Consider the following 70,363-nt stretch of genomic DNA (forward strand, 5'->3'; position numbering starts at 1 on the left):
GGCTTCTAAGGTCTCTTCCAGCTCAAAATCTACAGCAGAAATGCCTATTGTAGGCAGAGACATATATTAGGTGCAGAAAGTTTCTCAAGGAAAGAGGAGAAAAGGACCCTGCTCTCAGGGGCTGGAGGGATTGACTATGTCAAAGAAGGGGTAGTTGGGGAGACTCCCATGCTAGAATAACAACAATCCCCTAAATTGCTTCATGGAGCACTATTCTTCCGAAGTGTTTGAGGCATGACAAATCCACGAGGGCAAGGGTGGAAATTATTAGTCTTTTTTTTTTAAGGGAAATTGAGGCACAAAGAACCTCAGGCTGGTACAAGAACAACATAGGTTTAACTCGACCTCCAAGTCTGTTCTCTGATTTCTTCATTTGGTACCAGATCCCTTGGAGACACTTCTCTCCTTCCGTTGCAGTGGGGCCCCCAGCCTTGGGCCCGAGCCTCATTCACTCCTCTGTCCAATCCAGCTTTCAGAACTCTGGGCACCTGGCCAACCCCAGCTCCAGATTCCTTGGTCTTTGTGGGTTAGATCGGATTAGTTCCCCCCACCCCACCTCCCACCCCCTGCCTGGGTGTAGTGAGGCTGTAGGCCGGGATTGGGGGGGAGGGGGACGATCCCGAGCCCAGGAAGCCCGGGTGGGGTGGGATGGAGACCCTTTCTGAAATGGAATTGTACGGTCTTTAAGCGCACGCTGGCTTCGCTACCCCGGGCCAGGAGGCAGCTGCACAACAGCTGGTGTACTTCATTGCTGAGCGGGGGCCCCCACCCCCGGCCAAGTTTGCGTTTCAACTTCACTGCTCTCCAACCTCCTTCGGGATGCAGGTACCAACGACGTGGCTCGGTGCACTGCAGACCGCTTGGCCATAGTGGCTTCATTTCACATCTGCTTGACAAAGGCTAATCAATCCTCTTTTCCATTCCCCCACCCCCACCCCTTTCCCCGCAAGCGAAGGGAGACCGGGGGAGATCTGCATTCTGGGAATGGAGGTTCCTCAGCCCCCTTCGCCCTCCTTTACCAGGAGACCCCTCCAACGCTAGATATACTACAAGACCCACAATGCACACCCCCGGCCCGCGCCGCGCCTTGGGGGTTGTAGTCCCCCTTCTCCCAGCTTTCTGTAGACAGTTGGGGCTGAGCGGGGACCCAAACTCCATTTCCCAGCATGCCCAAAATGGAGAGGGAAGGGGAGCGGAGAGGATGGACGGGTTGGGGGACTGGAGAGGGGTATGAATGGGGAGCGGGCAGCCGGCCCCCGCTCCATACCAGGAGCATCCAGCCTTCAGACCGGCGCCTGGGGTGGGGGTGGAGAAAAGAGAGGGGAGGGGAGGGAGAGGAGGAGAAGGCAGCTCGCTTAGCCAGGGAAGGGAGGAGGGAGGAGCAGAAGGGAGGAGGAAGAGGAGGGAGGGGACTCTCACTGGCGGCGGCGGCGGCGGCGAGCGGAGGGGGCCGGCGGAGCTAACGGATCTGGGGCGCAGGCTGCTGCTGCCGCTGCTGCTGCTGCTGGTGTTGCTGTTGCTGTTACTGCTGCTGCTGCTGCTGCGGCCACTGCCACGGCTGGTAGGTAACAACGCCTGCCTGCAACAGCACCCCCAGCATTGGAAGGAGGAGGAGGACGCGGCGGCGGCGGCGGCGGGGACGGCACCCAGGTACCTGGGCGGGGATGCGGGAGGGCGGCGTTGGGGGATGTTGGCTCCCCGAGCCGGGGCTTTGTCCCCGCCCCTGCAACTTTCCCCTGGGGGACCCGCGCAGGGCTCCCTGCTGGGGAGCCACGTGGGGGGAAGGGGTGCGAGGAGGGAGAGGAGGCTCCCCTCCCCCGACCGCTGCCATCGGGGCCGTCAGACTAGCTCTAGCCCCTGCCCAGCCCGTTCCCCAGGGACCAGAGTTGCCAAGGTGACGATCGTTTCCCCCCTTTTCCTTCCCCTCCCCCCAACTCTCCAACACACTCGCAACCTTCCTTCCCCCTTGGGTCGTCTGGCAGCTTGGCCTTGCCAAGCCTTCCAAAGTCCCTAAGCTATGGTTTGGGGTCCAGCCCTGTCTTGACTTGACAGCTAATCTTCCTTGTACTGGGGAGAAGACAGAAAGCAGTACTCCTCTGTCCTCTGGAAACTCAGAAAACTCAGAAGAAATGGGAAATGGTGAACCCAGGAGCCTCCGGACTGTTCATTCCATTGTTAGATCCCGGGTACTCGGTGCTCCTCTGGAAGCAGACAAAACTTGTCAGACCCAGTTGCATTGGGTTTAGTTTTCCCGAGTCCCTCTTTGCTTTCTAGCCACTGGTTTTCCTTACCACGCCATTCCCCCAGTCCTCACCCCTCCTACCCTCTCATAGAACCTACTTCTCACTTCCTCCGGCCTACAAGTAAGTCACTAGCCTCTGCTTCGTGTGGCCAAGCTTCCCTTCTGGTTCCTGTTTCTCACCGTTCTACCCTACCCCCAGCTCCCCTCTTTCTTTTGGCTCTTTCTTTTCTTCAATGCACAGAACTTAAAATGGGGGTGGGGGGAGAGCCAAAGTGAAAGTGGGGCAAGAAGGATTGTTTAATAATTTTGCAACTCCCCCCTTCCCCCACTCAAGTTCTGTCTGTTTGGAAGTAGCCTCCAGAGTTGTCCTTAGTTAGCTGGGTGGCTCTACTCCTTATTCTTCCTTTGGGACAGTTAGCCAGGGAGCTGGTTTCCTGTCTTGGGTGATCATTTCTTCCCCAGGCCCCCCCCAGTGATTTCTTCCAGGTGGGATCTTAAGATCCCCAGAGACAATGTGGCTGGGGAGAAACATCTCACCTTGAAATTGTTAGGCAGGTAGCTATCTATGACTGGGAGACAAGACTCCTGGCACTTATTTTGGATTCTGCTGCTGACTTCTCGAGTGATGCTTGCGAAATGCCTTGAGCTCTTAGGAGAGAGGCAGTCTCTGTAGGCGGTGATCTCTATTCTAGCAGAGAGCTGAAGGAGAAGGTTAGCAGGAGCCGCACAAGTATCTCTAACCTTAGGGGTATGCGATCATGGGCAGGCAGTTGGTGTGATGGTGGAGTTTCATAGTTGTTGATGGATTGTGTGTTTCCTGAATGCCCAGTGGCTTTCACTAGGTGGAGGCTTAGCTTTAACTTGGAGTAATGGAATCAAATGCTCATCAGTCCTGGACCACAGATAAGGTGATTTAGACTCTATTAAGGTGTTGTTTTGTTTTGTTTTGTTGTTCTGGACCTATGAAAGTCCTGTATCTCCTTTGGGGTCCTACCTATCAGTAATTCCCTGTCCCACAGCCCAATTTCCCAGCAAGAGCCCTGCAAGCTCTTGGAAGTGTGTGGGAGAGTGAGGCTCTTGGGAGTTTTGCTGGGTCCTGAATGAGCTGTCTTGATCCAAACCAGATGGGCCCCTCTCCTTCCACGGCAGCTAAGAAAAGAAAGCTATTACCCTTGTAACTTGAGCATGAAGAGAGAGAAGGTTGGAGTGGGGGTGTCACATGCACATTTTTCTTTCCAAGAGAAGCCTCTCTCCTTTAAGTTTGGGTGTATGTATGTATGCATGCGTGAGCAGGCGGGTCCATGTGGTGAAGTAGTGCAGTTGGTGGATTATTGTACATTTCCTGGATTCACAAAGTCTTTTCACAAGCCAACCTGAGTGAGTTCCTAAAGTAATGAGATTAAATGGCTGATTACCCCCCTCCCCCAAAGTACACACACACACACACACACACACACAACACACACACCCATCTCTGGCCAAGGAGAGGGACTTCTCAACAGGAGCTAGCCAAGTCTAGCAGGAACAGGCAGCCTTGGTCTGAAATTGCTGCTAGTTTGTAGATCTTAGCAGTGGGGGTATTGACCTCTAGTTCTCTTTTGCTCAGGTTTCAAACAAGAGAAAATTCTGGGCTAATAGGATCAGGGTTAATAGGACCAGGGGCTGGAGTCCAAGTAGAAAGTAGAACAACTGATTCTTTCCCAAAGAATTCCTCACAATGGTCCATGAGGAGCTACTCTAGCTGAAGAATTGTGGGGAAGAGAAGGAAGAGGTCTTCTCCTGCTACACCTCCTTCCAGCTTGCTTCCTCTGGCCGTTTCCCTGGGGGAGAGCTCTTCCAGCCTTTTTCTCTGGCCCTCATGTCCCATTCAGGTATGTTCAGGTACGAATGTTTTATATACTCTCAGGCCCACCCAAGCAGCCTTAATCTTTCAGAAATTCACTGTTGACACTGAAATCTGTTGACAAAATTAGCCTGTAGCTACTTAATAGAAAACCGTGAATTGAAAGACCTAGGACTAGAGGAGCAGATGAAATTGCTTTTCTACAATGACTTAAAGTTCAGGAAAAAAATTCAGGCTTTTTTTTTTTTTACAAAAGGAGGCTATGGCTTCTCAGAGGCCTGAGGAATCAGGTTTGTCCAGAGTCCTCTTATTAAAGGCAGCAGATGTTGACGACCTCAAACAAAGGCAAGGGCAAGACCGAGTCAGACCAGCTCCCAAGGGAACCAAAACATCTGGAAAAGGATTAATAATCATTTGGGTTGAACTTAATACTCAAATGGTTCTGTGATCTCATTGATTGATAGGGGAGCTCCCACCCATAGTGCAGCTTGAAACCCAACTGTGCCTGCCCACTGAGTATGACTCCCATCATCCAGAAAGTTTGGGTGCACCTCCTGTGGCAAATTTTGGGGAGTTGTGTTTAAGCATTGTTTTGAGAAACTGCTGCCTTTTGTTTTAAGTCACACTCATTTCTAAATATTCCCCTCCCACCTCCCTTACCAGTGAATCTTCCCATGTTATAAAGATTAAGATAATAATGATAAAAAAAACTGTTCAGCAAAGCCAACCAAACATTAACTGTCAAGTATACATATATAATTCCACATTTCTGTGGTGAAAGGAAGAAGGTGTATTTTCTCATTTGGGCCTAACTTGGGCACTATAATGATTACATTGTATTTTTATTTCTCAGAAGCCTTTCCATTTATCTCATTTTAGTCTTACAAAACCCCTGCCAGGTACATATGGTGAGTGTTCTTATATCCAGGCAGGGAAAGTAAGGTCCAGTGAAATGACTGCCCTATATTACAGAGAAGGACCAGGGCTAGTGCCCGGCCCTGACATTCAGGTTGGGGTTTCTGCATGGCTTACTCTAAAGGTTTCTGGGCAAATATAGGATCACCCTCTGAGGTAGTTCTCCACTGGAATCCAGCAGCCAAGTGGGTTCCAAATTCCCTGCACTGCTGCAATCATTAGGAGCTTCTGGACCCATGTTTGTGGTGATTGTTGACTTTGTGGAAGTTTGGGCTCACTTCCATCCTAAAGAAGTGAAACATAAGGCTTGAGGAAGACTGGATAGACAGCTGTTGGGATCTGAAGTAGGTACAGAGACTAGATATATAGGAATAGGGCAGCTGGGTGGTGCAGTGGCTACAGCACCTGAGCCTGGGATCAGGATGACTCATTTTCCTGTGTTCAAATCTGGCCTCAGACACTTAGTAGCTGTGCTACTCTGGGCAAGTCATTTCACCCTGTTTGCCTCAGTTTCCTCATCTGTAAAGTGAGGTGAAGAAGAAAATGGCAAACCGCTCTAGTGTCTTTGCCAAGAAAACCCCAAGCGGGGTCACAGAGAGTCAGATACAACTGAAGAATAACCGAACTGACATCGAGCCAGGACCTATTCATTGCTCAACTCCCTCTACCAAGGCACGCACCTGCCCTGCAATTTGTAATCTTAAAACTTTGCCCAGAACATTGAGAACTTCCGTGACTTACGCAGAATCACCTAGGGAGTCCATGACAGAGGTGGGATGGTGTGTCAGAGAGGTAGCGTGGACAAAGGCCAGGAAGCTGCCCCTGAAGCCAGCAAGTATCTGGTGTTAACCTGAGGCTTTAAAGGTTGCAAAGTGCTTTAAAAAATCTCTCCTAATCTCACAGTAACTCTTTTAGTCAATCGTCGATAAATATTAAGTGGCCATTAAGTGCCAGCCACAAAGTAGGTAAGGATTGGAAGTATTATTCCATTTAAGTAAATCGGGGCTTAGAGAGATCAGGTGACTTGCCTAAGATCACACCTGTAAGGGTGAGAGGTGGTCGTCTAACCTGGGTCGTTAGTATAACAAACCTGCCTGCAGCTGAAGGCTCTGTCTGTTCCCTTTTGTCTCTGGACAAATGAGTGCCCTCAGCAGAGGTTGGCTGGGGCATCTTTCCTTCCCTTCCCTGTTTGGCTTCTCCTAAAATTTAGTTTTCTGAAGACACACACAGACACAGACGCACACACGCAACCCTTGTGATCCAAATGGACTTGTCCAGTTCCCTGGGGGAGTTTCAGGGCCCTGTTTATTTATTGTGGACTATTTACTGATAATGAAAGGTGGTTGGCTCTTGGACAAAACAAACTGGGCTCACTGGCTATCTGAGGGAAATCGGGTTTTCATCCAATTTCATTCTATTCACTAATAAGTAATTCCATTATGTTTCTTGTTGCTTATTAATAACATGTTATGTACAGTTATAAGTATGCATAATTATAATTTTATCAGTAGAACTTTGATATTACTGGCACAAATTTCTTTTACTGAGCCCAAGGGAGATAGGCAGGCTTTGGGGCCACACAGTTTTCCAACTGGCTTTGGGACTGAGGAGACATGTATCAAGGTCCCTCATGTGCTCCAGATTCTCTGCTTTTTCTTTTTTTTAAAAAAAATTCAATTTGCTTTTCAGTTTTGCATTCTCCTTCCTTCCTCCTCTTCCCCCACCATTCCCAGATCCACTTGTGACAAGGTGCACCCTGAAAAAGAAAAAGACAGGAATATGAATTGTCTTCAGAGAGATGAGGTCAGACCCCCCACCCCCCCAAAAAGCAAAAACAAAAACAGGTTATCATCCTGAGGAGTGCCTAGGCTCAAAGCCAGGATGGCCAAATGTTGCCTTAGATGGAAGGGACTGTAAGAGATTATCTAGCACATGTTTCTGGCTTCAGAAAAGTAAAGTATAATTACCCTTGTTTTACTAGTGAAGTGACTGAGTCTCAGAGAGAGAGAGAGAGAGAGAAGAGAGAAAGAGAGAGAGAGAGAGAGAGAGAGAGAGAGAGAGAGAGAGAGAGAATGTGTGTGTGTGTGTGTGTGTGTGTGTGTGTGTGTGTGTGTGAGAGAGAGAGAGAGAGAGAGAGAGAGAGAGAGAGAGAGAGGGAGGGAGGGAGGGAGAGGTGGGGAACAGGAGGAGAGAGACAAACACACACACATACACATATGGGGAAGGGAGGATTCCAAGTCTCCGACTCATAATACAAAGATTTTTTTTCTAATGCCCCACCCACAGCACATATTCTCTTGGCAGCAAATCCCCAGCATTCCTGAGGATGAGCCCTACATCCTCACTCTGAGAAGGAGCAGTGGGGGTGAGATGATGGTGCTTTGGAGGGGGGGATCACTCCCTGCGCTGGGATTAGTGGAAAAGGTATGACAGTGGGGTGCTCACCTGTGGCTCTAGATAGGGTATCTTCTAAATCATCCAGTCCACCCGCCTGTGGTTGGAGACACTCAGGTGTCGAGAACACAGCCAGAACCCGAACTAATAGCTTCCCACAGGCCTGCCCTGTGGCTTTCTCTGGGGGCCAAAAAGTAAATAGCTAATTGGTCCTGAGGGACCTGCTTCAGTGAGGAAAAATCAACAAGTTATTTATTTTGGGTGACTACAGGGGGTATTTTTTTGTTTGGGGGGGTGGGATGTAGAGAAACAGGAATAGAAAGTGGATTGTGAGAAGTAGGTAGAGACAGTCGCTGGAGTGCATATGTGTGGTGTGGGTGTGGGTGTTTTTGTGTGTCTTTTGTGGAGGGGGACACTTAATAAACTGCTGATGGTCTAAGGTCAGACTCCTAATTTCCTTGCTCTGCCTGCCTGCCTCTCTTTCTGGTTAGTCACTTGTCTCCTCCCCAAGTTCCACATCTTTTTCTGGCAGTTCAGTACCAGACAGGGCAGAATCCCTCTTGTCCTTACCTATCACTCTCCCTTAGCCTATAGCCTGATTGTCACCCCCACCCTTCTTCACACACCAAAAGGGGCTCTTTAAAGTAGTCGAAGGGGGAGCTGGGGAAAGGCTGAGGCATCCTGGGTGTTTGTGCTGGGCACTTCAGCTGGAAAGGTAGAGCAGAGTCAGGGATGGGCAGGCAAGGCCAGGGGAGGGGGCAAGAAGCCCCGGCCTCTTTTGAGACTCTCCTCTACTACCCCACATTCCCAAATCTCTTGAGTTCTTTAATGCCTTAAATGGGGCTAGGGAAGTGTTTACCAGCTCTGGTCCATCTCCGCCCCGCCCCCCCCCAACATCAAAGACCCAGGATCCCAGGCCACTAGAAAGTTTCAGGTCACTGTCATTCCCTGCTGGGAAGAAGACAGTTCACTACTCAATTGCCTGGTCTCCCACAGCCTGTATACCATCATGGTGGGAGGTGATCAGGAGACAGTAGATCTGCTTTCTGTTTCTGTGCTCATCTGTGGCGGCCACAGAAAACTCGGGAGTTTCTGGCCAGCGTCATCATTGTTTGATTAAGAAATTTCTTCCAAGTTCGGAAAACACAATGACAGAAGGTTAAAACAAAAGTTTGGGTAGCATCTTCTATGGGATCTCTATGGGGAAATCCATTTTTTTCATTTCCAACCTTGTGGTATTTTTGGTGAGCTATTTTTCTGACTCAAGCATCCAATCTTAGCACTTCCTGTTGGACCCAAGTTTGCACAACTCCCCGCTATGGTGAGACAGTTGGTGGGCGTGCTTTGTTTGGAGAATCAACCTGGTCTAAAGCCCCGAGCTGGGAGGCCAAACAGAGAGGGAGGTCCTGAGCCTTGAGCTATTGGAGTCTTCCAAAAGGCATTTGAGGGGCAGCCCATTTGCGAAATAATGTCCAGAAAATGGAGCTCTCGGAGGGAAAAATCATGGAAGTTAGCATAATCTGCAGCTAGAAGAGTCCTTAGACACCATCTGGTCCCCCTCCTCTCACTTTACAGGTGAGGAAGGGGTACTTCTACAGCCTGGGACCCTTTTCTGTCACCCTCTCTCTTGCCAGAAAATGTAGCTCCATTAGTTTTAGTAGAAAACGGGGAATGGTTAAAGATGTGAATGTGAACTCTCAGTCCTCACTAATAAGGAAGATATCATAATCAAGACTTATTTACTATAAGCCTGCTGGGCCTCAATTTCTCCATCCTGCCTTTAATGCCTCTAGGTCCTTGGGAAACAGTGGTGTCTTCAGAATGCTTCCAGCATGCCCTAGAGACTTTTAGGTCTAAAAAAGTGTAAGTACAGTATACAGTTAAAAAAAAAGTATATAAGTAGAGTCTAAGTACAGTATAGATTTTGACAGGTTCTCTTAAGTGGTTCGCAAACTTTCAAATCTGGCCTCAGACACTTGACATTTACTAGCTGTGTGACCCTGGTCAAGTCACTTAACCCTGATCGCCTCGCCAAAAAAGCAAAAGCAAATGAACAAAACAACAACAATTAAAACAAAAAACCAAGCAAACTTGCAAGCTAAAAAATGGAATCCCACTCGAAATAATAGTGGGCCCTCAGACAAGCAGAGAGATTCAGGGCAGGGGAACAGAGAACTGAGCGAGCATTTGCTGATCTTGACCTTTCCCCCTCTGCCTATTTCATTTTTGCTGTTTTTTATTAAATGTCCTTGGATAAGGAAATCAGGGCCACTGGTGATAGGACTATTTTCCTAGAGCGTCTGTATTATTGGTATCAACAGTCATTGGGATGGTTTTTCCACCCTGCCTGACCTGCTTTCTTAGCAGCTGCTTTCAGCAAGCCCTAGAATCCTACACTGCCTGGAACTCTCCTTCCAGAATTAACCAATGCTGTCCTGAATTTCCTCGCTCTGCCTGGAGTCCTGGAAGCATCTTGCTAGAGTGGAAAGATGACTGACTATTTCCTGGCGGTGTAACCACCCACCAAGCACTTCACCTCTGGGCTTCATGCTCTTCATGTGATAATGGGAATGATCAGACCTCTGAAGCCCAAGCACAAAAGAGGACGTAAAAGCCCTTTGTGAACAATCCATCGCTGATGTCACGTAGCTCCCTTTAGAACTCGGCTCGGAGGGGTGGTTAGGTGGCGCAGTGTAGACAGCACTGGCCCTGAAGTCAGGAGGACCTGAGTTCAAATCCAGCCTCAAACAAAACACTTAACTTACTAGCTGTGTGACCTTGGGCAAGTCACTTAACCCCAACTGCCTAAAATAATGAAAATAAAAAATTAGAACTCGGCTCAGGAAGCCACTCCTTCTTTGGAATCTTTGCCAACCCTCTGGCGGCTTGGTGTTTCCCCCTCCTTTCATCTCCTCGCCTAATCCTCCTATTTATTTTGCTCCCATTACACATGCATATATTGTGTGTGTACATGATAGAATATAAGCTCCCTGAGGGTAAGGACTGTTTCATTTCTGTTTTTGTATTCCCAGCATCTAGCACCTGTAGTAGGTACTTAACAGATGATCAAGCGTTACTGTAAGAGGTGGAAAGAAATATAAAGCAAAAGCTTACCTCCAAAACTTCGTAATCCTTTCATTTTTGAAGATTACAAGATAGGTGTCATAGAGGTTTGTCAGAGAAAGAGAGAGAGAGCACTTAGACCAGGGGTTCTTAACCTTTTCTGGGTCATGACCCTCTTTAGTGACAATCTGGTGAAGCCTTCTCAGAATTGTGCTTTTAAGTGCATGAAATAAGATATGTAGGATAACAGAGGGAACCAAATATATTAAAATACAGTTATTAAAATGGTTTTTTAAAAATAAGTTTATGAAAAAAAACGTTTAAGGAACTCAGATAAAGAACCCCTGTCCTAGAATGTTCAGAGAAAACTTCATGGAGGAGAAGGCTTTTGAGAATGGGGAAAAAGGGTGGAGTGGGGAACTAGGGCAGCTAGCATGCTGGCATTTGGAGTCAGGAAGACCTGAGTTCAGATCTGGCCTCAGACACTTACTAGCTGGTGACCCTGAGCAAATCCCTTCACCCTGTTTGCCTCAGTTTCCTCATCTGTCAAATGAGTTGGAGAAGGAAATGGTAAACCACTCTGGTATCTCTGCCAAGAAAACCCTAAATGGAGTCAGACACAACTGAAGCGACTCCACAACAACAGTGGTGGGGAGGCCCACGGAAAGGTGGATAGCTGGAGAAAGGAAGAAGGCTGCTGCAGGCTCAGAAGGCCTTCTTCAGGAGGGAGGGATAAGGCAGGCGGTCTCTGGAGACATGCCCCCTGAGGTCTCCGGAGGAAGGCATCTGCACTTCCTGCCCTGTCTCCTGCTGGCTGTCGGCTGGAGCTGTGTCTGCAGGAAATGTGCATGGAGGGCAGGTCTAATGCTTGTCTTTGTTCTCTGCTGTCTGTGAGGATGCCAAGGGTCAGCCTGATAAGAGGGAAAAGATAAATTCCTTGAGTTTTGTGCTCCAAACAGCTGTTTTCTCTCCCAGGGCGTCACAGATACTGACAATCTGTTAGAAAGCTACACTCGCCTTTCCTTCCTGAACTCAGTTTTTCTTGTGAAATATGGAAGTCCTTTCCTGAGACTTGCCCACCACCAACCTTCCTTCATTTGTGGCAAGGTGTCCTGGGAGGAGGTCTGTGCCCAGGGAGGGGTCTAGCCTAACAGGAGTAGGCTGGTACCAAACCTGACTTGGGGATTTACGCCAACTCTAGATGGAGGTGGGTGTACTAGATTCCTCAGGCTTCAACATTCATTGGTCAGCTTCTCCAACTCCCCTCTGCTAAAGATAGTCTGGCCCTGAGCCACCCTATGCCAGTGGCCACTGAAAAAGAAAACAGACAAGCCTCCTGCCTCCCTCCAGGCCACCCTATTACTGTCTATTACTGCTGCTCTTCAAGGAATAGAGGTGCCAGGCTTGGTGGGCTTCCCTGACAAGAAGACTGCCATAGTAGCTTCTCAGGGCTGTGCGATCCAGACGGTATTTCCCCTTAAGAGGAGAGGATGAATGCATAAAGCTAGTTGAACTGTCTTCCCATCAATGAGTATACATAAGGGTGTAAGCTTAGCTCTAAGGATACCCAAAGGGACCTTGGCCTAGGAAGTCAGGAGAGTCAGACTTTCTGATCTTTCCATGAGTGCTGACTGGCTATAAAGGCCATTTTCTCTCTGCTACCACCTTACTTCCAAAGTAGGGACAAGTGTCAGCCTCTCTGGCCTTCCATCACTTATCTGCATAACCATTCAGACAGATATTCCCAAAACATCACCAATACCCCATCACTTCCCTGTTTAGGAATAGTGGTTGGCTATTGTCTCACCAGTCAAGTCTAATCTCCTGTTCTTGGGCTTCATAATCCAGGGCCATTTCTTCTACCATCACTGTATCTCCCAGGATCTAACAAGAGGGCCAAACACTTGGTAGGTGCCTGGCAAATATGTATGCTTGCTCGTTTCCTGCAATAAACGTGTTAGGTCTTTAATGTGTGTTAAGATTCCTGGAGAGAGGTTCCATGGAAGCAAAGTGATGATGACAATTTAATTGATCCTGCCTAGCATTTATTTAGCACTTGAAGGTTTCCAAATTGCTTTACATATATTTATCTCATTTGATCCTCTGAACATCCTATAAGAAATTTTTTGTTTTTCAGTGATGTCTGACTCTTTGTTGACCCCATGTGGGGTTTTCTTGGCAAAGATACTGGAGTGCTTTGCCATTTCCTTCTCTAGCTCTTATTATAGATGAGGAAACTGAGGTAAATAAGGTTAAGTGACTTGCCCAAAGTTATACAACGAGGAAGTATCTGAGGCTGGATTTGAACTCAGGTTCTCCTGACTCCAGGCCCAGGACTCTGGCCACTGCACCACCTAACTGCCTGTGAGAGGTAGGTGCTATTATTATTCCCACTTTACAGATGAGGAAATCGAGGCTTGAGAAGGCCAGAGTCACACAGCTAGTAAGTCTGCGAGGTAGGATTTGAACTAAGGTCTTCCTGACTCCAATCTGATGTTCTATCTACCACATCAGGTCCAGAGCCTGCCTGCCTTCCTTCCTCCCTTCTTACTTCATTTTTTACTTCCTTTTTCCTCCCTCCCACCCCTTCTTCCATCCCTCCCTTTATGTTTCTCTTTGTCCTTTCTTCCTTCCTTTTCCTTCTTCCCTCCTTCCATCTCTCCCTCCTTCCTTTTTCCTTCCTCCCTCCATCCCTCCCTTCTTTTTCCTTCTTTCCTTCCTTTCTTCTTTCCTTCCTTCCTACCTTCTCCAGTGCCCTTTCAACTCTACCACTCACTGTTTCCTGAGTGTAAATTCAAGCTCTGACATTTAACTAGCTGTGTAGCAAGTCACTTTTCCACTCTATGCCTCAGTTACCTATAAAATGGAGACAATGTTGCCTGTACTGTCTACCTCACAAGGTTGTTATAAACACTAACCTGCTCTAGAAAGGATTCTGATTTCTTAGGGAACGCTGACTGGGCAGTGGGCTGAGGTCCAGGGAAGTCTGTCTTGTGTAATCTGAAGGATGCTCTGAAGGGCCCCGTACCCCAATATCCTTCCCCCTCAGCCCCCCGACTTTTAGAAACTCCCTCCTTTGAGAGCTAAGTGTTGCCTACTCCAGGCATCCTAGGTTCTAAAATGCAGATGACCTTTCAACTTGCCTTCCTGAGAAAATGCTCCCTCCTCCCCTTTCTCAAAAGTCTGCCTTGTCTTCAGTGACTTTCTCCTTCTCCATGAGAAGGGCAACATACATGCTAATGATCAGTTTGTATTTTTGGTACATTCAGACCCTTAGGGGGCACATCTAGGGGCAAATTCCAGAAGCCTTTTGATTCTCCAAGATTTCCTTACCCCTTTGCCTCATTTATCCTAACTCATATACACACCTACTCCTATTTACCAGTCCTTCAGGGTGGCCCGTCCTTGGTGAAAGGGGGGGGGGGTCCAGCAGGTAGTACCAGTGTGGGCAGTCCTCACAGATCATTGCCAGAGGGAGCAGGAGGTGGGCTTTCAGCCAGGGATGCGGGGCACCAACCTTGAAGGACGTCTGGGGCCTCCTTACTTGGATAGATGCTCCTATTTCTTCAGGCAACAGATTTTAAACATTTCTTTAACTTCCTTCAGTGACTTCCCCTGTTCCTATGCTCACACAGTTGCCAATGGCCATTTGGGCCTGCCCATCTGCTGACTCCCAGACTCCAGTAATTTAAACCCTTCCAATTGGATGCATTAGGTGTGTTCAGTCTCACTGGTCTTACCCATTTCTCTTCCTTCATAACAATCCTAGACACAAGAGGAATCACCTTTTCACTGAATGATACAATCATTGTCACAGTCACTTTACAATTATAGCTGATTCATAGCATTTCTCACTCATTGCTTGTTACACATTAAATCTTTAACACTTCAGTATGAATCAGTTTATCTGATGCTTTCTGCTTAGACAGGCATCAACACAGCCCTGAGCCTTTAGGCTTAGGGAAGGAAAGGAAATCTGAAAGGGAGCAGGTGGACACCCTAAAGACAAGCTTTGTTGGCCTCCCAGTTGGGAGAAGAATGTGCCCTGATGGACTCTGGTTTCTTGGCTTCTCTCTACTAAGCCTTAGTGTGTCCTGCATGCATGGGGATGACCTATTTAACCTCTGGGTGCCTGGGCTGCTCCTCACCCAGTCTCTTGGGAAAGTCTGCCTGGTTGAGACATCCTTTTGGCCCTACAGCTAGGCACAGGAGAGTTGTTGAGATCATAGAATCCTATGGAAATAGCTGGAAACTCTAAGACAGTGGTTGTCAGTGTAGACAGCTTTATTTCCTCTGCTGGTTTTCCGCTTTGTAAAGACCTCAGTTTGGGCAGCTAGGTGGTATGGTGGATAGAGTGCCAGGCCTGAGGTCAGGAAGCCTCATCTTCCTGAGTTCAAATTTGGCCTCAGACATTTAATAGCTATGAGACTCTGGGCAAGTCACCAAACCCTGTTTACCTCAGTTTCCTCATCTGTAAAATGAGCTGGAGAAGGAAATGGCAAACCACTCCAGTATCTCTACTAAGAAAACCCCAAACCCAAACGGTGTCATTAAGAGTCAGACCCTGCTGAACAACAATAAGGACCTCACCTCAGTCAAGGAAGAACCACCCTTGAATGTCAAAGTACAAAGAGACCCAGAGATATGATCCAAGTTGGCCTTAGTCCAAGCCAACTAAACGATAGGACATCGGGGCTCTAGTTTCTGTGACCTCAAGGAGCTCTACCATGACTGGCTCCTCTGTGTTTATAAATGGCGGTCATTATTGCCATGACCTGTACAGGAAGGCCAATTGCCTTGGCAAGGACAGCCAATTACTTTGGCAGCCACCACCATGGTTAACCCTGTTGGGCTGGTCAATGGAGGGGAGCAGCAGGGCAGCTGAGGCCAGATTGTTGGGCCTTCCCCTAGCCTGGCTCCCCTTAGGGAGAAGGAGGAGGAGAACGTCTCTGTTCCCTAGATAGTGTTAGTTGCCTTCAGCTCCCTATTCCACTGTCCTTCCCACCTCAGACATAACAGATATTTGTCCTCTGGACCGGGGGTGTTTGTGTTTTATTTCTTACCTGCACTGGGTTGTCCTGTGCTCTGGGCTCCTCTTTTGACCTGGGTGTGGTGTAAGGATGTGGTCTTAGAATCCTCCTGGCAACCATTTCGGAGAACAATTTGTAACTATGCCCAAAGGGCTATAAAAATGTGCATACCCTTTGATCCAGCAATAGCACTTCTAGGGCTATATCCCAAAGAGATCAAACAAATGGGAAAAGGACCCACATGTACAAAAACATTCATAGCAGCTCTTTTTGTGGCGGCAAAGAATTGGAAATGGAGAGGATGCCCATCAATTGGGGAATGGCTGAGCAAGTTGTGATATATAAATGTAATGGAATACTATGGTGCTATAAGAAATGATGAACAGGCTGACTTTTGAAAAACCTGGAAAGACTTGTATGGTCTGATGCTGAGTGAAGTGAGCAGAAGCAAGAGAAATTTGTACACAATAATAGCCACGTTGTGCAATGACTAATATTGATAACCTTAACCATTCTCAGCATTACAAGGATCTAAGATATCTCCAGAGGCCTCGTGATGGAAAAGGCTATCCACATCCAAAGAAAGAACTATGGAAGTTGAATTGCTATCATTTTTTCTCTTCTGTTGAGTTTTGTTTCCTTTTTCTGATGGTTCCTCCTATTGGTTTTAATTTTTACTTACAACTTCACTAATGTGAAAATATGTTTAATAGGAATGTAAATGTAAAGCCTATATCAGATTGTGCACAGTCTTGGGGAGGGTGGGGGGGGGAGGAAGGGGGAGAAAAATTTTAAACTCAAAAGCATATGGAAGTGATTGTTGATAAATCAAAATAAATTAATAAAATTTAAAAAAAAAAAGAGGAAAGGGAGAATCCTCCTGGATTGGGAAGCCTTCTGCTTATATTGTGCCTCTGTGTAGAGCAAGGGTCTTACCCTGGGGTCCACAGACCCTCAAGCTGTCCGTAGATTTCCAAGGACTCTCTGAACTATGATGAGAAAAAATATATATATTCTTATTTTCGCTGAAAATTTCTGACTGAAATATAGCATTTTTTAAAAACACATTCCAAGAAGGGGTCCACGGGCTTCATCATGCCACTACCGGGAAATGTGATCCAGAGGTTAAGAATCCCTGCTTCAGTGAGAGGAGGTAAAGAGTTTTCATGCTTCCAGCTGACAGGCTGACTGACCTTCCACGCTTTGGCTTCCTTTGGATTTCCTCTGCCCCTTCTTGATTTCTCTGGGTCTGATCAGAGGAAGCAGCCACAGAATGCCAGAGTTGGGCCTCTTCGGTTGAATCCAATTCATGCCCCAAAAGCATAAGGAATCCCTACTACAAACAACATAGCCAATGAGGGGTCGTCTAACACCTACTTGAAAACCCCCAGTGAGGGCAAGGGACTCCTCCAGCTCTGCAGCAGCCCATTCTGCTCTCGTTGTTATGAAGGTTTTCTTGGCATCCAGCTGAAATGCACCTTTTTACTGCTTCCATCCCTCATTCCTGGCTGTTGTGGGGCCAAACAGCCAAAAGGAATCTCCCTTCCATATGACAGTCCCTTCCAAAGCTTGGCTTGAGCCGTCATGCCCCACCCTCAGTGTCCCAGTGGTTCCCTGTCACCTCTAGAATCACACACAAGCTCGGTAACATAGCTTAACATCCCTTTTCAGCCGTCTTTGGAGTTCCTCTGTCTCCCAGCTCCACACTTTTGCACTGGCTGGTCCCCCAGCTGAGGAGGGCATGCCCTCCTTCCCTTTGCTTCTAAGGATCTCTGGTTTCTTTCAAAGCTCCGCTCCAACCCTACGTCCTGTAAGTAGCCTCTCCTGTTCTGCATGGATGCCAGCATCCCCCCTCCAAAATTACCTTGGACCTGTTCGGGTTATATTTTATATAATCATCCTTGCCTCTCTTGATACAAAGTAGCCTCCACCCACCTGGGCTTCTCATTTCTGTCTCTGTAGCCGGGGCATAGGTGTCAGGCCCCTACAGCTGTTTATTCACTGATTGATTCCAGGCCTGGGGCTGAGCTGCTTCCCAGACCACCCCCTCCGCCTGCCCCCTTGGCTCCTAGCTGGCACATCTGTCCTCTACCCCTTTGGGCTAGCTGGGAGGAAGCTGCTGTAAACCTGGGGCCCTAGGCAGTGGGTGAAGTCTGGCTTGTGGAAGTCAAGGTCTCTGTTTCTGTGCAGCCTGACTTTCCTCCCCAATTCCTGAGTCTATAACCTTTAGGGAATGAAAACATCTGGCTTGGTCTTTTGGAGCCAAGAGTTTTCACATTTCAGAAGGGCTAGCCAGATTTCAGAAAACACGTAGGAGACCCCACCTCCCAGAAGGCAACGGCCCATGCAGCTGCTGGGGCCAGAAGAAGGCTGGAGCGCAAGCTTGGCTGTGCTCTGGGCTTTGGAGCACATAACTGTACTACAGACTCTAGTTTTCTGGGGCGGGGGAAGAGAAATAGTGTTCAGATCTGGACAATCTTCTCTCATGAGGAACTTCAGTGTTTTGACGGACAAAAAGAAGGGACATTCAGGAAGATGCTTCTTCCCCCCTCCCCCATCCCTTTTCAGAATTTGGGTCAGAGTTTTCCTTGAGCTTTGACCTTTTCTCTTTCCCCTCCCCTCATGCCTTTCCGAGCTCCTTGTTGGCAGGTGTGGCGACTGGTGTCTTTCTGCTGGCTTGTCCTCCAGACAAGATCAGTGGCTGTGGCCTCTGACTTCATAAAGCTGCCCTTTCAGCTGCTAGTCCTCCCCAGCAGGTCTTTTCCTCTTTAAGTTTGGGACATTAGGTCTAAGCAGCCTATCCTGGCTGCCACCCTCCTTGGACTCAGCTGAGAAGGGGGGCCCCTCCCTCTCCACTGTGTCTTAGGCTGAGTCTCCTTGCACAGCTGATAGCCAAAGTTTGGTGGAAAGAAAGGTCCCTCTTCTCAAAGAAGCCTGACCACCTTGGTGATGGACTGCCCTGATAATTCCTGCCTTCTTTTGACAGTGTGATCCCAAGTCAGAATCATCACTTTGCCCCATCCTCTATCACACCAGACAACTGGGCATCTGCTTTTCATCCTTGACTTTCCTCTCCATCTTTTTGCACGGTTCTGAAATCTGCCATCGAGCTTTCCCAAGTCTTCGCAAAAGGAGACAGCTGTGACTTTCCCCCTCTGCAAACCGGAGGAAGAGAGCTTGGCATACCTTGGAGCGGTGGGTAGGTGGGGGTGGAGAGTTGCCAAAGCAAGGTGAGAAGCCAAACTAGAAACTGGGCCCAGAAGGACGGAGTTCTCTTCTTTGAAAACGTCCAGGTTTTTCTGTGTCTTCTCCACCCCCAATATGCTTTCTGGAAAAATTATATATCCTTATCTTTAGTCCTTAAATAGTCTTCATTTCCAGATAGATTCCTCCTCCTCTTCTCCTATCAACCAGTGCACTATCCCTTGCAACAAAGAAATAAAAAAGGAAAAAAAAACCACCACCCAAGGCATTCAGCCATCTGACAGAAAATAATAGATGCGAGATTCCACACCCATCTGCTACCCCATCAAAGAAGGGAGGGAAGGCGGATTTTCTCAGTTCTTCCTGGGGCCTACTCGGTCATTCTAACAGCCCAGGCTCCGATTTGTTGTTTTGTTTTGTTCTTCTTTCCATTTACACTGTTGTATATTGTGTTCTATGTTGTCTATATGGTGTTCTTGGTTCTGTTGACTTTACTCTAGATCACCAGTTCATGTAAGTCTTCCAGAGCTTCTGGCTTCTCCCAAATTTAGTTGTCCTTTTTGAGTGGTGCAACCGTAGGCTATTAGTTAGTGCCCTGGAGTTTATTTAGCCAAACTCAATTCTCAAGCTGCTAACAAGCTGCCTTCTGCAATTCTTTCTTGCTTCTGAAACCTCCTGGGATTTGGGCAGAGCAAGAGAAACAGGTGCATCCTGGTGTGGGATGTACCAAGATTCCAGGGTGTTCAGTAATCAGGTATTAATTTGAGAAAACAGAATCTTCTGGAGTCACTGCCCCAGGAGCGATCAAGACAGTCCAATAACCATTTTGGGCTTCAGCTAGAGAGATGACTAAGCAGGATGCAGGGGAAGGTGAAAAAAGGGTTAAAGCATTGGGCCTTTGTGTGGCAGAAGTCTTTTTAAAAATTTTTTCATTTACTTCATTAAAGAAGTCTTAAAAATTTTTTTTATTTATTTCATTAAATATTTCCCAATTACATGTAAAAATTTTTTAACAATCATTTTTCAAAATTTTGAATTCCAAGTTCTCTCCCTTCTTCCCATTTCTCCTCCCTCCTTGAGAAGGCAAGAAATTTGATGTTAATTATACATGTAAAGTCGCACAAAACACATTTGCTTGTTAGCTATGTTACAAAAGAAAATGCAAACAAAATAAAGAAAGTTTTGGAAAAGCGTGCTTCAGTCTGCGCACAGAGTTCATCAGTTTTCTCTCTGGAGAGGAATAGTGTTTTTCAGCATGGGTCATTTGGAATTATCTTGGGTCATTGTCTTGCCTAGCTACATCTTTAACAGTTAATCATCCTTATCATGTTGCTTTCATTGTGTAAAAGATTCTCCTGGTCCTACTCATTTCACTTTACATCAGTTCATATAAGTCTTTATGGGTTTTCTTTAGAAAACATCCTCCTTTTCACTTCTTTTAGCACAATAGTATTCCATCATAATCCTATACCTGTATAGCAGAAGTCTTAGACAATCTGTCAGGGCCAGGTCAAAACCCTGAGAGTTTGGGCTCTGGGGCCTATAGCGATGAGTCTTCTCCCTGGCATCTCCTGTCCAGGTACCCGGGAGTCCATGGTAGAAGATCAGAAGTCCTATAGAGCCCCATGGGTTTCTGTTGGACTTAAAGGTCCATTGGTGGTTTGGCCAAAGGGCCTGGGCTGAGAAGCTAATAGGCAGAGGCAGTACTGGTGTCAGGGTTGGAGTTAGGGGAAGATTGATGACTGGGGTCTGTCTAGTCCTGAAACAAAGATCTTTTCTCCCTGGCCCTCTGATAACCCTGGTTGTCTCACTAAGTAGGCAATGCTAATAAATGCTGAGTGTGTTTCACTTCAGGACCTGAGACAGGCAAGGTACAGGTGCCCACGGCCCTGTCTGCTACATGTACTCCCCTGGGGAACTAGGAGACAGAGCTGACGGAGAGAGGCCTCAGGATGATTCCTGACGTCAGAGTGTTCTGCAGAGCTGAAATTTCCTACCACGCTATCTTACTGGTGTTTTGGCTCTGATAGTTCTCGGATAACTAGAACCGGGAGATAACAGACCCTGTGTAATTGAGGCTGGCTCACTCTGGGCTGTTAAGGTGTCTTAGGGACAGAGTTGGAATCTCTCCTCTTAGCAGAGATCTCATCTGCCGCTCTAGCTGACCCCTCGCTCCCCACTCCTCAAGCAAGGCGCTGACATGGCCTTGGTTGGACAAGGCTGGGCATCGGGCCCTACTGCTCTTTGGGAGCACTTAAGCTTGGGAGACCTAGTCGCTGACATCGTGACCCAGGTTCTATGTTCTTTGGGTCTTGTACTGTGTGATTCCCAGACCACCAGCCGAGGTGTGGGGTGGGTGCCTGAGAGAATCAAGGAATACATGTTTTCACTTTCCACTGCTTTTTTTTTTTCTCAACCTCTGGCCAGGACTTGTAAGTGATATGGGCCTGAGGAGTCTGAAGTGGTCAGCCTTCCAAACTGAACAGTCAACATTAGTTGCCACTGTGGGGCCAGAATTGCTTGCCTCTTGCCAGGGCCTAAAGAAAGCAGCAGGAAAAGTCATTGGGTCACAAACTGAGAGGTGGAAGGAACCAGCAGTCTAACTTCAGGGGCTACTAGGGGACGCCATCATGCACAGAGCCCCTGGGCCTGGTGTCAGGAAGACCTGAGTTCAAATGTGACCTCAGACACTTCCTAGTTATGTGACCCTGGGCAAGTCACTTAACCCCGTTTGCCTCAGTTTCCACATCTGTCAAATGAGCTGGAGAAGTTACTCGGGTATATTTACCAAGAAAACCCCAAATGGGGCCACCACAAGTCAGACATGAGTGAAAACGACTGGACGAGTCTCACTTTTCTTATTTTATAAATAATTCAAAAATTAAGGCCCAGAGAATTTTAGTGTCACACGGTGAGTAGAAGCACAGTCAAGATTTCAACCCAGGTGAATGAATGAATGAATGAATGAATGAATGTACTTACTTTGTGCCAGGCACTGTGCTAAGTGCTAGGGAAGGATGCACAGATTAGCAAGGGAAATGACCTCTGCCCTCTAGGAGCTTACAAGCACAGAATAATTAATGGTAGATAGCTGGTTAAGAGTAGGGCTAGGCTTGGAGTCAGAAAAACCTGAGTTCAAATGCCGCCTAAGACCTACTGACCTTAAGTAAGTCACTAAAAGCTAGGCCTGCGTTTCCTCATCTGTAAAATGAAGGAGCTGCCCTGGACAGCCTCTGAAAGTTGCTTCCAGCTGCTGATCTCGCATTCTTTGATTCTAATGAGGGAAGACAGCACATAAAAGGGAACCAGGGAAGGAGGACAGTACCGAATAGACACAGCATGATTTGGAAGTGTTCAGGAAGTGGCCCAGTAGCCTGATTTCTGTCAAGATAGGGCAGAGCTTTGCCTCGTCTAGCTCAGGGCCCCACGGCTGAGTTCCGGTAGGAGGAAGATGTGTGGGCAGAACTGTTTGGGTATTGCCAGAAAGAGCCTCAGACTCCATGGGTTCCCTGGCTCCTCCCCAAGCGAGAGAGGCAAGGGTTGAATGATAGGGGGTGGGGGGGCCTTCATGGAGGACTACCAGACTATGAGGGATGAAACGGGGTATAAGAGAACATTTGGACTTACAGAGGATATTGAGAGAGATCTCTTTCCAGGCAGAATCTTGCAGAGAGAAGTAAACCCTCTGGGCAAGAGGGGAGAGTCAAGTTTCTAGGGTGGGGACAGGAAAATAAAAATCAAGTTACTAGATAATGATTGAGTAATCACTGGGCTGCCTGCTACGTAGGGAGGCAGCTAGGTGATACAGTGGATAGAGTGCCAGGGTCTGAATGCCCTTAGACATTTACTAGCTGTGTGACCCTGGGCAAGACACTTAACCTCAGTCTGCCTCAGTTTTCTCATCTGTAACATGAGGATAATAATAATACCCAACTCCTTGGGTTGTTGTAAGGATAAAATGAGATAATATTTGTAAAGTGTTACATAAAATGCCATTATTATCTTTGCCTCTGGGTTACTAGCTGCCTCCCTAGAGGCACTGGGGTGTGGCCTCTGATTGCATGTCTGATTTCCACATACTAAATCCTCCACACAAGATTTGTGCCAGTTCTTCCCCCCCTACACCCCCACCCCCCCCACCCCCGCCCTGGGCCTCCTCTCTCCCTTTGACAGAATCTAGGTCCTTTTCCTTAATCAGGGAGATAAGGATGTGGGAGATACTGTCTGAGGCCTCCGGATCTCCCTCCCGGCAGCTCAGTGGGCACTGATGGTCATGCCCTGTTATCTCCTTTTGCCAAGACTTCAGGGCCCAGCTGAGATGTCAGTGTTGGGAGATAAAAATCCATGCCCGGTGAGTCTGCTTTGTGGAAGAGGGCCTTGGGGCTTTCAAACTTGGTGGGTTTAGGCTAAGGGCCTCTACCCTTTGCTACTTTCTTCCTTCAGCAAGATGCATTGGCATCTTGGAAATGTCCAGGATGCTTGTCCCCGGGGAGAAGGGTGGAAAGTCGTTGGTTCCAGAACCTTCTTTAGCACCAGAGAGAATTCTGCGTTGGGATTTGATATGGGGCTTGAGAAGGGGAAAGAGAGGCTTCCAGTGTGAGTGAGGGCATCTCCTACATGTTGTGTAAACCACCTCAGCTCTGGGATGGCACCAGAAAGCCTAAAATTCCCAGGCTGCCCACCCTGGCCCAGGGCCCTGCCCAGGCTGGGTCTGCATTTGGTTTTCATGGACAACCCTTTCCTTAGGGGTAGGGGTGGAGCAGTGGAGAGAGCTTTGTCCTCTTTGCTTTGGCCCACTCTCTGTGATAGTCTGCCAAAATGGTGAAATAAAGGGAAATCTCTGCCCATTTTATTCCTTGTGTTAGAGCTGTTTCTACAGCTCAGCCTATCCCTGTGGGGGGAAGAAGACAGAGAGTGAATTGACACAGTTTCTTAACCCAAGGGATCTGTGGATAAATTTCAGGGGGTCCATGAACTTGGAAAGAAAAAAATCTGCATTTTCACTAACGTCTAACTGAAATGGAGCATTCCCTTCGATTATTTAAAGCCCTTAGTCCAGTCCATAGGCTTTACCAAACTTGTCGAAGAGGGCCATGACACATAAAGTTATGCACCCACCCTTGGCTTAGATGATCGGGGCTACAGAAATTCCCAGTTGGGAGCAAGAATAAAAGTGGGCTATTGTGTATTTGAAAGAAGGGGGACCAGAATGAGGGAGAAAGAACCTTTCTTGGGAAGTGGTCTTTAGCTGGTGCATTGACTGTTGAACTATTCTTTCCCTGGGAGTCCTTTGGGTTGTCCACTATTAATGATCTACCTTAAGGCCATGCCAGAAACATCTCCCAGAGGAAAGGGTTGAATTCTGGGAATAGCATGGTTAACTGAGCACCAACTCTCACCCCTTCCCAAGATGCCTAAAGATCAATCGGGGAAGCTAGTTGGATAGAGCCCTGGGCTTGGAATTAGGAAAACTCATCTTCCTGAGTTTAAATCTGGCTTCAGACACTCATTAGCTGTGTGACCCTGGGCAAGTAACTTAACCATGTTTCCCTCAGTGTCCTCATCTATAAAATGAGCTGGAAAAGGAAATGGCAAACTGCTTCAGCATCTTTGCCAAGAAAACCCCAAATGGGGTCACCCAGAGTCAACATGACTGACCGAGGGAGTCAACATTGGTGAAATGGAAAGAACCTCTGAATGCTGACTTCACTACTTATCCCCTTGACCATCTTACTCCCCTTGTCTGAGTCTTAGCCTCCTTGCCTGTAAAACGAAGGAATGAATGAAAAAGCATTTATTAAGTACTTACTGTGTGCAATCCACACCTGAGGAAGAGTGATTCTAGCTCCAAATACCATGATTCGATGAGATGGGTTTTTGGCAAGGGAGTCTGGTCTCTAAAGTAGGATTTCTTCCCTTGTGGTTTTCTGGTTATGGTCCCCTACGGCAGTGTTGGGGGGAAGGCCCCCTTCTCAGAATCATGTTTTTAAATGCACGAAATAAAACACACAGGAGTAGAAAGAAGCTAATTCTATTGAAATATAGGTATCAAAACATTTTTTTTAAAACCAAGTTTCCAGCCCCTAGGTTAAGAAGCCCTGCTCTAAGGCTGCCAGCCTCTCAGTTTGAGAGGAGGAGCTTTCTTTGAGAACATGGCCTGTGAGAAGCCAAAGGGCAGCTAGCCTCTATGTTTTGGTACCATTCACTCACCAGGTCTGAAGCAGGAGGAGATTAAGTGTTCTGGAAGAACCCTTGAGGTTTGTTTGTATGGTTAAAGTACTATGTAAAGAGAGTTTGGAAATCCTCCCAGAAAAAATGTGTTGTCCCTTCTCTCAGATCCTTAATTGGGGGGAGGGAGAGGAGGAAAGTTCCTCTTTTTCTGTCTTGGGAGAAATAAACAGTGGATTAAGGTACTGAAGGTGCCCCCCTTAGAGGTAGGGAACGTGTGCACCGCACAAAAACCAATGAGCCCCTTTGGCTGCCCAGGTTAGTCAACCTAAAATTAAGGTATAAGGGAATGGATTATGGGACAGATAAGGAAGAAGGGGATCAGGAAAGACCACCTCTGTGGCAGAATTTCAAGTCTTTAAAGGGTCTTTGTATTCTAACTGCCTAAAGTTGGATTTTGCACATTAGTTGTGCTCAGTAAGTAGCTGAGTAAATAAATGGATAAATGGATGGATGGATGGATGGATGGATGAATGGATGGATCAAAGAGGAAAAAGCCTGCCACGGAGGTCCCTTGGCCATTCAGGGCTCTTGTCATACTCATTCCTACCAGATGATTGACAACAAATAGATGTTGGGTCAATTAACGCGCTCTCCTTTTTCTCTTAAGATCCCAAAGCACATTTCAGACACATAAATGGGGAAATAAAAATGAAACCTTGAGCCGCTTGCTTGTGGCTGAGACGAAATTCATAAGAAAAATACTGTAAATGTCAAGTCACTCTGAGTTTCCCTATTATCTGAAAAGAATTTGGAGCATGTTATAAATATCTGATCTCAAAACACTCTCTGAGCAATGGGTGATTCCCAGTAGCTTTCTAATTTTGTAAGTGAGGAAACTGAATTAAGAGGCCCGTGATTTGCCCAAGGTTACACAGAAAGTAAGGGTCTAAATTCAGTTTTCTTTTATCATCTTAAGCTCTTTGTCCTGAACCCCTTTAGTGGAAGTTGGGTAAAGCCTATGGGCCCCTTTTCAGAATCATGTTTTTAAAGGAATAAAATAAAATGTACTGGATACAAAAGAAACCAATTAGATTAAGACAATGATATGAGTTTCCCCCCCCCCTCAAGTTCACAGAACCCCTGGATGGATGGATGAATGGAATAAGCATTTATTAAGTGTCTGCTATGTGTGCTTTACAAATATTACCTCTTATCCCTGAAATCTCTCCACTGACTCCGTGGAGGGAGGGGGAAGGGGGCCCTAGTCTAGAGTCTGTTTGAATCCTCTAAATTCCTGTTAGGCCATGCCTAGAGCCTCATTCCTTTCTTCCTCCAGAAGGCCACCAGAAGATTAACTGGGCCTGACCACTTTGCATTCTTGTGAGGCTTGCTTTGTTGTTAAGTCCACGTCTTTCTCCTCCTCCCTCCCTGGCCCCTGAGTTTCATGTCTGCACTGGTGAAACTTCATGATGGCCCTAGCTCATAAACTTTTAGAGAATGGAGTAATTTTGGGGGGATCGGTGGTTATCCTCCATCCAGTGTGAGGATAACCAGCTGTAGACAGACTAAGTAACTTCTTGCTTGTATGAGCTTTTGCTAAGGTAAGAGATGAGCAGGAGGACTTATTCTTCCCTCTGTCTGGAGATCCAGGAGCCCCTTTGCCCTTCCGAATGGCCTGAGGGCCAGCAGAGTGGAGCACAGAGCTCCCAGTAACTGTTTTCTTTGGCCTAATATGTGCTAGTATTTCTCTCCAATCAGAGGTGCCCGGGCCCAGCCCTGGGGAAGTCAGGGCCCAGCTAAAAGCATAATCCTGACCTTTCTTTTCCCCAGGATGCTCTGTAGAATTTTGGGGGGTGGGGAGGGGGCAGGGAGGAGAGGAAGAGAGTGTGTTAGTAGTTTCCAGCTGTTCCCAAGGAAGAGACGAAGCTGGGCTCGACCATATTAATGTAAGCTTTTGTGGTAGGAGGCCCTGAGCAGAGACCATCTGGTATCAGATGGAAGGCATTAGGGAGGGGAGTTGGAGTAGGCAAAGGATGAGAAAGGGTAGTCTAGGTCAAAAGTCCTTAACCTGAGGTATATAAATTTAAAAAAAAAATTTTTTTTTGTAAACTGTATTTCAATGTAATTGGTTTTCTTCATAATCCAATACATTTTTATGTTGCACTTTTGAAAACACTATTCTACAAAGGAGTCTATTGTTGCTGTTTGTATTTTATTCTCAAAGAGGACCGTGATATGAGGGAGGTGATGCCATGACTTGCAAGTGAATTAGATTGAAGTAAGGCAGGGCTGTGCAAAGTTATCAGGGGGTCTATAGGCTTCACCCAACTGTTGCCAAAAAGGATCTGAGAGACGAAAGAGGGTAGAGAGCCCTAGGTAGGTGTTTGGGAAGTAGAATTGTCTTGTCCTATCTGTCCAGAACAGAATGAGAAGAAACCAGGGTAGGACCTATCCTCAGCAGCCCTCTAAATGGAAGAGAACATACCCCCCCAACACACAAAAAAAGACTGCCGCATTCTCTCAGAGTTAATGGACTACAGTCATCGTGGAGTTTCACCAGTGGGCACATGAAGTTCAGGGGCCAGGGAGGAAGGAGGAGAAGGAGACAGAGTTAGCATCAAAGCAAGCCTTGGGAGGATGCAAAGTAATCAGGCCCAGTTAATCTTCTGGTGGCCTTTTGAAGAAAGCTAGGAATAAGATGAAGCAGTTTGGAGGTTATTTGTGTTGTGGGTAAGAGCCCTTGTCCTCTGGGTCTGTAGTCCCAAGGAAGCTGATGGCTTGAGTTCAGGTGTTTCCCAGCTGCCTGGCTTCGTCCCATTAGAATTTAAGCCTCTTGAGGGCAGGGACGTGTTTGCCTTTCTTTGTAGCCCCGGTGCTAGGCACAGAGTGAGTACTTAAAAAAATGTTTGTTGACAGACAAAAAGCCTATAGCTGAAAAGCATAATGTCAGCTCTGCTACTAATTTATTATATCATGTTTATATAATAAATATGACCTTGGGTTAAGTCACTCAGTCCTCTTAAGTCCTTTTCCCTCCCCCTTCTCTTACTTCTTCCCCCTCCCCCCTGTCCCAGCCACACACACAGTAAGTTGTGGCCAAGCTTAGCCAAGCTGTAATGAAAAGATAAATCTGGTTACCTGGAGTCCTTGAGGTCTGTGTCACTGCCTTCAGGCTCCTCCTGGGAAGGACGCCCTGCCGTCTTTTGACTTAAGTCAGACCCCATGCTTTAGGAGAGGGAAGCCCAGGGTGTGTGGTGAGATAGAGCAATTATGTCCTTGGAGAGCTGAGAAAAACAACTCCTGCTGATCTGGCTACCAGAAGAAGCCTGTCTTTCCCCTTTCCTCAAGCCAGCCTCATGTACATTTGTTCCTGGGGTGCAGAAGGACAGAACCCTTGTAGCCTTCCAGCAGTTTTGGCCATCACAGCATCAAACTATTGAGCTCTAACTTCCTGGAAGAAGAGCCACGGTCTGGGTGAGTGTCCCCTGGGTTAATCTCACAATAATTCCAGGAAATTGGGCTTGTTTTCCAGCCTTGAATTCTTGTCCCTTTATCAGGGAAAAATTTAAAAGCGGCAAGGGCTCTGAGGCACCTTCTCTCTGCTAACCTATGAAGACACACTCCCCTCCCAGAGTTTCATGTTGGGACTGGCAAGAGACAGAGCAGAATGTTGGCAGACCTTCTGTCCTCAGAGGCTTGTGGCTGGGTGGATCTTTGGAATGAGCTCATGGAATTGAAAACTGGAAGAAACCTTTGAGATAGTCAAGGGCAACTCTTTTGTTTTACAAATAAAGAAACTGAGGCTCAGAGCAGAGAAACAGCTTGCCCAAGGCCATAGCCCTAGTAAGTGGCTCTTATCCACCCTCACACATGTGCCGAGGTCTCTGAAAGGTATGGTTGGCAACAATCCCCATTAACAAATCCTTAGATATTTCCATATTGCTGTCTAGCCCCAAACCCTTCCCTGAATACTTGAAAGTACACCATTAGAGAGCCATTCTTTTGGCTTAAAGCTTTGCCTTTCATTAAAATACTCTTGGAAGGGAGAACTCATTAGGACTTGGCTTCATATGAATCAATTTTTTCAGATTTTTTACTGATACTAGGAGAGAAAATCCCACATACCTGGAAGAAGCATTGAAAATATCATTGAAAACCGTAAAAAGGATAGAAAGGGAAAACCAGGGGCAGGGAAGATAAAATGCTTATTTCATTTTTTTTTTCCTGAGGCTTAGCCATGCCTAGGGTGCATCTGTCTTCTGTGGGCTCAGGGCTAGCCCGATGCCAAATACTCCCTGCCTGGGCGGTATCCACTCACCACAGCTTGACAGATTCCCACCATTCAGAGCCTCTCTGATTTAAGGCATTGAAGGTTCCTGTTTAAAAGAAAAAGACATTTTGGGGGGGAAAAAGCCGCTTGAAGCCCCTTTGGTTTCTCAAGATTTGTGAGCCTAAAATCAGGGTCCAAGGGGATGGATTTTAGAGCCAGTAATGAAGAGGGAGGATGTCAGGAAAGGTCCAGAATACAGAATACTACAGCAAGGACCCTCGGCAGCCAGGGAGAGGTGTGGAGAGAGCAGTAGCACCAGAGACAATCCATTTTATCTCCAGCCAGCCTTAGCCAAGCCCTGCCTAACCATGGGTTAGGCTTTCATATCATTTTGGCAGCTAGGTAGAACAGCAGCCAGATTACATACTGGGCTTGGCAGCAGGAAGATGCCAACTAACAGTGTGATGTTGGGCCAGTCGCCCTCTGTCTGTTTTCTGTAAACTGCAGGTAATAATAGTCAGCTTCCTCATGGAGCTGGTGGGAAGATCATATAAGATAAAGCTGATGTACCATGTTCTTGGAGGGCCATCGGAATACTGCTTTTATTGTGATTGGTGATTACCTAGGAAAGAGATGACTTTCTCGGGGTTACCCACCAAGTAGCAAAGGAAAGATGATAGCCTCGGATCTCTTGACCCCTCACTCGGTGCCACCCCAAAGTGGTGAGACACTTCTGAGTCACAGAGAAGGCCTGCTTGGGCAACAGTCACTGGAGGGAGAATGTCGGGCATCAGGAACTGAGCGAGAGCCAGCCTGTCACGTGACTTTTCTTAAAGTCCTTCTTAGCTTGAAGCCCTAGGGATCTAAATCCTCACTTTCTCCCAAGAGCTTTCTCCTACCCTTAAGTCAGCAGGACACTTTCTGCAGGATTCACAAAATCTCACTGACCCCTGAGGCATCTTGGGACAGGCTAGATCAGGGGTGGGGAACCTGGGCTAGATCTTGGGTCTCTGACTTCCTTTTCAGAAAACTTTTTTTTTTTTTTGGTTTGAACTTGTGATTTCATCAGTATAGGGGCTCTTGGAGAGGAAGCTGCTAGCACAGTGCATAGAGCCCTGAGCCTGGAGTCAAGAAGACCTGAGTTCAAATCCTGCTTCAAATACTTACTGGTTTTGAGTTACTTAACTGCCATCTGCCTCAATTTCCTCAGTGGTAAAGTGGAGGTAATAACAGCACTGGCACAGTGAATGGAGTGCTAGGTCCTGATTCAGGAAGACTTGAGTTCAGACACTTATTATGTAGATGACCCCCTCTTTGCCTCAGTTTCCTCATCTGTAAAATGGGGATAATAATAGCACCTACCTCCCAGGGTTGTTGTGAGAATCAAGTGAGATAATAATAATCAAGTGAGACACAGAGTAGGCACTTCCCTATTCAAAGCAAATTGGCACCTATTAATTTGTAGTCTTAGACTGTTGCCTGGGGACACCAGGAAGTTAAATGACTTACCTAGGGTCCCACAGCCAGTACGTGTCAGAGTGGAGACTTTAAGACCAGCCAGGCTTCCTCTCTCCAGTGTTTTAACCCCCTAGACCCCACAGACCAAAATGTTCAAACTTCTCTCTGGGTTCTGTAGCCACCGGCCTACTGGGTCATTGATGTCAGCTGTGCTGGCATCAGGCCAAAGCCTGGGAGCCTCTGTAGGCCTTTTCAGGCCCTGCTGTCTCCACAGGCAAAGTGGGCTTTTTACTAGTGGTATGGAAAACCAGCCGGTGGGGAAGGGAGGAGGTGACAGTAGTCCTCCACATTATAAAGGCCTGGTCCTCAGAGGGTTCTCTTTAGCCCTTCCCCGGGCCTTTCTCTTCTGGAGCAGACTGAAGCTGGGAGGGGCCATTTTAATTGGAACCATTTATCAGCTTGCCACAGGCTATCAAAATCAGCCTGCCTGGATTTGCTGGCAGAGCGCTTAGGCAGCTTGGAAGAGATGGTTTCATAGTTTTCTGTCCCAAGAGGAGGGAGCTCTCTGGGGTGGGGAGTTGCCAGGAATCAGAAACTCCCCAATACAAATAGTTCGGTCCTTTAAGAAAAAAACTTCAAATGTGGAGAGGCCAGGTCAGCTGGAAAGAGAGGTGAGTTTCATTGGACCTCTCCTGATCTCTCACTAGTTTTACCCCCCCCCCAGGCATCCCTCCGTCAATTCTCCATTCTTTGTTTGCTTAGCTATTGAACAAACTTTGGGTGTTTATTTTATTAAAGCATCCTTGACTTCCAGTCTCAGTTCTGGTGAAATGAGTATGCAAAGACCTTCAGAGTACTAGGGAGGGGAGCTAGCAGGACAGCCCTTCTAAAGAGTGAAAGTAAAGAGTAGAGCTGGTCCTAGGAAGCTGAGACAATTTCCTAGGGATGTGCTGAGGGGCAGGAGGTGTACTAGGAAGGGACCTCCTCCAGGTGCCAGAAATATGACCATTAAAATATTGTTCCTTAGGGTTAAAAATTATCCTCTTCAGAAGTCCTTTTGATCAATGCAAACCCCTGTGAAAAGAGTAACATTCAATCCCGAAAGCCTTTGGGCAATGGCTTTAGCAGATCCTTTCTTCTGTGGCAGGAGAGGTAGCTTGGGAGCACTGAGGGCCTAGGAAGGAATAGGGCCATTGGGAGCCAGCAGAGAGCTGAAGACCAAATATACCAGCTCCCTGAAATTGCCCAGCGCCAGCTTTGCTAAGAAGGCTAGAGCAGGATGAGGTTTGATGCCGGAAGGGGTATACAGGCCTTTTTGAGAGGAGACAGATATACGGCAGAAGTAGAGAATTCCTGGGGGACAAAACTCCTGGCTTCCTTAAAAAAAATAGATTTTTATTGCTATCTTGTGTTTTTATCTACCTGCCCTAGATTTCCCTCTGTATTCTACCCCCTTCCTCCCAGAGAGCCGTCTCTAAAAACGAAGAAAAAAATTTTTAGCAAAACCACTCAAATCATTAAAAAACAACAACAACAAAAAAAAAAACCCCCCAATAACAATCATAGTCTGGAAGCCTCCTTTCAGCTTCTGCAAAGGAAGTATCTTCTCTTATCTTTGTAATTTTGCAACATTCATTTTTGATTGTTCTGTGGTGGGTCTCACCATTTACATTGTTGCAATCATTGTGTGCATTGTTTTCTGGCTCTTTACTCCTCTCTGCATTAGTTTATGTAAGTCTTTCCTTGCTTCTCTGTAGTTGGCTTCTTTGAGGTTTCTTAGAGCACCATAGTATTCCATTACATTCATATACCACGATTTGTTTTACTCTTTCCCAATTGATGGACGTCTGTTTGGTTTCTCTGCTGTCACAAAAGATGCTGCTGTAATCTTTTTTTTCTGTACATGGGGCTATTTATGTCACTGACTGCCTTGGGGTGTATGTCTAGCAGTAGAACCTCCGAGTCCAAGGCTGTGGACAGTTTGGCTACTTTATTTCCTCCTGCCTGTCTTCCTGATGGAGCTAGCAAGGGTCAGTTAAATATGGGGCAGAGCAATGAAGGAAGAAGAGGGTCTGCCTCCCTTTGAGCTGTTATAACTATGGATATAAGGCCAGTCAGTGTCAAGGTTTCATGTCTGTGGCTCAATTTAATCACGCTATTGGGAATGAAGTAACCCGTTTCCAGATTATGGAGGCGGGCTTCAGTGGAGTTGGAAGTGGGACTTTTCAGCTGACTCCCGCAAGATACTAGGCTTGCTCCAGATGGCATCCCTGGCTGGGGCAGGCTTTTGGGACACCAGCCTCTCTCCAGACGGTAGGGGATCTTCTGGGCCGGGCACAGCCCAGGTGGTGCTGGCATGACAGGGAGGCAGGGACAGAACATAAATCCTTGACATCGGCACCCAGCTAGAGTGGCCTTTCAGTTGGAGGTGACAGAGAGGTGTTTAAGGGACGGTTCCCTCAGGCCAGGGCATACTGAGGTCAAAATGCACTGAAGAGATGGGGTGGGGGGATGCTGTTGGGGGATGTGGGCCAGGGCTTTCGTGGGATTGGACGCTAAGGGCAGTGGGATGAATTGAGCTTTTCTTTTCCTCAGCCTGTGGCCTGACCTTACCCCTACCCTACCCCCACCTTGACTCCTAGCCAAGTCCTGTGCCTCATTTTGATGCCTCGACTCTCTGTCTGCCAAGAAGACAATGTTCAGTAGCAATGATCTAGAACAGTGCCGTGCCATGCCTATGTAGGTTAGTGCCCTGGTCCCTTCTGCAGGCAGCTTAGGACCAGGAGCTCCTATTGCTGCTACCCTGGCCCTGAAGATGAGATCATTTGGTCTTGTACCATTGCACCCTTGGGCATTTATACTACCATGGGACTGTCCCACTTGCTGGTTGAGGCAGGACCTGGGAGCTCATCTATTCTAGCCAGACCAGCAGTGCACCATCAGGCTGGCAAACCAGGAGGAGAGAGAGACAGGTTCTAAGCCTCTCCTCAGAATCTTTGATTTACTTTGTTTCTCTGGTAGAGTCTACCATCGCCATCTACTCACAGCCCTTTAATGTCATTACTTCTTTCTCTAAATCTCGTGCTGTTGAGAATTTCTTTCCAGGCTCTTATTCTCTGACAAGGGAAAGGAGGCTAGGTCTTTGCCAAAAACTGGAGGCGAGGGCAGCAGGAGTAAGCAGGGAAGAGAAGATAGACCAAAATGGGGGAAGAAGTATAATTGCTCTCATCTAGTTGGGGACCCTAATGACCCAAATACTCCTTTCTGCTTGTGGCCTGGAGCCAGCTGAGTATATTCAGCCAAGATTGGTTCCTAGGCCCTGGAAAAAGAGTAAGAAGTGGGGGAAGGTGGTTGGGACAGAAATGCTCGTAGAATGATGACACTATTAAGATCTTACATTTGCATAGTGCTTTCGAGTTTGTGAAACTCTTTTAGACATGATCTCATGTGATCTTCACAGGAATCCTGTAAAGTAGATGGGCTGGTTATTCTCCCCATTTTATAGATGAACAAGTTGAGGCTGAGAGAAGTTAGAGACATGCCCAAAATTAAATAGCTAATTAGTGCTATAGCTGTAACTAGAACCTAGTTCTCTTAAGGTCCAGCTATCTTTCCACTGAAACTAAATGATATGTAATTATATAATGACCAAGCTTGAGAATGTACCTCTCTGCAGAGGTGGGGGACTATGGAGGTTGGACATAACATATGCTGTCAGACTTAATTAACGTCTTGGTTAGCTCTGCTGAACTGCTTCTCCTCCCCTCCCTTCTCTCTCCCCCCCCCCTTTTAAATTCTTTGTTACGGGATGGCTCTCAAAGTTGGGGAGAAGAGGGAAATAGAAAAACAAAATATGTCAATAATTTTCAAATGACAAAAAAAGTGATCCTTGAGCTAAATCACCAAGAACTTGGAGAGGTGAAACTCTGCCTGTCCTGCTGTCTCTTTTATCTCTCCCCCCATCCTCCAGCCACACTTGCTCCTTTCAAGATCTCAGTGCCCAGGTAGGGTTTGGTTGCATCTCCTTGGACTCTTCGGCTTTCTTTCTCTGGCATCACATAATGAGCCGCAGACTTGGGAACTCTGACAACCAAATTCACTTTACAAACAGCTGGTTCCCCAAGCTTGTTTACACGCCTTTTCCCATGCAATGGTAATCCACCCACTCCAGATTGCTCAAACCAGAGACTTTTGCAAACTCAGCTGGAGGAGGGAAGGGGAAGAGCTGATGTGAATTTCGGTTAAGAATTACCCGATCCTCATCTGTCCTAAGGAACTTGGGCTCAGGGCTTAAAAGATGGTTGTTGTTGTTTTTCTGTCAGCCAAACCTACCCAGGCTTTCCCACTTCAGGACTGGAAAAGGATTATGCGGCTTTTGACAAGCCATTCCTCAGCGTTGACCTCAGCAGTGAAGCTCCCATCCTTACCTTCTCATCCTGTGCAATTCTTGTCCAGATCCTCCATAGAGAAGCTACCTGGTGGGCCAGAGGCCTTCCTCTAGACTAGGTCTCTCAATGGAGAGCCCTCAGAGTGTCTGTCTCTTTCCGTGGCCAGCCTATCATCATCACCACACATTAACAGGGCAATGACTCTCACTCAAGAAGTAGAGAAAAATGTCTGTGAAGATACTTGTTTTATGAGGTGTTTGTTAAGTTTAGACTTTCTAAAAATTTTAATTTAAAAAGTGGAACAGATGATATTATTGCATACCATCAGTAACATGTAGCAGCCTGTTTATACCTACTCGGTGTGTCTGTCATCACTTGCAATTTTGATTCTTCAGAGGTTGCTGTGTTCTGTGATTTACAGTCAGTCCTACAGCACCACCAGAATATTGGCATTTGAGAGCTTGTGGTTGTTAAAAGTACTGTGTATTTCCCTCCATGCAATTCAACCTCTGTCCTCCTATGCAGTCTGGGTCCAGCTTACTGCTCTCTGCAGTGCTTCCCCGAGATCAGTGTACTGGTGGACTCTCAGATTTGGGGGAAAGAGGGATGCCGATCCCTGGCTGCTGATCCTGTTACACGTCCTCACCTTAGAAAGAGCTATTCTTCCACCATTTGGGGTTTCTTGTATGGATTTTTTTAAAGACATTGCTATTTTTTTTTGTTTTTATGTCACTTACATTCACCAATATATCCTTCCACCTACTCCCTCCCAGAGAACTATCCCTTATAACAAAGAATAAAAGGAAGGAAATACAGGAAAACAAACCAACACACTGAAAAAGTCTGACATTATCTGTAGCGTCTCACAACCATAATCCTCTACCTCTGTGAAGGAGGGTATCATATCTCTTTTTTGGGCTAGACTTGGTCATTATAATTTCATAGCATTCACTTTTGATTGCTTTTTGGTGGTGGTGGCGGTCTTTCCATTGGTATTACCATGTATATTGTTTTCCTGGTTTTCTCTATTGCTCTGCATTAGTTTGAGTAAGTTTTTCCATACTTCTTTGTATTCATCATTTCTTAAATTACAATAATATTCCATTTCATCCACGTACCCTCTTGTTTACCTATTCCCCTTTTGGCAATCTACTTTTTCTCCCCAGTTCTTTGCTACTACAAAAAGTAGTACTATAAATTCTTGGGAGGAGGTAGAGCTCCCCCCTTTTTTAATTGTTGACTCCCTAAGGGTATGTGCCCAGCAATAAGATCTCTGGACTAAACGGTGTGAACATTTAGTCACTTTCTTCAGTAATTCCTTTTTAAAAAATAATATTTTATTCCCCTCCATTACATGTAAAACAATTTTAACATTTTTTTTTAATTTGAGTTCCAAATTCTCTCTCTCCTTCCTTCCCCTCCCCAGCGATCTGATACAGGTTATGTGTGCAGTCACATAAAACATATTCCCATATTAGCCATTTTGTCTTCACATAATTCCAAATTCATTTCTAAACTAGTTGGACCAAATCACAACTCCACCAATAATGTATCATCATGTCTTTCTTTCTTTCCCCTTCTTTCTTTCTTTCTTTCTCTCTCTTTCTTTCTCTTTCTCTCTCTCTCTTTCTTCTTTCTTTCTTTCTTTCTTTCTTTCTTTCTTTCTTTCTTTCTTTCTTTCTTTCTTTCTTTCTTTCTTTCTTTCTTTCTTTCTCTCTTTCTCTCCTACATCATTGATGATTCCCTTCTTCTCAAAAGAAGAATTTTAAACTATTAACTATATGGCATAGTGGGTTGAGAACTGGTCTCAGAATTGAGAAGATCTAGGTTGAGGTCCTGTCTCATATAGCTACCATGACCTTGGTGAATCCTGTCACCTTTCTTTCAATACCCCAGGCAACTAAGACTCTTTAAGTTCTAAGTTCTAAGTCTCTATTGGAAGAGAAAGCTCCTCACTAGGAGTTCTCTACCCCATGAAATCACAGGTCTGATCAAAAGACAAAATAACTGTAGGAAATATTGCTTTAAATTACAAATCAGAAGAAAAGTACAAATCAAAACAATTCCTGTGTTTCTACCTCATGCCCAGGAAATTGGAAAAGATGATGAACCCTGGGAATAGTTTTATATATATATAGGTTGGATTTTTTTTTCTTCCTTGTGTGAATTGCTAAGAGTCTCTCTTTAAGGGTCCTGAATTTTGTCGTTCATACTCCAGGGATTAACACAGTTGCCACAAGATCACTATCAGAAACAGAAGTTATCTGGAGGACTTTGCCATCTATTTATAGCAGGGGTCCTTAACCTGGGGGCCAAGGAACTTGTTCTTTTAAAATATATTGGCATCCAAATTTCACAAGAATTTATTCCTTTATGTACTTTGTTTTATGCATTTTTTCCCATGGAGAAGGGCTCCATACATTTCACCAGCCCGTGGTGAGAGGCATCCATAATTACACACACCAAAAGGTTCTGTTGAGGAATCTCTTCTTCTGTGTGCTCTCTGCGTAGGGTACCTTTAGCAATTAACAGAGGCCTCTTTGGTAAAATTACATCTCCCTGCTTTATACTTAAGAGGATCCTTGAACAAAGCTGTCTCTGCGGTCGCATCCGTCAAGGAATCGTCTATGATTTTAACATATGCATGAGACTCTTTGTTGAAGGAGGGCTCTTAAGGCTGCATTTTGCTGATACAGTTTTTCAAAAATCAATGAACAATCAACATGGTGGGATGCTGTATTCTCTGCGTCTTTCAGTCAGTTGTGTGTGACTGTGAAGATATGGTCTGCTTGAGGAATTAATTTGGGAAAGCCTGTCTTTTCCCCTTTCATATTTTCATTAAGAAATATCTGTTGTCAAGAAGCACTGATTAAGTACCAGGGGCAGCTAGGTGGCATTGTGGAATAGAGTGCAGGGCCTGGAGCCAGAAAGACTCATCTCCCCGAGTTCAAATCCAGCCTCAGATACTTACTGGCTGTGTGACCCTAGGCAAGTCACTTCACCCAGTTTACCTCAGTTCCTCATCTGTAAAGTGAGTTGGAGAAGCAAATGGCAAACCACTCCAGTATCTTTGCCGAAAAGGAAGAGTCAGACATGACTGAAATGACTGCATAACAACAAAGTACTATGTGCCAGGCTCTGTGCTAAGCAGTGGGAATACATAGAAAGGCAAGACACAATCTCTGCCCTCTGAGAGCTTGCATTCTAATGGGGGAGACGATATGTAAATAACTAATGTAGAAACAAGACATCTACAAGATAAATTGGAGAAAATCCCAGGGAAGGCACTTGAATTGAGGAGGATTGGGAAAGGGTACGGATATGTAGATTATTCTCGAAAGTAATTTACAGAGTAGAGAAAAGAGGCCCAGGATTGGTAGTTATTCATGTTTTCTTGATCTCGTCCTTGGGGCAGTTTTGCCCTTTGTAATATGTCTCAGGTATTTGTCATCTTTCCATCTTTCACCTTACTTAATGGTTGGAACTTGGTTCACATCTCAGCTCTGCTTTTTGCTCTCAGTGTGACTTTGGTCAAAGCATTTAACCTCATTAGACCTTCAGCTCAGTTCGGTCATTTCAGTTATTTCTGACTCTTTGTGACCCTATTTGGGGTTTTCTTGGCAAAGATACTGGAGTGGTTTGCCATTTCCTTCTCCAGCTCATTTTACAGATGAGGAAACTGAGGCAGACAGGGTAAAGTGACTTGCCCAGGGTCACACAGCTAGTAAGTGTCTGAGGCCAGATTTGAACTCACAAAAACGAGTCTTCCTGACTCCAGGCCTGGGGCTCTGTGCACTATGGTGCCCCCAGCCATCCAAGAAGTCCCTGGGCCTTAGTTTCCTCATTTGTCGAATGAGTGAGCTGGAGTAAATGACCCCAAGAGTCTTTGCTGGCTCTAAATCTGCTGTCATCATCACGGTTGAATGAATGAGTTTGTCCAAAGGGAAAACTTGAAACATGGTCTGAGAAGATGAGAGTTCTAGGCACGGGTTCTAGCTTGGTGACATTTAGGCAGTCTGGTCTTTTGTTTCTTGGAAAATGGTTTCTTCTTTTCTCTTTACCGGCCTCCACCCAGAGAAAGAGGAAATTCTTTGGGCTGCATGCAGGGGATGTGTGCTGCAGCATGCCTGGAGGTGGGAGATTGGCTTCTGGGTATGCCCTGGCTCCTTGACTGAGCTGGGCTGCAGCCGATGACTGGGCTGTACTCTGATCAGTGGCGTAACTAGGAGAGGGAGGCCCTGAGACACACAGTTGTCTGGGAATTTGGCATGGAGTCAGTGGAGTTTATGAAGAAAGGCTGAGGCTGAGGGTCTGATACCAGAAAATCAAGGTGAACACCATGGCGGGGAGTTCAAGGGAAGGAAACAGAGGGCTGGGAGACCAGCCTGGAATCTTTTCCCAGTCCACTCACCTGTGCTTAGCATAGATGTCAACTGTGACTTCCAGGAGCCCCCCTGCCTGTCCCCAGTGCAGCTCGGCAGAGGAGCTGGGGAACAAACTCAGATAGAAACGGGTCACTGAACTATCTGTAAGGATGCCTGACAGCGACAGATTGACTTAGAAAACCACATGTGTTTCTAGATTTCTTTTTTAAAAAATTAACACCACAACCCATTAAAATCATAAAAGAAGTCTGTTTGAATCTGATTTGGTGGTGCTGTGGTCTACCCTCTAGCCTCCAGCATGACCCAGGAAACTGTGACTACAGCCTCAAAACTTCTGTCAAAAGCAAATGAAGGAGAGGATTCTGGGAAGATGGCAGAGTAGGTCAGAAAACTTTTGGCTCTCCAAATCTCCTCCATAAAATAAGATAGAACATCGTGTCAGAGCAGCAGAAAGTGTCCTCCTAAGACAATTTGAGAAGATCCCAGGAAAGACTGGTCTGGCACAGTGAAGTACAAACACCTCCAGCCACTCCGTCAGTTCAACAAAGAACAAGCCCTGGGGGCAGTTGGGTGGAGAGGCAGCCTCAGCCTTCAAAACTTTGATTTTGCAGACAGTGTTGGGAGTGGGGCGTCCTAATGGCTAAGTAGGAGACTGAAGGACCTTCTTCTGTCAGGGATGTCAAACACAGTTGTGCTGACCAGCATCCAGGGCTGTGGCTACAGGGAGAAGGAGCTAGCACACACCTGGTGAGTGCAGTAGCAAGGTGCCAGGACCCTGTCGGCTGTGGGCACTCCTGGGAGAGCAGAGTTCCCGGTTTCAGTTCCAGGGCAGAGAGGACAGCTGTAGTTTGTAGCCACTGGAGGGACTGCAGGGAAGCAAAATCATCTTCGGGACAGTGTGGCTGGGGGCCCTAACGGTAGCTTAGGAGAGGAGAGCCCAAGGTTGGACCCCAAGACAGACCTCAGAAAATAACAGTAAGAAGGACCTGAGACTTGGGGCTTCATTCTCCATACCTCAGGACTACAACTTAATTACACTCATAGCTGCTAAAAAACTAACTAATTAAATGAAAAATGAGTAAGCAAAGGAGAAAGAACTCAACCATAGATAGTTACTATGGGGATAGAGAAGATCTGGGTTCATATTCAGAGGAAGATAATGGAGCTAAAAAAAAAGCCATTCCGTTTTCCACGAGAAATGTCAAATGGTCCCAAGTACAAGAAGAGTTCTTGGAAGAACTTTAAAAGGACTTTAAAATTCAAATAAGAGAGATCGAGGAAAAATTTAGAGAAAAAAATAAGAGCAATCTAAGAAAACCAAGAAAATTATGAAAAGAAAGTCAACCAACTTGAAATAGAGAATCAAAAATTTAAAGAAGAAAATAATTCCTTGAAAACTAGAATTGAACAAAGGGAAACAAATGGCATTGTAAGACACCAAGAAATCATAAAACAAAATTTTAAAAATGAAAAAATAGAAGAGAAAGTGAAACACCTCATCAGAAAAACAACTGATCTGGAGAACAGATTGAGGAAAAATAACATAAGAACAGTCGGATTACCTGAAGATTATGATAAAAAAAAAAAAGGATCTTCATACAATGTTACAAGAAGTTATCATAGCAAAAAGTGCACAGCAGAGAACAAAAGAAAACCAACAAGGAAGCAAAGAAAAGCTGGGCAGCTTTGAAAACTGCGCAGTCTTTATTATATAGGTTTTCTTGAAATGGAAATTTATTGTTTTCTATTGAATCCTCTCATGGTCTGCTGTGTATAAGGCAATGTTTTTTTTTCTTTTCTCATTTTGTATTTAAGTTTAAAATAAAATTACAAAAAAACCCCACAAAGTGATAAAAATTTGTCTTTATATGTAATTGGAAAAAAATGCTATTTAAAAAAAAACTGGAAAAAAAAATGAAGATCTTCCAAGAAAAAAAAAAGCAAATGGAGAGACCTATTGGGTTGGACCAGCCCCGACTCTCTTCCCTCACTGGGGGGCCCCTCCCCAAAACACACAGATCCTGGAGCAGTTGGAAATGGTCACAAGTGATCACTTGTCATCTAGGGACCCTTTTATTCTAAGCAATGAAATAGCTAATGTAGCACAGTGCCCAGCACATAGTAATAATAATCATTAATACTCTATTGATCACTCTCTCTGCCTAATCTAAGCTCTGCCAGTGTCTTTCTGTGTGACCTCAGACATGGCATTTAACTTCTTCAGGACTTATTTTACGAATTGGCGAGATGCAGATAATGTCATAGTTAATATAAAGGGAGATGGGATCTATTTCTAGTATGACCCCTATGTGATTTAGGGGGCTCCACCCTCCATGTTAATTTTTTTCTTTGGGTCATAGATTTAGAACTGGAAGGGATTTAGAAGCCATCTGATATGAGCCACTAATTTTATGGAGGGGGGCAGCTAGGTGGCACAGTGGATAGAGCACTGGCCCTGAAGTCAGAAGTACCTGAGTTCAAATCCGGCCTCAGACCAAACACTTGATACTTACTAGCTGTGTGACCCTGGGCAAGTCACTTAACCCCAATTGCCTAAAAAAAAATTATGGATGAGGAAACTGAGGCACAGAGCATTTAAGTGACTCACAGGTAGTAAATGTCTGAGACAGGATTTGAACCCAGGTCTTCCTGGCTCCAAACCTAGCCCCTAACCATTGTACCACACTGGGGAGTTCAAATTTCAAAATTCATGAGTTCAAATCTGGCCTCAGACACTTATTAGCTATATGACCCTGGGCAAGTCACTTCACCCTGTTCGCCTCAGTTTCCTCATTGGTAAAATGAACTGGAGAAGGCAATGGCAAACCACTCCAGTATCTCTGCCAAGAAAACCATGAAGAGTCAGGCAAGACTGAACAACAACATGGACTGGCAGTGGGGGGTGGGGGTGGGGGCTGGGGCAACGAGAGGGCAGTGCAGGTGGTAGCAAAGAGTGTTATCTGTACATCGGTGTTTTTCTTCTCTGCAGTTTCAGCAGACCCTGTTCTGACCGGCAGAGGCTGCCAGGAGTTTACTGAAAGCCCTCCAGCTGAGTACACAGCCCCCGGGGAGCAGGAATGGGCAGAGGGGCAGCTGAACCCCAGCCAGCGCTGCTGGGAAGAAGACGGAGGAGAGAGCACAGGGGCGTCCAGCACGTCTGCCACTAACAGGGGGGAGCCCGGCAGCTGGCTTGCAGCTGTTTCTTAGCTCCAAGGAGCCTCGCCTCTGGAATGATCCTTTGCAGTGGCTTGGGCAACCCGGGCCAAGGAGCTTGCAGCCTCAGAGGTGGTGAGGCTTCAGTGGAGAAGGACAGGGCAAGTTCTGAGGTAGCATGGAACGTCGTCACCCTCCACTGAGTGTCCTTGAAAGCTTGTCAGCCTGCTGAGGTTGGGGGTTTTTTCCCTCTGTCCTCTAAGAATCAAGGTCCTGGTCCTCCCCTCTTCTTGCCCAAGTGACCTCGGGGCCACCTCTCTGGTTCCTGACGCCTCTTTGTGCCCTTCTCCACACACCCCATCCCACTTGGGGAGCTTCTGTTCTGGTTGGAATCCTTGGTTTCCCCAGGGGGACAGAGCAAGCTCCCCTACAGCAGGGGAGGGAGGGACAGCCTCAGAGTCTGCCCATGAGCCACAAGGACCCCGGCTGCCCCAGACTGGACTATTCCAAATCACCAAAGAGGAGGTTTCCCAGAGCTGGTCCCCAGCAATCCCGAGGGACTAGAGGGCTAGGATGGACTGACCTCCCCCTCAGTGGGGGGGCTGGAGACGCACAGCCCCTGTGGCCCAGCTAGTGGCAGGTCCGGAGGAAGCTGCCACCAGAGTCTCAGTGGCAGGAAGCCACAATTGCCTGATTTGTTTTCTCTCACCTCTGAGGGAGAGAAGGGGGTTTCCCCCCCGTTGGCCTCTCCCTTCCTTATCGCGGCTTGGGCCTCTATGCTCTTTCTTTGTGGAGCCAGACCAGGTGGGCAGCGCTGGGGCCAGCTGGTGAGGGAGGGACCCCGGTGACCCCCGCCCCCACAGGGGGTCCCGCACCCCTCGGCCAAGCCATGAAGTGCTCCCTGCGTTTCTGGTTTCTCTCCACGGCCTTCCTACTGGTCTTTGTCATGTCGCTCCTCTTCACCTACTCCCACCACAGCATGGCCACCCTGCCCTACCTGGACTCCGGAGGCCTGAGCAGCACGCACCGGGTAAAGCTGGTGCCGAGCTACGCCGGCCTGCAGCGGCTCAACAAGGGGGGTCTCCTGAGTAAGAGCTGTGCCTGTCGTCGCTGCATGGGGGACACGGGGGCCTCCGACTGGTTTGACAGTCACTATGATGGCAACATTTCCCCTGTCTGGACCAAAGAGAACATGGATCTCCCCTTAGATGTCCAGCGGTGGTGGATGGTAAGGGACTGGCTTTCTTTCTCTGGTACGTGTTATAGCCAGGCTGGCAGAATGGAAGCTTCTGGAGGGCAGAGTTCCATTTTTAGTTAGCAAGCTGCCTTGCACCTAGTAGGCATTTTTTGTTGAATTATTTAACTGAATGGAATGGAATGGAATCTTCTCTTATTGGGGCCTTCTCAAGTTCCCACTAAATCTGCTCCAGAGCTTGGTACGTGGACAAAAATCAGGGTGTAGAAGGGGTGAGGGTGGAGAAAGCGGCTGGTCCAATTCAGGTCATCAGGTCAGTGGCCTGTATAGGATGAGATGAAAGCAGGCCTGGGTTGGGACTCCAGGTCGCCAAGCTAAGTGGAGGCCCCCTGCTGGAGCTGAACCCTCCAGGCCCAAGGGTATCTCTTCCCATCTAGGCTGAGTCAAGGCCCACGTCACCAGTGAGATGCTAGCCCAGGGAGGAACCACTTTAGGGTTCCAGTGCTCTCACTCCAGACTGCTAAGAACTTTGAAGACAAGTTGTGAAAAGATATCTCAGCAGCTTTAATTGGAAGCATTTTCAAACCTCCCAGACCCTAGGATGGGGTGGAAGGGAAGGACTACCTAGGGGTACTGAATCCTAGGCAAGGAAGACCTTAGACCCACCTGGACCTTCTCACCCTCTTCTCTTTCTTTCTTGTGTTTTGTTTTTTTTTGTGTGTGAGGCAACTGGGGTTAAGTGACTTGCCCAGGGTCACACAGCTATTAAGTGTCAAGTGTCTGGTCTGAGACTGGATTTGAACTTGGGTCCTCCTGACTCCAAGGCCGGTGCTCTATCCACTGCACCATCTAGCTGCCCCTCTTTCTCTGTGCTATTTATCCTAACCTCTGCCTCGGAGAATCCTGGTTTCCTTTACATTGAAGCTTAAATTGTTTTTTCAGTTATTTTTCAGTCATTCCTGACTCTCCATGACCTCATTTGGGGTGTTCTTGGCAAAGAAACTAGAGTGGTTTGCCATTCCTTCTCCTGTTCATTTTCCAGATGAGGAAACTGAGGCAAACAGGGGTAAGTGACTTGCCCAGGGTCACACAACTAGAAAGTGTCTGAGGCCAGATTTGAACTCAGAAAGATGAGTCTTCCTGACCCCAGGCCTGGGGCTGTAGCCGCCGTGCCATCTATCTGCCCCTACCCCAATACACTAGAACACAGGTAACTTTAAAATGTGGCTTTCTTAGTCACTGTGTGGCTCACACGGATCCTTATGTCCCTTATTTCTATTTGAATTTGATACCATTTTACCCTCCTTCCCCGCAAAAAATACTCCCCTGACATCCCCACCTTCCTAATTCTGGCAAGGACACTGTTGTCCTCTGCTAGCTGGTCTTCTCATATATTAAGAGCATACTGGATTCCCCACTATCTCACACTACATATCAAAACTATTACAGGGGCAGCTAGGTAGCACAGTGGATAGAGCAAAGGTCGTGGAATCAGGAGGACCTGAGTTCAAATGTGGCCTCAGACACATAACACTCACTGGCTGTGTGACTCTGGGCAAGTCACTTTGCCCCAGTCTCCCCCACCAAAAAACCAAAAACAAAACTATCACACAGTACCGTCCATTTTACCTCTGTATACTCCCCCCCTTTCTCCTCTGACACTATGCAGGCCCTTGTCACCTCATGCTTGGACAGCGGCAGTGTCCCTCTGGGTTCGAGTCTCTGCTCTAGGTCATCTTCCATTCAGGCCCTAAATCACAGATCTGACCATGTCACTCCTCCCCCGCAAGGGCCCCTTTTGCCCACTTATAAAACCTGTTTGGCTTTCCAAACCCTCGTAACCTGGCCCCTCCCCCTACCTTTCCAGCCCTACCATAGGACACTGATCTCTCTGTTCTTCCGTCTCATGACCCTCAGCATTTCCTCCACTTGTTCCTTATGCTTGCAATGCTGTCTTTCCTCATCTCTGCCTAATGTCTTCCCACGCTTCCAAGTCCCAGCTAATCTTCTGCGAGAAACCTTTCCCAGACAGTCGTAATCTGAGTGCCTTCTCTCTGACGCTCCTCCCAGTTCATCCGTCTGCATTCTGTCCTAGCATATGTACAAACATAGCTGATTGCATGTTGCTTCCCCATCACACTAAACTCTTTGAGAACAGGGACTGAGTCTTCCCGATTCCAAGCCCAGCGCTCTACCCATTGTGCCGGCTAGCCGTCACAGGATGGTTGTGAGGATGAAACAAAATAACATTTGCAAACCACAAAATCTTATATGAATGCTAGCTATTATCCCTGTTTTCAAATGGAGAAACTGAGGCTGAGAGACTTTGGCTTGCCCAGGGTCAAGGTAAATAGCAGAGGCAAGATTTGAATTCAGACTCCAAACTCAAAGAAGAGAAAAACCTGTCTCCCTACTCTTCTCTTGCAAGGGGGCAGAATTACAAGCAGTGTCAGTGTGACGGAGGGGGTAGGGTGGGAGGGCGAGTCCGAACGCCGCTAATGACCGAGGCTATGAGAGGCAGGGATCAGTGGGCACGTGACGGCATCTGTGGTCTTGACCGCTCAGAGCCCTTTATGACATCGCCTGGTGTCCACCATCGGGATCCTTGCTTAATAGGATATAACTGAGGCCCCCAGGGGACCAGGGAGTTGCCCCACGATCCCACTGCCGGGTTGTGGCATAGAAGGGCCTGGAGAAAATGGCTCCCCCAGCATGGGTGGACAGCCCTGGGCTCCACCGCCTCTTAATGAATTCTGAGCAGGCGATTAACCACCAAACATGCCCTGTCTCAAATGCTTCTCAATGGGGCCTGGTCCCTCCTCCCCCATCCCCCCAAGCTCAGGAATTCCTGACTCAGAGCCAAGCTCTCTCTCCAGACTGAGTTCATTTTCTTGTTCCTAAGTCCATTCCTCGAGCTCTTGAATCATTCTCGCGTGTCCCTGACAGCCCCGCCCCCGCCTCCTCCCTAGTGTTCTGAGAGGAATTCAGCCAAATTCCCCTGCCCCCTTATTTCCTAGGCTCTTCCTGGTGGCCCAGCCCCCATCTACTGAAGGTGTCCTGGCAGCTCTGGAAGTACAAGCTTGGTTCCTACCTTATTTTGATGTTTGGGTTTGACAGTTTTAGGAGAAATAAGTTCAGTGAGGCAGCTAGGTGGACAGTGGATAGAGTGCTGGCCCTGGAATCAGGAAACCCTGAGTTCAAATCCAGCCTTAGACACTTACTAGTTGGGTGATCCTGGGCAAGTCACTTTACCCCGATTGCCCTCCCATTCTCCCTCCCCCACCAAAAAAGAAACTTAAGTTCAGTTTCTCGTGCAAATTAAAGAACCAGCTTCAATTACTTTTTTAAGTTCAGTGCTAAGCTCAAGTAATTGGTTGTATGGTCAGGTCCCTCTCCCGATGGATAATCATGCCCCAAGCTTCAGAGCCTAGATTCTGCCCGGCACCTGCCCCTGCCTTGTGGCTTCAAGCCTCTGGGTCAGCCACGGGTCCTGAGGTGCTCTCCCAGGGGATCTCTTGATCTGCCCGTCCTTTTCCTCCCTTTTCATGCTTTTAGAGCTCACTCTGTACCTAGGGACCAGCCTGGAGCACCTTCTGTAGGCTTTGGGAAGGAGCACCCAAAATCTATCCAACTTCTCTCTCCTGTGTAGCACTGGGGCATTGCAGGCCTTCAAGGCTGGCCGAAGGAATAGATAGAATAGAGGGTTTCCTGCTCATGTGATCTGAGTGACATTGAGACTGGTGTCTGAAATTGGCTTAAGATCCCTGTTCCAATGCCAACGCATTACCCGGTAATGAGTAGCACATTAACTCACTAACACATCAGTGAGTAGTTTATCAGAAGAGAGCAGGGGCCCAAGAAGGAATGGGATACAAGGGCAGGTGAATGCTAATGAGGGAGGGGAAGGTATTTGGCGTGGCCTGTGAAGGAGGAGGCCTAGGTAGAATGCCAAATTAGGAGGCTCTGGGCGCCAGACATGGCTGGAGGTTCAGGGCAGACAGAAACCTCAGCACCCTGCCCTGAGGTTTGGCCTTCCTCCTCAGGCTTCTCCCCTTTGTCTTCCCTCTGCACAGATGCTGCAACCCCAGTTCAAGTCACACAACACCAATGAGGTGCTGGAGAAGCTGTTCCAGATTGTGCCAGGGGAGAACCCCTACCGCTTCCGGGACCCCCACAAGTGCCGGCGCTGTGCCGTAGTTGGAAACTCAGGCAATCTGCGTGGCTCTGGCTATGGGAGGGATGTAGATGGACACAACTTTATCATGAGGTGAGCTTTCCCATCATGGACAGTGGGATCCAGGCGCATGTGCCTGAGACTGGTGAAGTAGAGGGACAGGACAGCTGGCTCCAAATGTGCAGGCATGTGTGTGCCAGGCAAGTAGGGCCATTAGGAAAGGGAAGGGGACAGCTGGATTCTAAAGAGCCCTGCATCCCCTCCCACCCTCCCCATCCCTCCTCCCCACTGGAAACTACCCAAGATGGAAACTGGACTTGTATATTGAAAGTCCTTCATTTTTTTTAAGGTTTTTTTTGTTGGTTCTACTTTCCCTTCCTTCCTTCCTTCCTTCCTTCCTTCCTTCCTTCCTTCCCTTCCCTTCCTTCCCTTCCCTTCCCTTCCCTTCCCTTCCCTTCCCTTCCCCTCCCTTCCCTTCCCTTCCCCTCCCTTCCCTTCCTCCTTCTTTCTTTCTTCTTTCTTCCTTTCCCTTTCTTTCTCTGTCTCCTCCCTTCCTTTCCCTTCCCCTCTTCAATTTCCCTCCACAAAATTTAAAAACAACAATGACAATTCCTTCTAACAAGTGAGCAAAGTTACACAAAACAGCTCCCCGTATTGGCTGTGTCTAAAAATGTATGTTTCCCTTTGTACCCCTAGTCTGCCAGCTCTGTAAGGAAGCATACCTCATCCCTCATTCTTCTGAAATTATGATTAATCATTGCATTGATTAGAGTTCTTAATTCTTTCAAAGTCGTTTTCCTTTACATTATCATTGTTATTGTATAAATTGTTCTCTTGGTTCTGCTTGCTTCACCCTGTATCAGTTCATATAAGTCTTCCTGGGTTTCTCTGAATCCATCACTGCTGTCATTTCTTATGGCACAATAACAGTCCATCGAGTTTCTTTGCTATAGCACAAAGTGCCGCACTGAATACCTGTGTGCATATGGGGCCTTTCCTTTTTTCCTTTGGCTTTTTGGGCTATTTGCCCAGTTCGGATATGAGCAGTTCATTTTGTGACTTGAGAGGAGCTGGGGCCCAATCCCTAAGCCTCTGCAGGGTTAGCTAAAAAGGGCCAGCTGCTCCATCGCGTGTTGCTTGCTGAGTCCCACTGAGAGCATCTGCCAATGCCCTTTATTACACACTTTTGTCCTTTTCTCTTCCTGAGACTTGAACATTTTATTTTACTTTTTAAAATATTTTATTTTTTCCCAATTACATGTAAAAACAATTTTTAACATTTGTTTTAAAAATTTTGAGTTCCAAATTCTCTCCCTTCTCTCTCCCTTCCCCCTTATTGAGAAGGCAAGCAGTTTGCTATAGGTTAGACATGTGCAGAGATTTGAATATTTTTTAATAAAATTACCTCCAAACCTTAAATTTTTTAAAAAATCCCAGTGCCTTCCATCTGCTCCTGAGTTGTTATTTTCCTTTTGGGGTTAGACCGAGGCCTCCAGAGAAAGTGGGAGGCTGCAGAGGAGGAACCAAAAGGAAAAATAGGTTGAAAGTTCCCTGTTCCTTCCAGGCATCTCCTGGAATCGGCATCCTAGGAGGCCTGGGCTCCTCAGGAAGAGAGAGGAAGAGCCTTGTCTTAGAGGCTTTTGCAGGGCTCTGTTTCCATAGCAACGCCAAGACAGCAACTCGTCTATCTGTCGGAGGCTCTACTACCCCTCACTCAGGGGAACACAGAAGGGCCTCCATTTTCTCTGGCAGAAAAGTGTTCATTTGAGTGAATCAGGGTATTTAGAAAGCCCTCTCTGCCTTGGAGCTCAGAGACTTGTTACGATTGTGGCCCTACTCTTCCCTTTTGGGGCTCCCTTCCAGAGGGAGAGTGAAGGTTTGCTGTTGTCTGGTCATTTTTCAGTCGTGTCTGACTTTCTGTAACCCCATTTGAGGATTTCTTGGCAGTGATACCGGAGCGGTTTGCCATTTCCTTCCCCAGTTCACTTTACAGATAAGGAAACTGAGGCAAAGAGGGTGAAGTAACTTGCCCAGGGTCACACAGCTAGTAAGTGTCTGAGGTCAGATTTGAACTTGGGAAGATGAGTCTTTCTGGTTCCAAGTGCCACTTAGCTACCCATGTGAAGAGCACTCAAGACCAGTGACCCAGGCTTAGGATGATTACATCAACCTACACCAATATTTCTTAAACTTTATTAGTGAATAATTGTTGCACATTGAACATTTAAGTTGGGAACACTCCTTGTTGTGTTGTTCGTACTTCGTTCTCGAAAAGGACCGATGATGTCAGGAGGTGATGTCTTGACTTGCAAGTGAATTGGATTTAAGTGAGGCAGAGCCGTGCAAACTTTGCACCAGCCTCACTCTCTCTTCCAGAGGAACACTTTCAGGAGAGCCAGGAGTCTTGGGCATGCACATTTGACTGGAAGGGGATATTCCACACAATTTGTGGCACACTTTACAGAAACTTCGGCAACATAATAACAATAACAGTATTTATGTAGCACCTTTTGGAAAGTGCTACATGTCATTTCGTTTAATCCTCGCGACCACCCTAGGAAGTTGGTGCTATCATTGTCCCAACTTTACAGATGAGGAAACCAAGGCAGAGAGAAGTCAAGTGACTTGCCCAGGGCCATACAGCTAGTGAGTGTCTGAAGCAGGATTTGAACTCAGGTCCTCCCAACTCCAGGGACACTGTTGTAACCACAACGCCACCTAGCGGCCAAGACGCACAAACTTTGAGAATCCTGGCCTACCCTCTTCTGTGGGTTGAATTTATTATACAGGAAGCAATGTGGCCCTGTGGAAAGGTAAGAGAACTTGGGTTCAAATTCCACCTTTGAGACATAATCCCTGGGCTTCAATTTCTTCATTTATAAAAGCAAAAGCTTGAACCAGGCAGCTTCTGAAATACTTTCTGGCTCTTCTGTGTCCAGCTAGACCTGTGATCGTATTACCCTGCACATGAGGGCAATAACTCTGAAAAGTTTGGGGGTAAGGATGGACCACTAATAGATTTCCCAAAGGATCTGAAGCTCCCCGCCCTTTCCTCCACTGAGCTGAAGGCCTTGTACCAAAATGTTCAATTGTTCACTATTCCTGTGTGGGAATGTGCACTGGGGCCCCAGAGGAATCATCAGATGTAAAACCTAATGAGAGGCTGGGGATGTGGTGGTAAGGGTAATTTGTAGATGGTCTCTTTAAAGTGAGTGGATGGCAATAGTGAGAGTGATTGGGTTTCCAGGCAGTCGGTCTGTAAGCAGGAGGCATTTCAGTTGTGTCTGACTCTTTATGAACCCATTTGGGGTTTTCTTGGCAGAGATACTGGAGTGGTTTGCCATTTCCTTCTCCAGCTCATTTGAGGAAACTGAGATAAATAGGGTTAAATGACTTGCCCAGGGTCACATGGCTAGTAAGTGCCCGAGGCTAGATTTAAACAAAGGTCCTCCTGACTCCAGGGCTGGTACTCTATCCATTGTACCGCCTAGCTGCCCTTAAGCATTTATTAAGCACCTACTGTGTGCTGCATCTCCCTTCTGTCTCTTCTTTCTGCCCAGGGTTTTGGAAGGCCAAACCTGCTCAGTGTGTGAAGGAGAGTTTTCCGGGAAGATAGAATTTAAGATGGTCCCAGGAGGGTCCTGTGTGCCTGACATGAGAATAGAGGCTCTGGCCACTGATGCTGTGGCCAAGAGTCAAGGGTGTGACTTTAGGAGAGAATACCGGGGGTATCTGAAACCCCTCTGTGCTGCTGGGTGCCTGAGTACTCAAGAGAAAATGAAGATCCTGGAGATATTAACATAGAAACCCCCTCTTGCACTGCAGTCCTAAGAACAGAATATTGGGGTTTCTTTGACCTATCATGTTTTCCATCCCCTGATGTGACGGGTCTGCTGGTGGTTTCTCTTTAGCCCTCTAGGAGGGAGTCCTTATCTTTGCTCTTGACATAGCACTTTTCTTCATCCAAAGGCTTCAGCAGGTTTCCTGGGCCCTGGCCTGAGGCAGTCTTTTTCCTACTAGCCTGTTCCTTAATCAGAAAGAAAAAGATGAAGATGAATCCCTCATCCATTGGTTCAAGCATCGTCTCCAGCTAAGGTTGCACCTGGGCATCTCACCATGCACCTGCTTGACTACGGCCTGGTGGCAAACTGTTCCCCATAGTCAGTTTAACTATGAATAATCATGCTCATGTCCACATGCGTACATTTTAACAGTTAATTGGCAATGGGTAGACAAGAGATGCCTTTCTGTCTTTTCCAAGGAGAGCCAAAATGTCTCTGAGTTTCAAAGAATGATAGTGAAAAGGGAACTGAAACATGTAGTTAGGTATCCGATGTCAGTAAAAGAGAAGGGTTTTTTAAGTTCATTAGGCGCTAGGCATCATAAGAAACCAAGGAAATTAGACCTGGACTGAAAATAGAAGCTGGGAACCAGGGGAGAGATGATGAGTTCAGATGTCTAGAAGGAGAGCCTGAGCCTGGACTGGGGTGAAAGACGGCTGGAGCCAGGCACGGAATTCTTCTCTCCTAGGAATATGGTTAAATGGTTCCTGGACCATGAATTGGCTGGACTTGGGCTGCTGGTTAGAGCAGTTCCTTCCAGACCAAGGATTCAAGAGCAGGCCGCGTTAAAGCTTTTGTATGTTAGATCTCTCTGCGCCTTCACTTCAGAAAGGGAGAAGAAAGGGCCCAGGTATGAGAATTCTGGAATTCAGGCCAATCGCCTAAGCTTTCTGTCCAACTTCTGTCCCGCTCAGGATGAACCAAGCCCCAACAGTGGGCTTTGAACAAGATGTTGGCAGCCGGACCACCCATCACTTCATGTACCCAGAGAGTGCCAAGAACCTGCCTGCCAATGTCAGCTTTGTGTTGGTCCCCTTCAAGGCCCTGGACTTGCTGTGGATCGCCAGTGCCTTGTCCACAGGACAGATCCGATTGTGAGGCCTTTCTCCTTGGGGATGGGGAGGATGAGGTTTTTAAAAAGTTTTCTGGTGGGGGGGGGGGTTCCTCTCACCCTGGGGTCTGGGTCTTGGAATCCTTGGCACACTCAGCTGAAAGGCCAAGGAGAAGTCGGTGGTGAGCAGGGTCCAGAGTGCTAGTTGGCCTAGGACCACTTCCAAGCTGTAACCTGCTGGGTGAAAAACAAGGGAAGGGAGCTCCTGAGCGCAATGGATAAGTAGCAGAGACAGGGCTCTTGATTTCTAGCCCTTTAACTGTAATTTACTCAATTCAACAAAATATTCCAGTGAGGAAGATTAATGTGGCAGCATATGCAGGGCACATTGGAATTGGGAGATTCCCAAGGCAGAAGAGTTCTGAGATGGGGCAAGCTGTACACCATGTTAAGTATGGCCTTCTCTCTGTTTACAGCACCTATGCTCCTGTGAAGTCCTTTCTCCGAGTGGACAAGGAAAAGGTAGGCTGCCTTGGCTTTGGGGTGAGGGGAAGAGGAAGGAATAAATATTGACGTGTAGCATTTATTATGTGCCAGGTACTGTGCTGAGCAACCCTGTGAGGGAGGTGATGGTATTATCATCCTCATTTGATAGATGAGGAAACTGAGGCAGACAATGGCCAAATGACTTGCCATGGGTCACACAGTAGTAAGTGTATGAGGCTGGATTTGAACTTTGGTTTCCCTGACTCCAGGCCCAGCACTCTGTGCACTGTGGCGCCACCTAGCTGCCCATTTTGTAATAGTAGTTTGATATCAGATCCTGGGATGGCCTATTTGCAAAAAGTGTTGGTACATCTCTGATGCTAGAAGTGCCTGGCCTGTTCTAGGCAACCAGTCCATGGGACACCTACTTGAGGGCTTCTGATGGCTCCTCGACCCCTATCCATTGATAACCTTCAGTTGTCCCATGTCGAGCACCTACCTCATGAGGGATAAAGTCCAACTACAGACATCAGGAATTACCAGGGTCAACTAGAAGCAGCTGGTAAAGGGGCCAGAGCTGCCCGAAGGCATCCTTGTGGCTTTGGAAACACCCCGCCCCTCCCCAGCTTTCTCCTGATCAGTTGGCTTCTCACGTCCTAGGTCCAGATCTACAACCCAGCCTTCTTCAAGTATATTCACGACAGGTGGACAGAGCATCACGGGCGCTACCCTTCCACAGGCATGCTGGTGCTCTTCTTCGCTTTACACGTGTGTGATGAGGTAGGTGAGCCAGGGGACCTTGGGCACCCTCCCTCCCCTAGTCCTGTGAGGTAGGAAAGGTCCAGATTTAGGAACAAAGACCAAATCCTGATCTTCCCAGATCCCTCTTGGAGATTATCAGGCAGAAACTGACTCACTTTGATCTCTCCCTGGTTCATAGACTGAAAATCCCTAAGATACTAAATAAATAGGTTAATAATAATAACAGCCAGCATTTATATAGCACTTATTATGTGCATTGTGTATCTTGGGTACTGGGCTAAGCATTTTATGATAGTTTTCTCATTTGATTCTCATAGCAACCCTGGGAGGTAGGTGCTGCTATTATCCTCATTTTACAGATGAGGAAACTGAGGCAAGGAGAGAGGACTTGCCCAAGGTCACACAGCTAGTAAGTATCTGGATTTGAACTCAGGGCCTGGAGCTTCGGGCATTGTTTTATGTAGCTAAAATTGACCCCTAATACAAGGTATCCAGTATCTCCACTGGCACTTTGAGCCTATTCCTCCTCTCAGCAAGTCTTTCCTTAACTGAAACTTCTGGCTGTTCACGAGGTGGGTGATATGAGACTATCCATCCAAGGACCTTTGGAAGGGAGAAGATTGGACCAACAGGCCATTCCTGACCCAAACGCTTTCAGCTCTGCTCCTGTCCCTCGGCTGACCCATGCCTTCTTTACTTCTGATCACAGGTGAACGTTTACGGGTTTGGGGCGGACAGTCGAGGCAATTGGCACCATTACTGGGAGAATAACCGCTACGCTGGCGAGTTCCGGAAGACGGGGGTACACGATGCGGACTTTGAAGCCCACATCATTGACATGCTGGCCAAGGCCAGCAAGATTGAAGTCTATCGGGGCAACTGAGCCCTGACCACCCAACTGTACCTTTCTGCTGCTGTGGCCAGAGGCGTAAGGGACCCACAGCTCTTCCTCTAGCTGGAGCCTGGAGGCCACTCACAAGGCACCTGCTTTGTTCCAGGAGTGTTGAAGTTCCCCAGTCAATCATGAGAGACTCCACTTGGAGTCTCCAAAACCAATCAGGAGCATCAGTCTTCCCCCCCCCCCCAATTATGAGAAGTCTGGAGAAAGGCCGACATCTGGCCCCAATCACAGGGTGACGGAGTGGAGGCTTTTGTTTTCCAAACCAATCACGAAGGACTCACGGAGGTGAGTCCAGTGCCTGTGACCCAGGGGCTCTGGCAGAGGCGAGTGACCTTCAGAGTCAAGCCAGTGGCTACTTTCCCCTCCCACATTTTTGGATTAGGGGTATTTTTTGTGTGTGGAATTACTATTATTATTTTAAATTTAAGGCAAACCAGTTGGTTTCAACAATCATCATGGTGGAAGCCGCAGTGGGCCATATTCAAGACATACCAGAGACTGGAGAGGAAGAGAGTTGAGCGGGTTAAGTCCCCCAGAAGCAGAAAGCTGCATCCCTATTTCTGGAGGCCCTTCCTAATCAGAGAGGAAGAAGGCTGGGGGAGCCCTTCCTAACGCACCCAACCAAGAGTGCATTGGAAAAGGGCACTTCTCCCATTTGCTGTCCTCCTCTTCTGGCCAGTCATCCTCTGGCCTGTTTGGAAAGGAAGGGAGGGGGATCACACCAAGGCTTTGCACGGTCTCTAAGACATAATCAGATTGTTTAGGGAAAGATGGTACACTGGCCTCTTGCGTTTGTGGGTAGCTTTGACCAAGAAGTCAAGGAGAAGCCCTTCCACAGCTCTTTAGGCACAGTTGATCCAGGATATTTCCATTATTTCCTCAGGGCTGGAGGGTAGAGTAGACCCCGCTGAAGCAAAATGCAATCATAGTGGGAACCCCAAGCGGCTTTGGGTGCCCTCATTCTGGCTGTCTCATCTCAACCTCCTCACCCCTTGGATTAGCACTTAACTGCCTCCCTATGGGAGAATCTTAGCTGGAGCTCCCAACTTCTCACTTGGGAAGTCGGCCCCTCCCTGGGGGTGGGGATGGAGAGATCCTAGAGCAGGGGGTGCAAGGATTATGGCCCTGGGCATTGGGGGAAGCCCAGGCATCTCAAATCCAACAGGCCTTCAATCCACAATCACTCCAGCCTCTCCTGTCCCTTTTCTTGGCCCGTGGCCCTCACTCTTCTGTGTACTCTGCTGTAAGGGGAGGACCAAGGCAAAGAAATCCCCCTGGGATCCAACCCTACTGTTTGTGCACTACTCAGACCAGCTTTGGGGAGCGACTCTTCCAGAAAGTTCTAGCTAAGGGGCTCTAACAATTCACCAGCTTGGTGCATGCATTACTGCCCTCCTCCCCCCCATGCCAGGTAGGTGCAGGGAGCCTGCTGGCTGGGGGGGTGGTGTGGGATCTGCTTCCTTTTCACCAAGTAGCTAACCTGAAGCTGCCAGCCTTGGCTTGGGCACCAAAAGGGGAGGGAGTGCTTTGGTTTTTTTTTTTTGTTTTGTTTTAAGCTAGCCATGCAACTTAGCCAGGAGCTTTGCTGGGGAGGGGTGGGCCTGCCCCCACTGCATGCCTCCTCCCCTTCATCCCTTCACTTTGGGTCTCTACCCACCCCCTGCCCGTTTCAGCTCTGGAAGGGGCAGCCAACGGTTACATTTTGACTCTCTGCTTGGCTGCCTTAACTCAGCTATGTCCCCAAGGGAAGACCTTGGTCGGATGCTAGCGCTTCAGAGTCAGGGGATCTTGGGAAGGGAGAGAGCAAAGGCTTCTGTGAAGCCGCCCCACTTCCTCCCTCAGCACTGACAGTCTCCACAATTCCTCCTGGGCAGACACCCACACTCACACTCCTGCACTCACAGCCTCTTTTAGGACAACAGGTCCCTTCCAGGAGGGCTGAGAAAACCCTGACCTGATGGGGCTGGGCAGTGTGGGCCTCTCTCCCAGTCAGTCCCAAGGGAAGGGGAGTAGGAATGAGATGGCTGGGACGGGGCAGGTTTTGCTGCCCTGCCTTTAGTAACAAGGCCTCCTCCACCAGTCCCAGAGTGACACAGGGGGCCTGCTAGTCCCATCCTAAAGCTTAGGGAAGAGGCTGTTTTGAGTGTTTAGAAGATGGGGGTGGGGTGGGAAATGCAGTCATGCCAAACAGTATTGAACGAAGTAATTTATTTCTTTTATATCATCATGGAATCCTGTTCTGGGAGACGTGGGTCTTGTGAGCTGGCCCACCTCTCCTTTTCTGCAATAGTTATTTAAATGAATACTTCTTTCTTTCTTGCCTCTTTATTAATTAAAAAGTTTTTAAAAAGTCATTTATGTACGGTCAGTTCTTCTGTTTGGAAGTGTCTTTTATCAAGACAGGAAGAATGAATGAATGAATGAGAAGTCATTTATTGAGCATTTACTATGCTTCAAACATTGTGCCCAGTGCTGGGGATACACATAGAAAACCAAGACACCCATTGCCTTCCAGGAGCTTCCATTCCAATAGGGAGAGACAACTATATACGGGGTGTCCCAAAAGTCTTAGTGCAGATGGAAGCTTTAATAGCTTTAAACTGCACTCTGATTTTTGGGACACCCTGAATGGCAGACAGGGAAGGAGGTTTTCGTCAGGGAAATCACAGGGAAAGGGAATTGATTGACGTGCCCTTTCCATGAGCAATGGTAGTATTGACTGATGTGATGACAGTTCTCAGAGTAAGAGGTGGAAAGGGGTTTCAGAACTGGGTGAAGGGGCAGGATCCCATTGGCATTAAGGGTTGAGTGGCACCTCCTGGGCATGATCTTTACAGGGGCTGTCTCTTGAGGGCCATTTTGTGTTTGGTGAGGCAACCGGGGTTAAGTGACTTGCCCAGGGTCACACAGCTAGTAAGTGTCAAGTGTCTGAGGCCGGATTTGAACTCAGGTCCTCTGACTCTAAGGCTGGAGCTTTATCCACTGTGCCATCTGGCTGCCCCTTGAGGGCCATTTTGGAGGGTGGATTGGGGTACAACAGGACAGGAGGCGAGTTTCTAAGGAGAGTTGATTTCTAAGACATGGTAACTCAGCTTCTCAGAATGTTGGAGAAGGGACTCATTTCGTACAACCTCCCTCATTTGACAGATATGGAAGCTGGGGCTTGGCAGTTTCAATGACTTGCCCAAGATCACACAACCCGAGCAGAATGTCTACTCTCCCAGAAGATCTCTCACCTTTTGCCCCTGCCCAGGAGTTTGCTGACTTAAAGGCCTCTAATGCAAACATTTTTAACCTGCAATCCACAGACTCTCAATGGGTCTGTGGATAGATTTCAAAGGGTTTGTGAACTTGGATGGGAGGAAGAAATTTCATCTTGATTTTCACTAACCTCTCAGGTGAAAATGAGCATTTCTTTCCATTATGAATGTAGGTAAAAAATATTCCAAGAAGGAGATGAGATATCTTGTTTGAGCAACTTTGAGTGGATCATTGTATAGCTGGATTATGGAGGACATGGAAGAAAGTAAGATATAAGGAAGAAGACTGTAAAGGAGGAAGAGTCCAGGTTGGGGGTGGGGAACCTTCAGTCTTGAGGCCTCATGTGGCCCTCTAGGTCCTCAGGTGTGGCCCTTGGAATCCAGTTGGATGCAGTTATAGTCCAGGTTATGAAAAGCTTTAAAATCCAGAGAAAGGAGTTTATCTTTGATTCTAGAGGTATTAGGTAGTGGGCCCCTGGAGCTCAGTGAGGCATGTTCATATGTGTGACATGGCCAGACCTTCAATCATCACCTTGGTTGCTGGTCTTTCCTTTAAGAGAAGTAGAAAACCAGCCACTGACCCCCCAAAAGTCGCCTATGAGAGAGGATTTAGGGCCAAGCTCTTGGGATCAGAAGATTCAACATTAAGGGGAGAGAATGGCTTGTTCCCTCTCTCAGGGGCAAAACATGCAAAGAGGGTGGCTCTTCTGCCCAGCTCAGCAGTCCAGTTAAGAACACGCTTCAGGGTAGTCCATGCATGGTGTAGGAGACATTCTAGGTTGTTTCGCTGTGTTTTATCCCCATACCACACTTGGCCGCTGCCAAAACCCAGTTCTCCCACATCTCAGGCTCCATCTGGGATCTCTTGCCCTGGTTACCGGATTCCAGAAGTCCTAATGAAAGGAAGAGCAAAGCTCAGCTTGCCTCAATTTTAGGACATCCTTTCTTGCAAAGAGAACAGTATAGCAGGAAGGGCCACCTCTCTGGTACAGAGTCTCCGAATCTGCTCTGCTCAGCCCTCTTGGAATCATCCTGGGCCTTGGAAAGAATCAAAAGGAAGTCAAATTCTCCCAGGCCACAGCAATGGCTGAATGACAAGTAATTGGGGAAACAGGTAGAGGGCTGCTTATAGTCTGGACCAGATGGCCCTGAAGCCTGACTTTTTGACCTGGGGCCGATCCTCTGTTCCTAACTTCTAACTTAACTTTTAAAAAAAAAAACTGTATGTTTTGATAAAGCTGGAGAGGAGCTCATTTGGGCCTATATCTCATCATCAAATTGGGGAGCCACCCCCAGGGCCTCAGCTTTCAAAGGCAATCAGACTACAAGATTTACATGAGAAATCAAGTTAGACGTCATCCTCCAGGATGTCAGACACCTCATTTTTGTCCCAAATCCAAAACTCTTAGCACATTTCCTGGCAATAAATGGGTGCTTAGAACTTAGTAGATAACTTAGTACTTAATAAATCCTTGCTCGTTAATTAGTTCCTTGGCTCATTAATGGATTCTAGGGCTATCTCCTTGTTGTTACAGGAGCTGAAAGGAGGATGAAAAAGGAGAAATGTGAGCTGGATTATGTGGCTGTCGGGTTTGGCCAAATGGCCAGACCTGATTCTCCCAAGGCCTTTGGATGGGGATGGGACATAATCAACAGTTGTATTGGGGCCGCTAGGTGGCGCCACAGTGCATAGAATGCCAGGTCTAGAGTAAGGAAGACTCATCTTTCTGAGGTCAAATCTGGTCTCCCTTCCTAGCTGTGTCCCCCTTGACAAGTCACTTAACACTGTTTGCCTCAGTTTCCACATCTGTAAAATGAGTCAATCAGACAAACATCCATTAAGTGCCCGCTGGAGATAGAGACAAAAATGAAAGGGCCCTCAAGAACCTTACATTCTAACAAATGAACTGGCTTCCCCCATCATGAGCTTGCATATGTATGTATGTGTGTATATGTATGCACAAATATATACACACGTGAGCAAAGCAACATTTATTAGATGTCTATGTGCCAGGCACTGTGCCAAGCTCCGGGCACACAAAAATGGCAAATGACAGCTCCTGTCCTCAAGAAACTCAGTCTCCTGGGGGAGACGGCATGCAAACAACTGTACACAAAGAAGCTGCATCTACAGGAGGCAGAGACAAGGAGGAAGAACATTCTAGGCATGGGAGACGGCCAGGAGAAATGTCCAAAAGTACAAGCGAGAGCCTTTCCAATAAGGTCGGGGGTGAAACAAGGATTATCACCACCGTTCTTCAACGCTGTACTGGAAACATTAGCTTTAGTGGTAAGAGAAGAAAAAGAAATTGAAGAATAGGCAAAGAAGAAACAAAGCTATCACTCTTTGCAGATGGCATGATGATATACTTAGAGAATCCTAGAGAATCAAGTAAAAAACTACTGGAAATAATAAACAACTTTAGCAAAATTGCAGGCTATAAAATAAACCCACACAAATCATCAGCATTTCTACATATTATAAACAAAGCCCAACAGCAAGAGCTAGAAAGAGAAATTCCATTTAAAGTTACTGTAGACATTATAAAATATTTAGGAGTCTACTCTCGAAACAAACCCAGGAATTATATGAACACAATTAAAAAACACTTTTCATACAAATAAAGTCAGATCTAAATAATTGGAAAAACATCAATTGCGCATGGGTAGGCCGAGCTAATATAATAAAAATGACAATTCTACCTAAGCTAATTTACTTATTCAGTGCCATACCAATCAAACTACTAAAAATTATTCTATGGAGTGAGACAAAATAATAACAAGATTCATTTGGAAACAAAAGGTCCAGAATATCAAGGAACTAATGAAAAGAAATGCAGGGAAGGTGGCCTAGCATTCCAGATCTTAAATTGTTATAAAGCAGCAATCATCAAAACTGCTTGGTACTGGCTAAGAAATAGAGTGGTGGATCAGTGGAATAGGTTTATAAGACACAGTAGTCAATGACTATAGTAATCTTATTTGATAAACCCAAAGACCCCAGCTTCTGGGATAAGAACTCTTTGAAAAAACTGCTGGGAAAACTGGAAAAGAGTATGGCAGAAACTAGGCATAGACCAAATCTCACACATATACCAAAATAAAGTCAAAATGGGTTCATGATTTAGATATAAAGGCTGATACTATAAGCAAACTGGGAGAGCAAGGAATAGTTTACCTATCAGATTATGGAGAACAGAAGAATTCATGACCAAACAGGAGATAGAGAACATTATGAAAGCAAAATGGATAATTTTGATTACATTAAATTGAAAAGTTTTTGCACAAACAAAGCCAACACAACAAGATTAGAAGGAAGTAGAAAATTGGGAAAGAATTTTTACAACCAGTGTCTCTGATAAGGCCTCATTTCTAAAATATATAGAGAATTAAGTCAAATTTATAAGAATACAAGTCATTCTCCAATTGATAAATGGTCAAAGGATATGAACAGGCAGTTCTCATGAAGATATTAAAACCATCTATAGTCATATGAAAAATGCTCTAATTCACTATTGATTAGGGAAATGCAAATCAAAACAACTCTGAGGTATCACATCACACCTATCAGATTGGCTAACATGATAGAACAGGAAAATGATAAATGTTGGAGAAGATGTAGGAAAATTGGAACACTAATGCATTGTTGGTGGATTTGTTGAAATGATCCAATGATTTTGGAGAGTAATTTGGAACTATGCTGAAAGGGCTATAAAAATGGGCATACCTTTTGATCCAGCAATAGCACTTCTAAAGTTATATTCCAAAGAGATCATACAAATGGAAAAAAAATACAAAAATATTCATAATAGCTTTTTATAGTGGCAAAGAATTAGAAATTGAGGGGATACCTATCAATTGGGGAATGGCTGAACAAGTTGGGGTATATGAATGTATGGAATACAATTGTGCTATAAGAAATGATGTGCAGGTGGACTTCAGGAAAACCTGGAAAGACTTGTATGGACCGATGCTGAGTGAAGTGAGCAGAACCAGGAGAATGTTGTACACAATAACAGCCACATTGTGCTATGACTAATGTCGATAGACTTAGCCCTTCTCAGCAATGCAAGGATCTAAGACATCTCCAAAGATCTCATGAGGGAAAATGCAATCCACATTCAAAGAAAGAACTGTGGAGTTTGAATGCAGATGGAAACATACTATTTGCTCTTTTTTTTCTTCTGTTTTGTTTTGTTTCCTCTTTCTGGTGGTTCTTCCTTTTGGTTCTAATTCTTCCTTACAACATCACTAATGTGAAAATATATTTAATAGGAATGTATATGTATAGCCCATATCAGATTTCATGCCATCTTAGGGAGGGAGGTGGGGAGGGAGGGGGAGAAAAATTTAAAATTCAAAAGCTCATAGAAGTGATTGTTGATGAATCAAAATAAACTAATTAAAAAAACAACAACAAAGAAATGTCCAAAAGTAGGAGAGAGTGTGTTGTTCAAGGAACTGGGGAAAAAGTAGTTTGTCTGTGTGTGTGTGTGTGTGTGTGTGTGTGTGTGTGTGTGTGTCTAAGATGTAAGAGGTGGATGGTAGGTTATGAAGGGCTTTGAACATGTGAGGATTTCATAGTTAATGGAGTTGTAGATTACTGCTTTGGAAAAGCACTTCTAGCTCTGATATACCATGTGGTTTCTAACCCTGGCCTTCAAGGTCTATGGTTCTCTCCATATGGGACATTCTAAGCTTCACTTGCTAAGGTCTCTTTCAGAATTGACATTCTCTGTTGAAAAAGCACTGTTAGGTTGAACATCCTACAATCAGTGTCCTATGGTTCTCACCAAGCTGCATCCCAAGAGACTCAAAGTTTTGACATTCTCTGTTTTAGGATCTCTTTAGCTTGAACATCTTGCAGTCAATGTCCTATGGTTCCCACAGGGCTGCATGCCAGCAGTCTCTAAGTATTGCACCAAATAAATCTCTATGTAGAGAGGAAGCCCTCTGAGGGCAGGATCCCTTGGACTGGAATGAGTAAGGAGAGCCCAGCCCTACTACAATGCCTAGCAGGATAGGAACTGATGAGGGAAGAGCTGTGAAATGATTGATTGACTGATTTATAGACAAGTGGGGGCTAATGAGATTGTTTCCCAAGGTGATTTATTCATTTATAGGCAACTAGGTGCTAAGTATGTTCCCAACACCTGAAGAAGACCCCTCTTCCCTGGTTTTTTAAAGAATTCTACAGATCCTTAAATACTTTTTCTTTTTTTTTTCTTAAGTACTTTTTCTGATTAATCCTCACAGAGCAGGGAAAGAGGTCCAGGACTAGGAAGGGTCTTTGTGTTCATGACTGCTAGTCTTTAACTAGCTAAGGTGTCAAGCAGGCTGCGAATAGGATGGCTGAGATGAGGTGAGAACTCACCTCTCAGACCTACTTATAGGGCCTAGAGAAGCCTGAGGGATCTCAGTCAGAAACTCCTGGTTGGAGGAGGAAGCTTCAACAGGACCAGCTCCAGCCACTTTCTCCAAGGCTAAAGGCTAAAGGCTAAAGGCTAAAGGCTAAAGGCTAAAGGCAAAAGGCAAAAGGTAAGGGGAAGGCCATGGCCTTCCTTGGGCTTGAATGGACCCCTCCCCCTTATGTCTCCTGAGGGTTAGTGGGTTGAAGATGGTTGGATTGCAGATCTGCTGCTGGAGGGACTTGGGGCGGGAGATTACGAGAAGGAAATGGAGAAATGCTCATCTCCATTCAGGTTCTGACCTAGCCTAGAGCCCAGGGATGCAATAGTAGCAGTGGCATTTACTTAAAGGCCTGAATGACTGGGTCTGCTGACCTGAAAGCAGAGGAGGACTCAGGAGACCTGGGTCTACCAAGAACTACCTGCTCAGACATTTCCCCTCTTGAGCCTCTGACTCCTCATCTAGAGAACTGGTTCATAGCCAATAGTCTCTCCAGAAGGAATATTTGGTGATTCTTTGGCCTGGGGCCATAGGCAGAGGACCTGGGTGTGCATCCTAACTCTGCCACATTCTACTTTTACCACTTGGGTATGTCACTGACACTTTAAGACTCATCTCACTTTGGCATTCCTACCTCTGAAGTGCTAGGGAGGCTGTGAAAATGCCTTTGGATTCCTAGGCAGAAGCTTACTCCCTAGAGGATCTCAGGAATGTCCTTTGCTTTCTCTGAGCTTCAGTTTCCTCTTCTGTAAATGAAGGGTGTAGACTAGGCTGGGCTCAGATGGCCTGTAAGGCCTACCCCAGGTCTTTCTCTCAGTTCCTTAAAAAGAGGAAAGGTCCATGGGCATTCCCAAGAGAAGAGTGTGCCCTTCCTGCTCAGAGTTCCTGTGCAGAATACGTTCAGTGGTGGGCACCATGTTTTAGCCTTGAGAAGCCAGAGAGTGTCCAGAGGAGGGCAGCCAGCAGGGGCAGCACCTCAAGATCCTGTCATGGGAGTTGAAGGAGCAGGGGATCTTTACCTTGGAGAAAACTTGGTATAGACAGAGCTATCTTCCCATATTGGAGAGACAGTGACCTGGAAAAGGAATTCAATTCCTGTTCATCCCCTGAAGTCAGATCTGGGAGCCATGGGTGGTGGTTGCCAAAAGGGATATGATAGCTGGATGTCAGGAAAAACTGAAACTTGTCAGTGAGAATCTTCTGTGTCTGAGAAGACTTAAGCCTTGTGTCTTCCTTGCAGGATAATGAGAAAAATAGCCAACGTGCTTCAGAAAATCAATTCCCCAATTCATGAGGTGCCAGAGACTAGAACAGGAAGCCCAGACTCTCCTGCAGAATCTTCAGGTACCATCCCCTGCCCTTGGACAGGCTGGGTTCCTTGCCTCCCAAATACATCCATTCCCCTGCCTCACCTTCCCATTGACGCCTCCCTCCTCATCCAAGGATGGAAGGCCAGGGAGTAGAAGAGGTACAATCCTGGACCTGGTGAGCAGTAACCCAATCCCCTCGTTGGCATGAACATACTCATTCATTTCTCAACTGGGTAGAACCTTGCTGGAGAGCAGGAAAGCCAGCCTCCTAGCCAGGAGGACCTGGCTTCAGGGCCTGCCTCTGAAACCTGCTGTTTGTAGAGGCCAAGGCAAGTCCCTTGACTCCTCAGAGCTTGAGACCACTGAGACCTTTATTTGTAGGAATGGTTCCCAGCTACAAGACAAGGCCAGAGGGAAGTGCCCTTCAAGGAGATCCCAGCTTTTATTCCCTCTCCTTATGATCCTGGCATTGGTGACCTCATAGAGTTGTGTGTAGAGTGACCAGGGAAGGGTATAATGGTGCCTGTGAAATCCAACCTCAAATTCACTCTCTTCATGTTGGACCTCAAAGCAGAAGGCAGCAGGTCCAAAGGGCTATCAGGAATGGAGAGCAGGGCTCCAGGTTGGACTCAGCATGTCTGGCCTGCTTCCTGGAACCCCCTCCATGCACAGGATCATAGAGGTTGGCACCTAGGTCCTGGGATGGATCCAGTGACTGTCAGTGTGGGCTCTGCAGAATTCTAACCATTTCTTCATGTGTCTTCTAGCCACTGCAAGAAGCCTGAGGCCTCATCTTTTTGTACCACAAGGGGACACATGGAGCCCAGAGTGCATTCGAGTCCTGCTGGATGTGTGGGCCTCCCCTGATATCCAGGCTATGAGGGGAGCCAGGAAGCGACGCCGAGTGATCTATAGGTCTATAGCCAATAGGCTAAACAAAGAGGGTGTGAAGCGAACCTGGGTACAGTGTCGGGACATGATGCAGGCCTTGGAAGACTTATACTATTATATCCAGGAGGCCAACCAGAGAAGGCCGGGTGGACCCATCCCCTGCCCATTTCATGAGGGCTTGGAAAAAGTCCTGCCTTTCTCCCAAGCCTGGCATGAAGTCCCTGATGCTGAGCCCATAGGCTATGAACCCTCAGGTAAGTACTGGGAAAATGGATTGAGCAGGGCCACATTGTCCAGGCTGGATACAATAGGGGGCCCAAGCCTTACCCTCCCTCCTCTTATGGAAGAGCGCCAGAAGGGGCCATCTAGGTGTAGTCTTTCTCAGGGCTCTCTGCCTTAGCTAATAACACATGTGACCCTAGGGTCCATCTGAAGCCTCACCTGGGAGCCATGACAAAGACAGGAGACATTGGGAGAAAGCTTCTAGGAAGAGATTTTTCAATCCTTTTACAACTTGTCATATTCATAGGGGCACCCAGTTTGAACCCCATGCCAGTTTGGACTCCTCCCTGGCTGGGTCAGCTGCTACCTGAGGTCATCACGTGGAACGGCCCCATCATTGATGAAGGAGAGACTAGTGGGACAGCCATGAACAGCCTCCAGGAGCCACCACAGCTAATTTCAAGGACCCCCCATACTTTTATCTATGTCATAAACCAAATGGACAACTGGAACATCCCCCAAAGGACACCTGAGCAGATTCCATGGGCCCCAAGTCCTCTCATCTTTATGTCAAATAACTTCACCCAGGAGCCCTTCTTTCAATATCCAACACAGATTATCCCATTTCAGTCCATACAAGTTCCTTCTTTCCTGCATCAAAGGACTATTGAGAACAACCCCCATTTTGAACCCCAAGACTCCCCTTCAGGCAGTGATGGTTTTGACCTCATGGAAGATGAGGAGGCAGGTCAGTGTATCTCCCCAGAGAGACCCCAGGGAATTCTCTCCAGGGATACCCCTTTGATCAACACGGACAAAGAAGAGCCAGTTGGAAACAGTTCCCAAGACCCAACAGAATTGACCCCACAGACTGTGCCAACTCTTCATTCAACCCACAAAGAGGAGAGAGTTGACACCACCCCCCAAGGTCATGCTCCACAGGAGATCTCCTACACCCCAATATCCTGTATCCAGAATCCAAGGACCTATGAATACCACCCTCCAAATCCATGCTTAATGAGTCCATCTCCATTTCCCTACCCACATGAACCCCCACAATTCTTCCCCCCATCTCTGTATTTCTTTCCCCACATGCACATCCAGATGCAATAAAGACATTAATTTTCTGAAAAACACAAGGCATTTATGTTACCTTCTTTGTAGAGCTAACATTCATGTTACCTACTTTGGAGAACTTGTCTGGTTCCATAGACTCCTGCTTTCATGTCCTTCTTTTACCCCTCTTCCTCACAGCTTCATATGTCTAAATAAACTAAGATCTTCCACAAATTTTGAGATGTCATCTATCTGCAAATCTAGACAAAATGGTGGAGGCATCCCACATGCAGGAGAATCCATTAAAATTAAGTAGGAGGTCCATGTGATGCAAACTGAGGGAGAGACATCAGCTGTACCATCAGTAGTTCCTCCTCCTGGAGGCTGGGCCAATATCTCTGGCCACCAGATCTCATGAGGTCTAAACTATGTCCTCTTCCAATCCAAAGTCCCTCATGGAAAGTTTCCTCTGCTTATTGTCTATTGGCCTTTCAGAAACCACATCTGACCTTGTCTCCATAGAAGGCACCACTAGGCTAGGAAATCAAATTATCAGGTCCTATCAACATTTCCCTAGCAATGCTCTCTTCTTAGACAGTGACCTAACTTTCTACTCTCCTGACCAATACCTTTCTTTAGATGCTCATCCCTTTAAGCACCCGATGGCTGCCATTGCCCTCATTCTCTCTCACCCTCCAGGCTCTTGCCACCTTCCCATATGGCCTCTGCAGTCAAGGTTTCTCCCCAAGTCTCCTAGATGGTGTAAGTTACCTTAAAGGTGATGTCGTGCAGCCCTCTAATTTGGCAGATGGAGAAACAGAGGCACAGAGCTTAAATGAATGCCTTAAGCAGAGCTCACAGTTGACCCCAGGTCTTTGACTGTAAATGCTATGTTCTAACAAGGACAAAGGAGAGGTCCAGATACAGTTCTAAGAACTATGAGGAGGGAAAGACTAATTCCAACTAGGAGAAGGGGGTCAAGAGACTGACACCTCCACCTTTTTCAGATGTAATGTATCAGGTTGGACCAGCTCACTCAGTTCTTCCCAATGACTCCAACCTGCAGTGACCACCTTTCTCTGATTCCCTTAAAGATTTGTGTGCACCAAGGGAGCTGGGCATTCATTCCTTATACGCCCTCTCTAGTCCCTCACTTCTGATCCCCATGAGAGATGGTCTTCTGAGCAGGGCAGTTTGGGAGGTGGCCACAATTCCCTTTGCTCCTTGTATGTCCCATAACCACCAAGTCAATTCTTACATCTTTGAAGAATTAGCCCTTGGAAATTTTTAAATGGGAATTCTGACTTCAGGAAAGGATGGAGCTGATGAGGGAAGAGGCAAGCAAAGAGAGCAGAAGATCGGGAAATGAGCAACTAATTAGATTAGGACAACTCTGACTCAATGTGATATTAGAAATGAGCAGATCTTTTTCCAGAAAAACTTGTAAAATTTTCTGTGAATTGATGCAAAAGGTATGGAGGAGAATCCAGAAGACACTGTACACAGTCACAGAAATATTTGTATGATGATCAGTTTGAAAGATGAAGCTACTCTGATAAAAAACAATGCCAAAAGGTGATGAAAAATTCTCTCCCTGTCCAGTGTGAACTGATGAGCTCTGATTGCCAGTGGAAGCATCTTTTTCCTACTTTCAGTATTTTTCTTTTTTGTGTGTGTATGTGTGTATCTCTTATTTTATAATAGGCATAATATGGGAAAACTGCTACAACATTGCTTAACCATTTCCATAATACTCTGAGAGTTCAAGGACCTCATCTTATACCTGCGTACATAGCTAATAGTGGGCAAATGACAAGCCCAAGTACTCATCTTCTTAGTTGTGTAGGATATGGAAAGGACTATACTTCCAGGCTGAATTGTAGAGCTCTTCCACACCTGCATCTTATTATAGTAGTTTAAGTACACTCCAGTCTATAAGATAAAGATTTAACATTGTCTTCATCTCCTCTACTGACTAGCCACCATGGTTATAGGAATTTGCCATAAAAGGAAAAACAGGCACATAGTTACACTAAGGTGAACATACTCCCCTAACTTGATGTCAAAGCTTGGTTAGAGTCACATAAGCAGGCAGTGGTGTCAGCCACATGTCACAACCAGGCTTAGAATCAGACACGTGGGAAGATTTTCATACTGGTGAAATTGAGTTAGGGGAGTCCTACCTCAGGCCATGCCAGAAGTCACTCTCCCAGATTCCCTTGGGACAACAGAACTCCACCTGAAGTTCACAGAACTCATCCCTGGAGGCCTGCTGGCGTTATGTAGTTTTGCCTCAATAACATTTCTTGATGATTATACCTGGAATCAGGCTCAGATTACTGAGATGAATGAAAAGAGTGAGAGACAGAGTTTCTGGGTAATCAATAACCAGTGTATTAGTTAGGCTAGCTGATAAGCAAGAAATTGATGGTCAGTGGGTTCTCTTGGTAACCAAAGACAAAACCATTGAATGCTTAAATAACTTTAGGCAGGTCATTCCCCTGCCAGGTGAAAATCATGGTGATTGTTAAGGGGTAAACTTTCAAATGAGGAGGTGGGCTGAAAGCCTTTATCTCCTCCTGCTCAGAACATGGCTTGATCAGGAGACTCAACTGCCTCCAGAAATCTGGACAAAGCAAACATCCAGAAAATATCCAGGTTGGTTTTCTCCTTCACGAGCTGTATTACCTATACTCCAAGGAGGCCCTGCAAGGGCTTTAGGGCTGTGATTCCCCTACATTAGACTCTGCTCACACTCTAAACTGCAGTAAGATCTTCTAGTTGGGTAGGATCCTGCCCCAGACTTAGGAGCATTTTCCTGGAGGATCTGGGCAATCTCATCCATTAGCAATGTCTTTCAGAGACTGACTGGCCTACAGGGCCTGTTCCCTTAATGAGGAAATAAAGAGAAAAAAACCTTAATCCTAGCTTAATAGTCAATAATCAATATAATAGAAAAAATCACTTCTCTCACTACTATCAATTACAGTCCCATAAGATTTTACCTTAGATAGCGAGCTACACTAATAGTGTTAGAGATGTATGTAACCTACTCTCATGCTGTCACAATAAATCTGTTTATCAAGCAAAAGTAGCAGGCTTTCCCAAAATCACATAACATCCTATCCTTCTGCTCATTCTACTTCTCCTCCAGTTTAAGCTTATCCTGTATAAACACAATGAATAATTATAATCTGTAATTTCTCCTAGACAATGAATATAGGATAGTTTACTCAAACACCTAGAAAGAAAAATGACAGTGGCCAATTTTTGTAAACCTCCAGACGA

At 46.6% G+C, this 70,363-nt stretch overlaps 1 protein-coding gene and 1 long non-coding RNA gene across 8 annotated transcripts; one reads left to right on the plus strand and one right to left on the minus strand.

The window, feature by feature from the left end:
* The first annotated feature begins 1,558 nt into the window (after nt 1-1,558).
* Nucleotides 1,559-57,281, plus strand: ST3GAL2 (ST3 beta-galactoside alpha-2,3-sialyltransferase 2). Of its 4 annotated transcripts, none has more exons than XM_020963609.2 (7): nt 1,559-1,650; nt 42,353-43,744; nt 47,785-47,978; nt 52,642-52,821; nt 53,255-53,300; nt 53,925-54,044; nt 54,736-57,281. In XM_020963609.2, the coding sequence occupies exons 2-7, from the start codon at nt 43,406-43,408 to the stop codon at nt 54,907-54,909; spliced, it is 1,053 nt and encodes a 350-aa protein (XP_020819268.1). In that variant the 5' UTR covers nt 1,559-1,650; nt 42,353-43,405; the 3' UTR covers nt 54,910-57,281. The 4 variants fall into 4 exon arrangements, with proteins under 4 accessions (XP_020819268.1, XP_020819270.1, XP_020819269.1 ...); XM_020963611.2 differs by lacking the exon at nt 1,559-1,650 and adding an exon at nt 23,018-23,042; XM_020963610.2 differs by lacking the exon at nt 1,559-1,650 and adding an exon at nt 28,247-28,336.
* LOC144455763 (uncharacterized) lies at nt 6,260-28,090 on the minus strand. Of its 4 annotated transcripts, XR_013484502.1 has the most exons (4): nt 28,001-28,089; nt 22,319-22,402; nt 7,446-11,368; nt 6,260-6,756 (listed from the first exon to the last, which is right to left on the minus strand). It is a non-coding gene; the product is annotated as an uncharacterized LOC144455763 (long non-coding RNA). The 4 variants fall into 4 exon arrangements; XR_013484503.1 differs by lacking the exon at nt 22,319-22,402 and having other exon boundaries at nt 28,001-28,090; XR_013484504.1 differs by lacking the exons at nt 22,319-22,402; nt 28,001-28,089 and adding an exon at nt 12,265-13,055.
* Nucleotides 57,282-70,363: the final 13,082 nt, after the last annotated feature.

The sequence above is a fragment of the Phascolarctos cinereus genome, unplaced genomic scaffold, assembly GCF_003287225.1.
Source record: "Phascolarctos cinereus isolate Bilbo 61053 unplaced genomic scaffold, phaCin_HiC Scaffold_2;HRSCAF=192, whole genome shotgun sequence".
Classification (NCBI taxonomy): Eukaryota; Metazoa; Chordata; class Mammalia; order Diprotodontia; family Phascolarctidae; genus Phascolarctos; species Phascolarctos cinereus.

Excerpts from the sequence above, each read along its gene's own strand:
- ST3GAL2 (XM_020963609.2), top strand. The coding sequence starts at position 43,406 with ATGAAGTGCTCCCTGCGTTTCTGGTTTCTCTCCACGGCCTTCCTACTG. Across the intron at positions 47,979-52,641 it reads GGACACAACTTTATCATGAG|GATGAACCAAGCCCCAACAG; the intron begins GTGAGCTTTCCC and ends TGTCCCGCTCAG. Across the intron at positions 53,301-53,924 it reads TCCGAGTGGACAAGGAAAAG|GTCCAGATCTACAACCCAGC; the intron begins GTAGGCTGCCTT and ends CTCACGTCCTAG.